The sequence below is a fragment of the Pseudophryne corroboree genome, chromosome 9 (genome assembly GCF_028390025.1).
Source record: "Pseudophryne corroboree isolate aPseCor3 chromosome 9, aPseCor3.hap2, whole genome shotgun sequence".
NCBI lineage: Eukaryota > Metazoa > Chordata > Amphibia > Anura > Myobatrachidae > Pseudophryne > Pseudophryne corroboree.
The window spans coordinates 140226703-140298791 of record NC_086452.1 but is presented as its reverse complement, the minus strand read 5'-3'; the positions used below and the strand labels follow the sequence as shown (position 1 = coordinate 140298791).

The 72089-nt window shown below is 45.5% G+C and overlaps 1 long non-coding RNA gene across 2 annotated transcripts; it reads right to left on the bottom strand.

Moving 5' to 3' along the window:
* Positions 1 to 31326: 31326 nt before the first annotated feature.
* On the bottom strand, positions 31327 to 57690 carry LOC134956817 (uncharacterized). Of its 2 annotated transcripts, XR_010186201.1 has the most exons (5): positions 57573 to 57690; positions 57070 to 57215; positions 31890 to 31960; positions 31686 to 31791; positions 31327 to 31536 (listed from the first exon to the last, which is right to left on the bottom strand). It is a non-coding gene; the product is annotated as an uncharacterized LOC134956817 (long non-coding RNA). The 2 variants fall into 2 exon arrangements; XR_010186200.1 differs by lacking the exons at positions 57070 to 57215; positions 57573 to 57690 and adding an exon at positions 32479 to 32510.
* Between the last annotated feature and the right edge of the window lie 14399 nt (positions 57691 to 72089).

Below are 72089 nucleotides of genomic sequence, written 5' to 3'. Positions count from 1 at the left end.
TGTATAATACCCCCAGTAGTAGTGCCGCTTATGTATAATGCCCCCAGTAGTAGTGCCGCTTATGTATAATGCCCCCAGTAGGAGTGCCGCTTATGTATAATGCCCCCAGTAGGAGTGCCGCTTATGTATAATGCCCCCAGTAGTAGTGCCGCTTATGTATAATGCCCCCAGTAGTAGCGCCGCTTATGTATAATGCCCCCAGTAGGAGTGCCGCTTATGTATAATGCCCCCAGTAGTAGTGCCGCTTATGTATAATGCGCCCAGTAGGAGTGCCGCTTATGTATAATGCCCCCAGTAGTAGTGCCGCTTATGTATAATGCCCCCAGTAGGAGTGCCGCTTATGTATAATGCCCCCAGTAGTAGTGCCGCTTATGTATAATGCCCCCAGTAGTAGTGCCGCTTATGTATAATGCGCCCAGTAGGAGTGCCGCTTATGTATAATGCCCCTAGTAGTAGTGCCGCTTATGTATAATGCGCCCAGTAGTGCCGCTTATGTATAATGCCCCCAGTAGTAGTGCCGCTTATGTATAATGCCCCCAGTAGTAGTGCCGCTTATGTATAATGCGCCCAGTAGTAGCACCACTTATGCATAATGCCCCCAGTAGGAGTGCTGCTTATGTATAATGCGCCCAGTAGTAGTGCCGCTTATGTATAATGCGCCCAGTAGTAGCACCACTTATGCATAATGCCCCCAGTAGGAGTGCCGCTTATGTATAATGCCCCCAGTAGTAGTGCTGCTTATGTATAATGCCCCCAGTAGTAGTGCCGCTTATGTATAATGCCCCCAGTAGTAGTGCTGCTTATGTATAATGCCCCCAGTAGTAGTGCCGCTTATGTATAATGCCCCCAGTAGTAGTGCCGCTTATGTATAATGCCCCCAGTAGGAGTGCCGCTTATGTATAATGCGCCCAGTAGGAGTGCCGCTTATGTATAATGCCCCCAGTAGTAGTGCCGCTTATGTATAATGCCCCCAGTAGTAGTGCCGCTTATGTATAATGCCCCCAGTAGTAGTGCCGCTTATGTATAATGCCCCCAGTAGTAGTGCCGCTTATGTATAATGCGCCCAGTAGGAGTGCCGCTTATGTATAATGCCCCTAGTAGTAGTGCCGCTTATGTATAATGCCCCTAGTAGTAGTGCCGCTTATGTATAATGCCCCCAGTAGTAGTGCCGCTTATGTATAATGCCCCCAGTAGTAGTGCCGCTTATGTATAATGCCCCCAGTAGTAGTGCCGCTTATGTATAATGCGCCCAGTAGTAGCACCACTTATGCATAATGCCCCCAGTAGGAGTGCCGCTTATGTATAATGCGCCCAGTAGTAGTGCCGCTTATGTATAATGCGCCCAGTAGTAGCACCACTTATGCATAATGCCCCCAGTAGGAGTGCCGCTTATGTATAATGCCCCCAGTAGTAGTGCCGCTTATGTATAATGCCCCCAGTAGTAGTGCCGCTTATGTATAATGCCCCCAGTAGTAGTGCTGCTTATGTATAATGCCCCCAGTAGTAGTGCCGCTTATGTATAATGCCCCCAGTAGTAGTGCCGCTTATGTATAATGCCCCCAGTAGGAGTGCCGCTTATGTATAATGCGCCCAGTAGGAGTGCCGCTTATGTATAATGCCCCCAGTAGTAGTGCCGCTTATGTATAATGCCGCCAGTAGTAGTGCCGCTTATGTATAATGCCCCCAGTAGTAGTGCCGCTTATGTTTAATGCCCCCAGTAGGATTGCCGCTTATGTATAATGCGCCCAGTAGGAGTGCCGCTTATGTATAATGCCCCCAGTAGTAGTGTCGCTTATGTATAATGCCCCCAGTAGTAGTGCCGCTTATGTATAATGCGCCCAGTAGGAGTGCCGCTTATGTATAATGCCCCCAGTAGTAGTGCCGCTTATGTATAATGCCCCCAGTAGTAGTGCCGCTTATGTATAATGCCCCCAGTAGGAGTGCCGCTTATGTATAATGCGCCCAGTAGGAGTGCCGCTTATGTATAATGCCCCTAGTAGTAGTGCCGCTTATGTATAATGCGCCCAGTAGTGCCGCTTATGTATAATGCCCCCAGTAGTAGTGCCGCTTATGTATAATGCCCCCAGTAGTAGTGCCGCTTATGTATAATGCCCCCAGTAGTAGTGCCGCTTATGTATAATGCGCCCAGTAGTAGCACCACTTATGCATAATGCCCCCAGTAGGAGTGCCGCTTATGTATAATGCGCCCAGTAGTAGTGCCGCTTATGTATAATGCGCCCAGTAGTAGCACCACTTATGCATAATGCCCCCAGTAGGAGTGCCGCTTATGTATAATGCCCCCAGTAGTAGTGCCGCTTATGTATAATGCCCCCAGTAGTAGTGCTGCTTATGTATAATGCCCCCAGTAGTAGTGCCGCTTATGTATAATGCCCCCAGTAGTAGTGCCGCTTATGTATAATGCCCCCAGTAGAAGTGCCGCTTATGTATAATGCGCCCAGTAGGAGTGCCGCTTATGTATAATGCCCCCAGTAGTAGTGCCGCTTATGTATAATGCCCCCAGTAGTAGTGCCGCTTATGTATAATGCCCCCAGTAGTAGTGCCGCTTATGTATAATGCCGCCAGTAGTAGTGCCGCTTATGTATAATGCCCCCAGTAGTAGTGCCGCTTATGTTTAATGCCCCCAGTAGGATTGCCGCTTATGTATAATGCGCCCAGTAGGAGTGCCGCTTATGTATAATGCCCCCAGTAGTAGTGTCGCTTATGTATAATGCCCCCAGTAGTAGTGCCGCTTATGTATAATGCGCCCAGTAGGAGTGCCGCTTATGTATAATGCCCTCAGTAGTAGTGCCGCTAATGTATAATGCCCCCAGTAGTAGTGCCGCTTATGTATAATGCCCCCAGTAGGAGTGCCGCTTATGTATAATGCCCCCAGTAGTAGTGCCGCTTATGTATAATGCCCCCAGTAGTAGTGCCGCTTATGTATAATGCCCCCAGTAGTAGCGCCGCTTATGTACAATGCCCCCAGTAGGAGTGCCGCTTATGTATAATGTCCCCAGTAGTAGTGCCGCTTATGTATAATGCGCCCAGTAGGAGTGCCGCTTATGTATAATGCCCCCAGTAGTAGTGCCGCTTATGTATAATGCCCCCAGTAGGAGTGCCGCTTATGTATAATGCCCCCAGTAGTAGTGCCGCTTATGTATAATGCCCCCAGTAGTAGTGCCGCTTATGTATAATGCGCCCAGTAGGAGTGCCGCTTATGTATATTGCCCCTAGTAGTAGTGCCGCTTATGTATAATGCGCCCAGTAGTGCCGCTTATGTATAATGCCCCCAGTAGTAGTGCCGCTTATGTATAATGCCCCCAGTAGTAGTGCCACTTATGTATAATGCCCCCAGTAGTAGTGCCGCTTATGTATAATGCGCCCAGTAGTAGCACCGCTTATGCATAATGCCCCCAGTAGGAGTGCCGCTTATGTATAATGCGCCCAGTAGTAGTGCCGCTTATGTATAATGCGCCCAGTAGTAGCACCACTTATGCATAATGCCACCAGTAGGAGTGCCGCTTATGTATAATGCCCCCAGTAGTAGTGCCGCTTATGTATAATGCCCCCAGTAGTAGTGCCGCTTATGTATAATGCCCCCAGTAGTAGTGCTGCTTATGTATAATGCCCCCAGTAGTAGTGCCGCTTATGTATAATGCCCCCAGTAGTAGTGCCGCTTATGTATAATGCCCCCAGTAGGAGTGCCGCTTATGTATAATGCGCCCAGTAGGAGTGCCGCTTATGTATAATGCCCCCAGTAGTAGTGCCGCTTATGTATAATGCGCCCAGTAGTGCCGCTTATGTATAATGCCCCCAGTAGTAGTGCCGCTTATGTATAATGCCCCCAGTAGTAGTGCCGCTTATGTATAATGCCCCCAGTAGTAGTGCCGCTTATGTATAATGCGCCCAGTAGTAGCACCACTTATGCATAATGCCCCCAGTAGGAGTGCCGCTTATGTATAATGCGCCCAGTAGTAGTGCCGCTTATGTATAATGCGCCCAGTAGTAGCACCACTTATGCATAATGCCCCCAGTAGGAGTGCCGCTTATGTATAATGCCCCCAGTAGTAGTGCCGCTTATGTATAATGCCCCCAGTAGTAGTGCCGCTTATGTATAATGCCCCCAGTAGTAGTGCTGCTTATGTATAATGCCCCCAGTAGTAGTGCCGCTTATGTATAATGCCCCCAGGAGTAGTGCCGCTTATGTATAATGCCCCCAGTAGGAGTGCCGCTTATGTATAATGCGCCCAGTAGGAGTGCCGCTTATGTATAATGCCCCCAGTAGTAGTGCCGCTTATGTATAATGCCCCAAGTAGTAGTGCCGCTTATGTATAATGCCCCCAGTAGTAGTGCCGCTTATGTATAATGCCGCCAGTAGTAGTGCCGCTTATGTATAATGCCCCCAGTAGTAGTGCCGCTTATGTTTAATGCCCCCAGTAGGATTGCCGCTTATGTATAATGCGCCCAGTAGTAGCACCACTTATGCATAATGCCCCCAGTAGGAGTGCCGCTTATGTATAATGCGCCCAGTAGTAGTGCCGCTTATGTATAATGCGCCCAGTAGTAGCACCACTTATGCATAATGCCCCCAGTAGGAGTGCCGCTTATGTATAATGCCCCCAGTAGTAGTGCCGCTTATGTATAATGCCCCCAGTAGTAGTGCCGCTTATGTATAATGCCCCCAGTAGTAGTGCTGCTTATGTATAATGCCCCCAGTAGTAGTGCCGCTTATGTATAATGCCCCCAGGAGTAGTGCCGCTTATGTATAATGCCCCCAGTAGGAGTGCCGCTTATGTATAATGCGCCCAGTAGGAGTGCCGCTTATGTATAATGCCCCCAGTAGTAGTGCCGCTTATGTATAATGCCCCAAGTAGTAGTGCCGCTTATGTATAATGCCCCCAGTAGTAGTGCCGCTTATGTATAATGCCGCCAGTAGTAGTGCCGCTTATGTATAATGCCCCCAGTAGTAGTGCCGCTTATGTTTAATGCCCCCAGTAGGATTGCCGCTTATGTATAATGCGCCCAGTAGGAGTGCCGCTTATGTATAATGCCCCCAGTAGTAGTGTCGCTTATGTATAATGCCCCCAGTAGTAGTGCCGCTTATGTATAATGCGCCCAGTAGGAGTGCTGCTTATGTATAATGCCCCCAGTAGTAGTGCCGCTTATGTATAATGCCCCCAGTAGTAGTGCCGCTAATGTATAATGCCCCCAGTAGGAGTGCCGCTTATGTATAATGCCCCCAGTAGGAGTGCCGCTTATGTATAATGCCCCCAGTAGTAGTGCCGCTTATGTATAATGCCCCCAGTAGTAGCGCCGCTTATGTATAATGCCCCCAGTAGGAGTGCCGCTTATGTATAATGCCCCCAGTAGTAGTGCCGCTTATATATAATGCGCCCAGTAGGAGTGCCGCTTATGTATAATGCCCCCAGTAGTAGTGCCGCTTATGTATAATGCCCCCAGTAGGAGTGCCGCTTATGTATAATGCCCCCAGTAGTAGTGCCGCTTATGTATAATGCCCCCAGTAGTAGTGCCGCTTATGTATAATGCGCCCAGTAGGAGTGCCGCTTATGTATAATGCCCCTAGTAGTTGTGCCGCTTATGTATAATGCGCCCAGTAGTGCCGCTTATGTATAATGCCCTCAGTAGTAGTGCCGCTTATGTATAATGCCCCCAGTAGTAGTGCCACTTATGTATAATGCCCCCAGTAGTAGTGCCGCTTATGTATAATGCGCCCAGTAGTAGCACCACTTATGCATAATGCCCCCAGTAGGAGTGCCGCTTATGTATAATGCGCCCAGTAGTAGTGCCGCTTATGTATAATGCGCCCAGTAGTAGCACCACTTATGCATAATGCCCCCAGTAGGAGTGCCGCTTATGTATAATGCCCATAGTAGTAGTGCCGCTTATGTATAATGCCCCCAGTAGTAGTGCCGCTTATGTATAATGCCCCCAGTAGTAGTGCTGCTTATGTATAATGCCCCCAGTAGTAGTGCCGCTTATGTATAATGCCCCCAGTAGTAGTGCCGCTTATGTATAATGCCCCCAGTAGGAGTGCCGCTTATGTATAATGCGCCCAGTAGGAGTGCCGCTTATGTATAATGCCCCCAGTAGTAGTGCCGCTTATGTATAATGCCCCCAGTAGTAGTGCCGCTTATGTATAATGCCCCCAGTAGTAGTGCCGCTTATGTATAATGCCGCCAGTAGTAGTGCCGCTTATGTATAATGCCCCCAGTAGTAGTGCCGCTTATGTTTAATGCCCCCAGTAGGATTGCCGCTTATGTATAATGCGCCCAGTAGGAGTGCCGCTTATGTATAATGCCCCCAGTAGTAGTGTCGCTTATGTATAATGCCCCCAGTAGTAGTGCCGCTTATGCATAATGCGCCCAGTAGGAGTGCCGCTTATGTATAATGCCCCCAGTAGTAGTGCCGCTTATGTATAATGCGCCCTGTAGGAGTGCCGCTTATGTATAATGCCCCCAGTAGTAGTGCCGCTTATGTATAATGCCCCCAGTAGTAGTGCCGCTTATGTATAATGCCCCCAGTAGTAGTGCCGCTTATGTATAATGCCCCCAGTAGGAGTGCCGCTTATGTATAATGCCCCCAGTAGTAGTGCCGCTTATGTATAATGCGCCAAGTAGGAGTGCCGCTTATGTATAATGCCCCCAGTAGTAGTGCCGCTTATGTATAATGCCCCCAGTAGTAGTGCCGCTTATGTATAATGCCCCCAGTAGGAGTGCTGCTTATGTATAATGCCCCCAGTAGGAGTGCCGCTTATGTATAATGCCCCCAGTAGTAGTGCCGCTTATGTATAATGCGCCCAGTAGGAGTGCCGCTTATGTATAATGCCCCCAGTAGTAGTGCCGCTTATGTATAATGCCCCCAGTAGTAGTGCCGCTTATGTATAATGCCCCCAGTAGTAGTGCCGCTTATGTATAATACCCCCAGTAGTAGTGCCGCTTATGTATAATGCCCCCAGTAGTAGTGCCGCTTATGTATAATGCGCCCAGTAGGAGTGCCGCTTATGTATAATGCCCCCAGTAGTAGTGCCGCTTATGTATAATGCGCCCAGTAGGAGTGCCGCTTATGTATAATGCGCCCAGTAGGAGTGCCGCTTATGTATAATGCCCCCAGTAGGAGTGCCGCTTATGTATAATGCCCCCAGTAGTAGTGCCGCTTACGTATAATGCGCCCAGTAGGAGTGCCGCTTATGTATAATGCTCCCAGTAGGAGTGCCGCTTATGTATAATGCCCCCAGTAGTAGTGCCGCTTATGTATAATGCCCCCAGTAGTAGTGCCGCTTATGTATAATGCCCCCAGTAGTAGCGCCGCTTATGCATAATGCCCCCAGTAGTAGTGCCGCTTATGTATAATGCGCCCAGTAGGAGTGCCGCTTATGTATAATGCCCCCAGTAGGAGTGCCGCTTATGTATAATAGAGATGAGCGGGTTCGGTTTCTTTGAATCCGAACCCGCACGAACTTCACTTTTTTTTCCACGGGTCCGAGCGACTCGGATCTTCCCGCCTTGCTCGGTTAACCCGAGCGCGCCCGAACGTCATCATGACGCTGTCGGATTCTCGCGAGGCTCGGATTCTATCGCGAGACTCGGATTCTATATAAGGAGCCGCGCGTCGCCGCCATTTTCACTCGTGCATTGAGATTGATAGGGAGAGGACGTGTCTGGCGTCCTCTCCATTAGAATAGAGATAGATAGATTAGATAGAGAGAGATTGTGCAGAGTCGCAGACAGAGTTAGTTTACCACAGTCAGTGACCAGTGCAGTTGCTAGTTAACTTTTATTTAATATAATATATCCGTTCACTTCTCTCTGCTATATCCGTTCTCTGCCTGAAAAAAAAAACGATACACAGCACAGTCAGTCACACAGTGTGACTCAGTCTGTGTGCACTCAGCTCAGCCCAGTGTGCTGCACAGTCATCAATGTATAAATTAAAAGCTTATAATTAATTGTGGGGGAGACTGGGGAGCACTGCAGGTTGTTAGCAGGAGCCAGGAGTACAATTATATTAATTAACAGTGCACACTTTTGCTGCAGGAGTGGTGACCAGTGCCTGACCACCAGTATAGTATTGTTGTATACTACTAATATCTCTTTAAATATCAACCAGTCTATATTAGCAGCAGACACAGTACAGTGCGGTAGTTCACGGCTGTGGCTACCTCTGTGTCGGCACACGGCAGGCAGTCCGTCCGACCAGAATTGTATTATTTATTATTATATACCTACCACCTAACCGTGGTTTTTTTTTCATTCTTTATACCGTCATAGTGTCATCCTAATTGTTACGAGTATACTACTATCTCTTTATCAACCAGTGTACAGTGCGGTAGTTCACGGCTGTGGCTACCTCTGTGTCGGCACACGGCAGGCAGTCCGTCCGACCAGAATTGTATTATTTATTATTATATACCTACCACCTAACCGTGGTTTTTTTTTCATTCTTTATACCGTCATAGTGTCATCCTAATTGTTACGAGTATACTACTATCTCTTTATCAACCAGTGTACAGTGCGGTAGTTCACGGCTGTGGCTACCTCTGTGTCGGCACACGGCAGGCAGTCCGTCCGACCAGAATTGTATTATTTATTATTATATACCTACCACCTAACCGTGGTTTTTTTTTCATTCTTTATACCGTCATAGTGTCATCCTAATTGTTACGAGTATACTACTATCTCTTTATCAACCAGTGTACAGTGCGGTAGTTCACGGCTGTGGCTACCTCTGTGTCGGCACACGGCAGGCAGTCCGTCCGACCAGAATTGTATTATTTATTATTATATACCTACCACCTAACCGTGGTTTTTTTTTCATTCTTTATACCGTCATAGTGTCATCCTAATTGTTACGAGTATACTACTATCTCTTTATCAACCAGTGTACAGTGCGGTAGTTCACGGCTGTGGCTACCTCTGTGTCGGCACACGGCAGGCAGTCCGTCCGACCAGAATTGTATTATTTATTATTATATACCTACCACCTAACCGTGGTTTTTTTTTCATTCTTTATACCGTCATAGTGTCATCCTAATTGTTACGAGTATACTACTATCTCTTTATCAACCAGTGTACAGTGCGGTAGTTCACGGCTGTGGCTACCTCTGTGTCGGCACACGGCAGGCAGTCCGTCCGACCAGAATTGTATTATTTATTATTATATACCTACCACCTAACCGTGGTTTTTTTTTCATTCTTTATACCGTCATAGTGTCATCCTAATTGTTACGAGTATACTACTATCTCTTTATCAACCAGTGTACAGTGCGGTAGTTCACGGCTGTGGCTACCTCTGTGTCGGCAGTCGGCAGGCAGTCCGTCCATCCATAATTGTATTATTATTATAATATATACCACCTAACCGTGGTTTTTTTTTCATTCTTTATACCGTCATAGTGTCATACTAGTTGTTACGAGTATACTACTATCTCTTTATCAACCAGTGTACAGTGCGGTAGTTCACGGCTGTGGCTACCTCTGTGTCGGCAGTCGGCAGGCAGTCCGTCCATCCATAATTGTATTATTATTATAATATATACCACCTAACTGTGGTTTTTTTTGCATTCTTTATACCGTCGTCATAGTGTCATACTAGTTGTTACGAGTATACTACTATCTCTTTATCAACCAGTGTACAGTGCGGTAGTTCACGGCTGTGGCTACCTCTGTGTCGGCAGTCGGCAGGCAGTCCGTCCATCCATAATTGTATTATTATTATAATATATACCACCTAACCGTGGTTTTTTTTTCATTCTTTATACCGTCGTCATAGTGTCATACTAGTTGTTACGAGTATACTACTATCTCTTTATCAACCAGTGTACAGTGCGGTAGTTCACGGCTGTGGCTACCTCTGTGTCGGCAGTCGGCAGGCAGTCCGTCCATCCATAATTGTATTATTATTATAATATATACCACCTAACCGTGGTTTTTTTTTCATTCTTTATACCGTCGTCATAGTGTCATACTAGTTGTTACGAGTATACTACTATCTCTTTATCAACCAGTGTACAGTGCGGTAGTTCACGGCTGTGGCTACCTCTGTGTCGGCAGTCGGCAGGCAGTCCGTCCATCCATAATTGTATTATTATTATAATATATACCACCTAACCGTGGTTTTTTTATACCACCTAACCGTGGCAGTCCGTCCATAATTGTATACTAGTATCCAATCCATCCATCTCCATTGTTTACCTGAGGTGCCTTTTAGTTCTGCCTATAAAATATGGAGAACAAAAAAGTTGAGGTTCCAAAATTAGGGAAAGATCAAGATCCACTTCCACCTCGTGCTGAAGCTGCTGCCACTAGTCATGGCCGAGACGATGAAATGCCAGCAACGTCGTCTGCCAAGGCCGATGCCCAATGTCATAGTACAGAGCATGTCAAATCCAAAACACCAAATATCAGAAAAAAAAGGACTCCAAAACCTAAAATAAAATTGTCGGAGGAGAAGCGTAAACTTGCCAATATGCCATTTACCACACGGAGTGGCAAGGAACGGCTGAGGCCCTGGCCTATGTTCATGGCTAGTGGTTCAGCTTCACATGAGGATGGAAGCACTCAGCCTCTCGCTAGAAAACTGAAAAGACTCAAGCTGGCAAAAGCACCGCAAAGAACTGTGCGTTCTTCGAAATCCCAAATCCACAAGGAGAGTCCAATTGTGTCGTTTGCGATGCCTGACCTTCCCAACACTGGACGTGAAGAGCATGCGCCTTCCACTATTTGCATGCCCCCTGCAAGTGCTGGAAGGAGCACCCGCAGTCCAGTTCCTGATAGTCAGATTGAAGATGTCAGTGTTGAAGTACACCAGGATGAGGAGGATATGGGTGTTGCTGGCGCTGGGGAGGAAATTGACCAGGAGGATTCTGATGGTGAGGTGGTTTGTTTAAGTCAGGCACCCGGGGAGACACCTGTTGTCCGTGGGAGGAATATGGCCGTTGACATGCCAGGTGAAAATACCAAAAAAATCAGCTCTTCGGTGTGGAGGTATTTCACCAGAAATGCGGACAACAGGTGTCAAGCCGTGTGTTCCCTTTGTCAAGCTGTAATAAGTAGGGGTAAGGACGTTAACCACCTCGGAACATCCTCCCTTATACGTCACCTGCAGCGCATTCATAATAAGTCAGTGACAAGTTCAAAAACTTTGGGTGACAGCGGAAGCAGTCCACTGACCAGTAAATCCCTTCCTCTTGTAACCAAGCTCACGCAAACCACCCCACCAACTCCCTCAGTGTCAATTTCCTCCTTCCCCAGGAATGCCAATAGTCCTGCAGGCCATGTCACTGGCAAGTCTGACGAGTCCTTTCCTGCCTGGGATTCCTCCGATGCATCCTTGCGTGTAACGCCTACTGCTGCTGGCGCTGCTGTTGTTGCCGCTGGGAGTCGATGGTCATCCCAGAGGGGAAGTCGTAAGCCCACTTGTACTACTTCCAGTAAGCAATTGACTGTTCAACAGTCCTTTGCGAGGAAGATGAAATATCACAGCAGTCATCCTACTGCAAAGCGGATAACTGAGTCCTTGACAACTATGTTGGTGTTAGACGTGCGTCCGGTATCCGCCGTTAGTTCACAGGGAACTAGACAATTTATTGAGGCAGTGTGCCCCCGTTACCAAATACCATCTAGGTTCCACTTCTCTAGGCAGGCGATACCGAGAATGTACACGGACGTCAGAAAAAGACTCACCAGTGTCCTAAAAAATGCAGTTGTACCCAATGTCCACTTAACCACGGACATGTGGACAAGTGGAGCAGGGCAGGGTCAGGACTATATGACTGTGACAGCCCACTGGGTAGATGTATGGACTCCCGCCGCAAGAACAGCAGCGGCGGCACCAGTAGCAGCATCTCGCAAACGCCAACTCTTTCCTAGGCAGGCTACGCTTTGTATCACCGCTTTCCAGAATACGCACACAGCTGAAAACCTCTTACGGCAACTGAGGAAGATCATCGCGGAATGGCTTACCCCAATTGGACTCTCCTGTGGATTTGTGGCATCGGACAACGCCAGCAATATTGTGTGTGCATTAAATATGGGCAAATTCCAGCACGTCCCATGTTTTGCACATACCTTGAATTTGGTGGTGCAGAATTTTTTAAAAAACGACAGGGGCGTGCAAGAGATGCTGTCGGTGGCCAGAAAAATTGCGGGACACTTTCGGCGTACAGGCACCACGTACAGAAGACTGGAGCACCACCAAAAACTACTGAACCTGCCCTGCCATCATCTGAAGCAAGAAGTGGTAACGAGGTGGAATTCAACCCTCTATATGCTTCAGAGGTTGGAGGAGCAGCAAAAGGCCATTCAAGCCTATACAATTGAGCACGATATAGGAGATGGAATGCACCTGTCTCAAGTGCAGTGGAGAATGATTTCAACGTTGTGCAAGGTTCTGATGCCCTTTGAACTTGCCACACGTGAAGTCAGTTCAGACACTGCCAGCCTGAGTCAGGTCATTCCCCTCATCAGGCTTTTGCAGAAGAAGCTGGAGGCATTGAAGAAGGAGCTAACACGGAGCGATTCCGCTAGGCATGTGGGACTTGTGGATGCAGCCCTTAATTCGCTTAACAAGGATTCACGGGTGGTCAATCTGTTGAAATCAGAGCACTACATTTTGGCCACCGTGCTCGATCCTAGATTTAAAGCCTACCTTGGATCTCTCTTTCCGGCAGACACAGGTCTGCTGGGGTTGAAAGACCTGCTGGTGACAAAATTGTCAAGTCAAGCGGAACGCGACCTGTCAACATCTCCTCCTTCACATTCTCCCGCAACTGGGGGTGCGAGGAAAAGGCTCAGAATTCCGAGCCCACCCGCTGGCGGTGATGCAGGGCAGTCTGGAGCGACTGCTGATGCTGACATCTGGTCCGGACTGAAGGACCTGACAACGATTACGGACATGTCGTCTACTGTCACTGCATATGATTCTCTCAACATTGATAGAATGGTGGAGGATTATATGAGTGACCGCATCCAAGTAGGCACGTCACACAGTCCGTACTTATACTGGCAGGAAAAAGAGGCAATTTGGAGGCCCTTGCACAAACTGGCTTTATTCTACCTAAGTTGCCCTCCCACAAGTGTGTACTCCGAAAGAGTGTTTAGTGCCGCCGCTCACCTTGTCAGCAATCGGCGTACGAGGTTACATCCAGAAAATGTGGAGAAGATGATGTTCATTAAAATGAATTATAATCAATTCCTCCGCGGAGACATTGACCAGCAGCAATTGCCTCCACAAAGTACACAGGGAGCTGAGATGGTGGATTCCAGTGGGGACGAATTGATAATCTGTGAGGAGGGGGATGTACACGGTGATATATCGGAGGGTGAAGATGAGGTGGACATCTTGCCTCTGTAGAGCCAGTTTGTGCAAGGAGAGATTAATTGCTTCTTTTTTGGGGGGGGTCCAAACCAACCCGTCATATCAGTCACAGTCGTGTGGCAGACCCTGTCACTGAAATGATGGGTTGGTTAAAGTGTGCATGTCCTGTTTTGTTTATACAACATAAGGGTGGGTGGGAGGGCCCAAGGATAATTCCATCTTGCACCTCTTTTTTCTTTTCTTTTTCTTTGCATCATGTGCTGATTGGGGAGGGTTTTTTGGAAGGGACATCCTGCGTGACACTGCAGTGCCACTCCTAGATGGGCCCGGTGTTTGTGTCGGCCACTAGGGTCGCTAATCTTACTCACACAGCTACCTCATTGCGCCTCTTTTTTTCTTTGCGTCATGTGCTGTTTGGGGAGGGTTTTTTGGAAGGGACATCCTGCGTGACACTGCAGTGCCACTCCTAGATGTGCCCGGTGTTTGTGTCGGCCACTAGGGTCGCTAATCTTACTCACACAGTCAGCTACCTCATTGCGCCTCTTTTTTTCTTTGCGTCATGTGCTGTTTGGGGAGGGTTTTTTGGAAGGGCCATCCTGCGTGACACTGCAGTGCCACTCCTAGATGGGCCCGGTGTTTGTGTCGGCCACTAGGGTCGCTTATCTTACTCACACAGCGACCTCGGTGCAAATTTTAGGACTAAAAATAATATTGTGAGGTGTGATGTGTTCAGAATAGGCTGAAAATGAGTGTAAATTATGTTTTTTGAGGTTAATAATACTTTGGGATCAAAATTACCCCCAAATTCTATGATTTAAGCTGTTTTTTAGGGTTTTTTTAAAAAAACACCCGAATCCAAAACACACCCGAATCCGACAAAAAAAATTCGGTGAGGTTTTGCCAAAACGCGGTCGAACCCAAAACACGGCCGCGGAACCGAACCCAAAACCAAAACACAAAACCCGAAAAATTTCCGGCGCTCATCTCTAATGTATAATGCCCCCATTAGTAGTGCGCTTATGCATGAATAATACCCCCAGTAGTAGCACCACTTACGTATAATGCCCCCAGTAGGAGTGCCGCTTATGTATAATGCCCCCAGTAGTAGTGCCGCTTATGTATAATGCCCCCAGTAGTAGCGCCGCTTATGTATAATGCCCCCAGTAGGAGTGCCGCTTATGTATAATGCCCCCAGTAGTAGCGCCGCTTATGTATAATGCGCCCAGTAGGAGTGCCGCTTATGTATAATGCCCCCAGTAGTAGTGCCGCTTATGTATAATGCCCCCAGTAGTAGTGCCGCTTATGTATAATGCCCCCAGTAGTAGTGCCGCTTATGTATATTGCCCCCAGTAGTAGTGCCGCTTATGTATAAGGCCCCCAGTAGTAGTGCCGCTTATGTATAATGCCCCCAGTAGTAGTGCCGCTTATGTATAATGCCCCCAGTAGGAGTGCTGCTTATGTATAATGCCCCCAGTAGGAGTGCCGCTTATGTATAATGCCCCCAGTAGTAGTGCCGCTTATGTATAATGCGCCCAGTAGGAGTGCCGCTTATGTATAATGCCCCCAGTAGTAGTGCCGCTTATGTATAATGCCCCCAGTAGTAGTGCCGCTTATGTATAATGCCCCCAGTAGTAGTGCCGCTTATGTATAATGCCCCCAGTAGTAGTGCCGCTTATGTATAATGCCCCCAGTAGTAGTGCCGCTTATGTATAATGCGCCCAGTAGGAGTGCCGCTTATGTATAATGCCCCCAGTAGTAGTGCCGCTTATGTATAATGCGCCCAGTAGGAGTGCCGCTTATGTATAATGCGCCCAGTAGGAGTGCCGCTTATGTATAATGCCCCCTGTAGGAGTGCCGCTTATGTATAATGCCCCCAGTAGTAGTGCCGCTTATGTATAATGCGCCCAGTAGGAGTGCCGCTTATGTATAATGCCCCCAGTAGGAGTGCCGCTTATGTATAATGCCCCCAGTAGTAGTGCTGCTTATGTATAATGCCCCCAGTAGTAGTGCCGCTTATGTATAATGCCCCCAGTAGTAGCGCCGCTTATGCATAATGCCCCCAGTAGTAGTGCCGCTTATGTATAATGCGCCCAGTAGGAGTGCCGCTTATGTATACTGCCCCCAGTAGGAGTGCCGCTTATGTATAATGCCCCCATTAGTAGTGCGCTTATGCATGAATAATACCCCCAGTAGTAGCACCACTTACGTATAATGCCCCCAGTAGGAGTGCCGCTTATGTATAATGCCCCCAGTAGTAGTGCCGCTTATGTATAATGCCCCCAGTAGTAGCGCCGCTTATGTATAATGCCCCCAGTAGGAGTGCCGCTTATGTATAATGCCCCCAGTAGTAGCGCCGCTTATGTATAATGCGCCCAGTAGGAGTGCCGCTTATGTATAATGCCCCCAGTAGTAGTGCCGCTTATGTATAATGCCCCCAGTAGTAGTGCCGCTTATGTATAATGCCCCCAGTAGTAGTGCCGCTTATGTATAATGCCCCCAGTAGTAGTGCCGCTTATGTATAAGGCCCCCAGTAGTAGTGCCGCTTATGTATAATGCGGCCAGTAGGAGTGCCGCTTATGTATAATGCCCCCAGTAGTAGTGCCGCTTATGTATAATGCCCCCAGTAGTAGTGCCGCTTATGTATAATGCCCCCAGTAGTAGTGCCGCTTATGTATAATGCCCCCAGTAGTAGTGCCGCTTATGTATAATGCCCCCAGTAGTAGTGCCGCTTATGTATAATGTGGCCAGTAGTAGTGCCGCTTATGTATAATGCCCCCAGTAGTAGTGCCGCTTATGTATAATGCCCCCAGTAGTAGTGCCGCTTATGTATAATGCGCCCAGTAGGAGTGCCGCTTATGTATAATGCGCCCAGTAGGAGTGCCGCTTATGTATAATGCCCCCTGTAGGAGTGCCGCTTATGTATAATGCCCCCAGTAGTAGTGCCGCTTATGTATAATGCGCCCAGTAGGAGTGCCGCTTATGTATAATGCCCCCAGTAGGAGTGCCGCTTATGTATAATGCCCCCAGTAGTAGTGCCGCTTATGTATAATGCCCCCAGTAGTAGTGCCGCTTATGTATAATGCCCCCAGTAGTAGCGCCGCTTATGCATAATGCCCCCAGTAGTAGTGCCGCTTATGTATAATGCGCCCAGTAGGAGTGCCGCTTATGTATACTGCCCCCAGTAGGAGTGCCGCTTATGTATAATGCCCCCATTAGTAGTGCGCTTATGCATGAATAATACCCCCAGTAGTAGCACCACTTACGTATAATGCCCCCAGTAGGAGTGCCGCTTATGTATAATGCCCCCAGTAGTAGTGCCGCTTATGTATAATGCCCCCAGTAGTAGCGCCGCTTATGTATAATGCCCCCAGTAGGAGTGCCACTTATGTATAATGCCCCCAGTAGTAGCGCCGCTTATGTATAATGCACCCAGTAGGAGTGCCGCTTATGTATAATGCCCCCAGTAGTAGTGCCGCTTATGTATAATGCCCCCAGTAGTAGTGCCGCTTATGTATAATGCCCCCAGTAGTAGTGCCGCTTATGTATAATGCCCCCAGTAGTAGTGCCGCTTATGTATAAGGCCCCCAGTAGTAGTGCCGCTTATGTATAATGCCCCCAGTAGTAGCGCCGCTTATGTATAATGCCCCCAGTAGGAGTGCCGCTTATGTATAATGCCCCCAGTAGTAGCGCCGCTTATGTATAATGCACCCAGTGGGAGTGCCGCTTATGTATAATGCCCCCAGTAGTAGTGCCGCTTATGTATAATGCCCCCAGTAGTAGTGCCGCTTATGTATAATGCCCCCAGTAGTAGTGCCGCTTATGTATAATGCCCCCAGTAGTAGTGCCGCTTATGTATAATGCCCCCAGTAGTAGTGCCGCTTATGTATAATGCCCCCAGTAGTAGTGCCGCTTATGTATAATGTGGCCAGTAGTAGTGCCGCTTATGTATAATGCCCCCAGTAGTAGTGCCGCTTATGTATAATGCCCCCAGTAGTAGTGCCGCTTATGTATAATGCGCCCAGTAGGAGTGCCGCTTATGTATAATGCCCCCAGTAGTAGCGCCGCTTATGCATAATGCCCCCAGTAGTAGCGCCACTTATGTATAATGCCCCCAGTAGTAGCGCCGCTTATGCATAATGCCCCCAGTTGTAGCGCCACTTATGCATAATGCCCCCAATAATAGTGTGCTTATGCAATAATATTGGCCCCAGTAGTAGCGGTATACAGATGGAGCCGCGCTCATATCATGCGGCTCCATCGCACAGCAGTGTTCCCGGCGTGACTAGGCGATCCGTCCACCTAGTCATGCAGGGAGCGCACAGAGACGCTCCCATTCAAGTTAATGGTGCATGTGCGCGACTGGGACGTGGCGGTAGGAGTGCCAGGCACAGATGGCTCCGTCTGTATATGCATAATGTCTGCAGAAGTGTCACTTATACACACAATGGCTAAACAGATTTTTTTTTCCCTCCATCTCCTCTACTTACTGATTTCTGTATATACTGTATGCAGCCATGAGAACCCACAGAAAAGGGAGGGCTGGAGAAGAGAAGCCAGGAGGACTCAGGAGGCAGTCACAGGCAGGCTGAGGCAGCATACCATGAATACTGGAGTAGGAGGAGACAGAGTAGGATAGACATGGGACACAGGAGAGGAGGGACCAGTGTGGAAAGGAGCACAGCTTATTGGTGGCTGGTCCCATGGGAGGGGCCAGCAACTGTGTTGGAAAAATGGCGTTGTGCATAAACCTGAATGAAGCCAGACAGCAGCAGTACTCACAGCTATATGGCTGGAGCCCAAACAGCTGCAGCTTCATCACAGCCAGCGGCAGTAGGGGATGTAAGGGACATACAGCATATGCAGTTATCCGCCTGGCTCCGCCCCCGAAATGACGCCCACCCCTCCCAAAACTCCGCCCCCTCTGCTACGCTCACACTGCAGTCCACTGTGTGTTTACATGAGCGGGCGGGACTCAGGAGTACACGCTGACGCTGCATGTCTCCTCAGTGTCAGCGGCACCAAACTGCTACACTGTGTTGGCCTGGCAGCAGGGGAGACCCGTGAAGCAGCGGGATGCAGAGTGGGAAGTGCGCCTCTGGAGCTTGGCGCCTACCTGCTCTGCATCCCTTTGCTGAGCGGGTAGCACCAGGCCTGCTGGGACTTGTAGTCTCATTACAAATGGACAGGAAGTAGTTACCCAATAGGTCCATGGGATTGCTAACCTCCCTCCCTCCTTCTGTGATGCATAGGATTACTAGGGGATACCGCTGGTCTGCTGCGTCTAGAGGTTGTGTAATATTGGTATACTCCCTTGTCACTTATCAGTGTTGATACAATCAGTATACAATATGGAATCAACAAATATGAGATTGTTCCAGCTAATGATCTTAATGATTACAAATTTGTGGACAATAAATTATCATTCAATCATATATTCATCAAGGCTGTGTTTATTTAATAAAGATTATATAAATTCAGCAAGACAGTAATTTTCAAGTACAGGCAAAACGGGATCCGGACTGAAAGTCGACAGTAACTAGGTCGACAATGTCTAGGTCGACCACTATTGGTCGACAGTAACTAGGTCGACAGGGTGTCTAGGTCGACAGGGTCTTTAGGTCGACATGTTCTAGGTCGACAGGTCAAAAGGTCGACGTGAGCTTTTCACAATTTTTTTCTTTTTTTGAACCTTTTCATACTTAACGATCCACGTGGACTACGATTGGAACGGTAATCTGTGCCGAGCGAAGCGGTAGCGTAGCGAAGGCACCATGCCCGAAGCATGGCGAGCGAAGCGAGCCATGCGAGGGGACGCGGTGCACTAATTGGGGTTCCCGGTCACTCTACGAAGAAAACGACACCAAAATAACATTAAAAACTCATGTCGACCTTTTGACCTGTCGACCTAGAACATGTCGACCTAAAGACCCTGTCGACCTAGACACCCTGTCGACCTAGTTACTGTCGACCAATAGTGGTCGACCTAGACATTGTCGACCTAGTTACTGTCGACTTTCAATACCACACCCGGCAAAACTATGCATGTATTTCTGTATAAAAGGCCATCTGGTTAACCTGAATGGTCAAATCTCTGAACCACAGGTATCCATTACGACTCAAACACTTATAGTACAATTTATCTGTATATTACTTTTATTTTTGTTACAAGTTTTCAATATTTTTTTGATTACTACAGAATAAAGGAGAAAGAGAAGAAGGAAATAAAGGTCTCCTTGGCTCCTACTGCCCCCCTGTGTGTCAGGATATGACATTGAACAGGAAGGTGAGGGTGCTCCGTGAGAGGGCAGTGATGAGAGAGATAAAGATATAAGGTGAGGAATCTGCTTTTGTGTGGAAATTCCCCTCCCAACCCTGTTTGGTATACCAGTGCAGGGAAAAGAGGGAAACAACAAATGATGACAGTCCCTCAGAATCACTGCAGTGTTTGTAAGAGAGGCAGATATCAATACAAAAGCAATAAGTCCTATATTAAAAAAAATAATGATGATATGCTAAAAAATCCCATTCAGAGTGTTTTTAAATCCCATAAAGAGTGCCCCAACAAAGAGAGGTTACTTCCCTTTCCTGCGTTTAGTCACATAACCTTTTACTCTCAGGGAGCACCACCAGCAAAGTTATCACTCTCCAATTATGGCAATTATGTTGGTCTTACTTATTTCCTGATATATGATCTGATACAAAGTAAGGGCACACATCTGTGGGGGATCCCCACTAGTTCTCTTTCCTAACTTTACCTGCTCCTCTTCCTAAAGAGCTATCGAGGAGACAGATGAAGAGCAAGCAGCTGGCCTGAGATTATTAATGGTGTGTATTGTGCATGTATGACTGTGATAAGCGCTGTAAAATAGAGTAAAAGCACAAAAAACATTTAATGTTTTTGTTTGACTTATGCGCATTTATTCTCACTGTACATGACAGCCTCTACTGAAAAAAAAAACAACTAATAACATTAGTGATACATTCCTGGGACCGCCGGTAAACATCATTGGAGTGCGGTTGCCAAGCATTCGTGCTCTTTACGAATCCACGGTTCGGAAGAGATCTAGAAATATTTTACTAGACCCTAGCCATCCTTCCCAAAAATGGTTTAGGACTTTGAAGGCACGCACTGGATGCTTACATAAAAGTTTCCTTCCATCAGCAGTACGGATGTTGAATGTCTGAATTGTATATGCATGTTTTTATTGTTAGTGATGTTACGTTTTTACGGCAATTGCTGTATTTGCACAAAGGAATTTCGTCTGTGAAACTTGTTATTTACCGATGACAATAAAACTGTATTTTATTTTATTGTATTGTATGTTTCTTAATATGGGCTTGAGGTATTTTATCACATTGGTGCTGTGACCTTAGGACAATGTTTAGTGTATTGTAGAAGAACAAGCAGAATGTGGAAATATGTTAAAATAAGCTCATACAGTACATGGTACATGCACTGGCACTGTCATATACAGTAGGACATACACTTTAGGTTGCATGGTGTTCTAGGTACAGGGGGTAATTCAGGTCTGTGAGCAAACCAAAAAAGAACACTACTGGGCAAAACCATGTTGCACTGCAGGTGTCGTGGATACCCACGAGTGGGAATAGCTCCTGGTAGCCAAGATTCCAGCTGGCGGCATTGTCAGCGGTTGGGATTCCGGCATCGGTATCCTGACTGCCGGGATCCCGACTGCCGGCAACCTAACTGCATCCCCCATGTCCATGTCTTGCAATGCTTTGTACTGTAAGTCACTTTTTCTTGTTTTGTTAATACTGTTTCTCTGACGTCCTAGTGGATGCTGGGAACTCCGTAAGGACCATGGGGAATAGCGGCTCCGCAGGAGACTGGGCACAAAAGTAAAGCTTTAGGACTACCTGGTGTGCACTGGCTCCTCCCCCTATGACCCTCCTCCAAGCCTCAGTTAGATTTTTGTGCCTGACCGAGAAGGGTGCACACTAGGGGCTCTCCTGAGCTCTTAGTGAAAGTTTAGTTTTAGTTTTTTTATTTTCAGTGAGACCTGCTGGCAACAGGCTCACTGCATCGAGGGACTAAGGGGAGAAGAAGCGAACTCACCTGCGTGCAGAGTGGATTGGGCTTCTTAGGCTACTGGACACCATTAGCTCCAGAGGGACCGAACACAGGCCCAGCCTCGGAGTCCGGTCCCAGAGCCGCGCCGCCGGCCCCCTTACAGAGCCAGAAGCAAGAAGAGGTCCGGAAAATCGGCGGCAGAAGACATCCTGTCTTCACCAAGGTAGCGCACAGCACTGCAGCTGTGCGCCATTGCTCCTCAGCACACTTCACACTCCGGTCACTGAGGGTGCAGGGTGCTAGGGTGGGGCGCCCTGAGCAGCAATAGAAACACCTTGGCTGGCGAAAATACATCACATATAGCCCCCAGGGCTATATGGATGAATTTTAACCCCTGCCAGATTCCACATAAAAGCGGGAGAAAAGGCCGCCGAGAAGGGGGCGGAGCCTATCTCCTCAGCACACAGGCGCCATTTTCCTTCACAGCTCCGCTGAAAGGACGTCTCCCTGACTCTCCCCTGCAGTCCTGCACTACAGAAACAGGGTAAAAAAGAGAGGGGGGCACTAATTGGCGTAATAATTACAAATAGCAGCTATAAGGGGGAAAAACACTTATTTAAGGTTATCCCTGTATATATATAGCGCTCTGGTGTGTGCTGGCATACTCTCCCTCTGTCTCCCCAAAGGGCTAGTGGGGTCCTGTCCTCTGTCAGAGCATTCCCTGTGTGTGTGCTGTGTGTCGGTACGTTGTGTCGACATGTATGAGGAGGAAAATGATGTGGAGGCGGGGCAATTGCCTATAATAGAGATGTCACCCCCTAGGGAGTCGACACCTGAGTGGATGATCTTATGGAAGGAATTACGTGACAGTGTCAGCTCTTTGCAAAAAACAGTTGACGACATAAGACAGCCGGCTACTCAGCTTGTGCCTGTCCAGGCGTCTCAAAAGCCATCAGGGGCTCTAAAACGCCCGTTACCTCAGATGGTAGATACAGACGTCGACACGGATGCTGACTCCAGTGTCGACGGGGAAGAGACAAACGTGACTTCCAGTAGGGCCACACGTTACATGATTGAGGCAATGAAAAATGTTTTACATATTTCTGATAATACTAATACCACTAAAAAGGGTATTATGTTCGGTGAGAAAAAACTACCTGTAGTTTTTCCTGAATCTGAGGAATTAAATGAGGTGTGTGATGAAGCGTGGGTTTCCCCCGATAAAAAACTGATAATTCCTAAAAAATTATTGGCATTATATCCTTTCCCGCCAGAGATTAGGGCGCGTTGGGAAACACCCCCTAGGGTGGATAAAGCACTCACACGATTATCAAAACAGGTGGCTCTACCCTCTCCTGAGACGGCCGCCCTTAAGGATCCTGCTGATAGAAAGCAGGAAGGTATCCTAAAATGTATTTACACACAGACTGGTGTTATACTGCGACCGGCAATCGCCTCAGCCTGGATGTGCAGTGCTGGTTTGGCTTGGTCGGATTCCCTGACTGAAAATATTGATACCCTAGACAGGGACAGTATATTACTGACTATAGAGCATTTAAAGGATGCATTTCTATATATGCGAGATGCACAGAGGGATATTTGCACTCTGGCATCAAGAGTAAGTGCGATGTCCATATCTGCCAGAAGGTGTTTATGGACACGACAGTGGTCAGGTGATGCAGATTCCAAACGGCACATGGAAGTATTGCCGTATAAAGGGGAGGAGTTATTTGGGGTAGGTCTGTCAGATCTGGTGGCCACGGCAACAGCTGGGAAATCCACATTTTTACCCCAGGTCGCCTCTCAACATAAGAAGACGCCGTATTATCAGGCGCAGTCCTTTCGTCCCCATAAGGGCAAGCGAGCGAAAGGCTCCTCATTTCTGCCCCGGGGCAGAGGAAGGGGAAAAAGGCTGCAACAGACAGCAAATCCCCAAGAACAGAAGCCCTCTCCCGCTTCTGCCAAGTCCTCAGCATGACGCTGGGGCTTTACAAGCGGACTTAGGCACGGTGGGGGCACGTCTCAAGAATTTCAGCGCGCAGTGGGCTCACTCGCAGGTAGACCCCTGGGTCCTTCAGGTGGTATCTCAGGGGTACAAATTGGAATTCGAGACACCTCCCCCTCGCCGGTTCCTAAAGTCTGCTTTACCGACGTCTCCCTCCGACAGGGAGGCGGTATTGGAGGCCATTCACAAGCTGTATTCTCAGCAGGTGATAATCAAGGTACCCCTCCTGCAACAGGGCAAGGGGTATTATTCAACGCTGTTTGTGGTACCGAAGCCGGACGGCTCGGTGAGACCTATTTTAAATCTGAAATCTTTGAACACTTACATACAAAGGTTCAAGTTCAAGATGGAGTCACTCAGAGCAGTGATCGCGAACCTGGAAGAAGGGGACTATATGGTGTCTCTGGACATCAAGGATGCTTACCTCCATGTCCCAATTTACCCTTCTCACCAAGGGTGTCTCAGGTTTGGGGTACAGAACTGTCACTATCAGTTTCAGACGCTGCCGTTTGGATTGTCCACGGCACCCCGGGTCTTTACCAAGGTAATGGCCGAAATGATGATACTCCTTCGAAGAGAAGGCGTCTTAATTATCCCTTACTTGGACGATCTCCTGATAAGGGCAAGATCCAAGGAACGGTTAGTAGTCGGAGTAGCACTATCTCAAGTAGTGTTACGACAGCACGGGTGGATTCTAAATATCCCAAAATCACAGCTGATTCCGACGACACGTCTGCTGTTCCTAGGGATGATTCTGGACACAGTCCAGAAAAAGGTGTTTCTTCCGGAAGAAAAAGCCAGGGAGTTATCCGAGTTAGTCAGAAACCTCCTGAAACCAGACCGGGTCTCAGTGCATCAATGCACAAGGGTCCTGGGAAAAATGGTGGCTCCCATTTCAGTGGGATCTGCTGGACAAATGGTCCGGATCGCATCTTCACATGCATCAGCGGATAACCCTGTCCCCAAGGACAAGAGTGTCTCTCCTGTGGTGGTTGCAGAGTGCTCATCTTCTAGAGGGCCGCAGATTCGGCATTCAGGACTGGATCCTGGTGACCACGGATGCCAGCCTGAGAGGCTGGGGAGCAGTCACACAGGGAAGAAATTTCCAGGGCTTGTGGTCAAGCCTGGAAACGTCACTTCACATACATATCCTGGAACTAAGGGCCATTTACAATGCTCTAAGCCAAGCAAGACCTCTGCTTCAGGGTCAGCCGGTGTTGATCCAGTCGGACAACATCACGGCAGTCGCCCACGTAAACAGACAGGGCGGCACGAGAAGCAGGAGGGCAATGGCAGAAGCTGCAAGGATTCTTCGCTGGGCGGAAAATCATGTGATAGCACTGTCAGCAGTGTTCATTCCGGGAGTGGACAACTGGGAAGCAGACTTCCTCAGCAGACACGACCTCCACCCGGGAGAGTGGGGACTTCATCCAGAAGTCTTCCACATGATTGTAAACCGTTGGGAAAAACCAAAGGTGGACATGATGGCGTCCCGCCTCAACAAAAAACTAGACAGGTATTGCGCCAGGTCAAGGGACCCTCAGGCAATAGCTGTGGACGCTCTGGTAACACCGTGGGTGTACCAGTCAGTGTATGTGTTCCCTCCTCTGCCTCTCATACCCAAGGTACTGAGAATCATAAGAAGGAGAGGAGTAAGGACTATACTCGTGGCTCCGGATTGGCCAAGAAGGACTTGGTACCCGGAACTTCAAGAGATGCTCACAGAGGAACCGTGGCCTCTACCTCTAAGAAGGGATCTGCTCCAGCAGGGACCCTGTCTGTTCCAAGACTTACCGCGGCTGCGTTTGACGGCATGGCGGTTGAACACCGGATCCTAAAGGAAAAAGGCATTCCGGATGAAGTCATCCCTACCCTGATCAAAGCCAGGAAGGATGTAACCGCACAACATTATCACCGTATTTGGCGTAAATATGTTGCGTGGTGCGAGGCCAGGAAGGCCCCCACAGAGGAATTTCAACTGGGTCGTTTCCTGCATTTCCTGCAAACAGGACTGTCTATGGGCCTAAAATTAGGGTCCATTAAGGTTCAAATTTCGGCCCTGTCAATTTTCTTCCAGAAAGAACTGGCTTCAGTTCCTGAAGTTCAGACGTTTGTCAAGGGGGTACTGCATATACAACCTCCTTTTGTGCTTCCAGTGGCACCTTGGGATCTCAATGTAGTTTTGGAGTTCCTAAAATCACATTGGTTTGAACCACTCACCACTGTGGACTTAAAATATCTCACATGGAAAGTGGTAATGCTGTTGGCCCTGGCTTCAGCCAGGCGTGTCTCAGAATTGGCGGCTTTATCCTATAAAAGCCCTTACCTAATTTTTCATTCGGACAGGGCAGAATTGAGGACTCGTCCTCAATTTCTCCCTAAGGTGGTTTCAGCGTTTCACCTGAACCAGCCTATTGTGGTACCTGCGGCTACTAGGGACTTGGAGGACTCCAAGTTGCTGGACATAGTCAGGGCCCTGAAAATATATGTTTCCAGGACGGCTGGAGTCAGGAAATCTGACTCGCTGTTTATCCTGTATGCACCCAACAAGCTGGGTGCTCCTGCTTCTAAGCAGACTATTGCTCGCTGGATTTGTAGTACAATTCAGCTTGCACATTCTGTGGCAGGCCTGCCACAGCCAAAATCTGTGAAAGCCCATTCCACAAGGAAGGTGGGCTCATCTTGGGCGGCTGCCCGAGGGGTCTCGGCGTTACAACTTTGCCGAGCAGCTACTTGGTCAGGGGCAAACACGTTTGCTAAATTCTACAAATTTGATACCCTGGCTGAGGAGGACCTGGAGTTCTCTCATTCGGTGCTGCAGAGTCATCCGCAATCTCCCGCCCGTTTGGGAGCTTTGGTATAATCCCCATGGTCCTTACGGAGTTCCCAGCATCCACTAGGACGTCAGGGAAAATAAGAATTTACTTACCGATAATTCTATTACTTGTAGTCCGTAGTGGATGCTGGGCGCCCATCCCAAGTGCGGATTGTCTGCAATACTTGTACATAGTTATTGTTACAAAAATCGGGTTATTATTGTTGTGAGCCATCTTTCCAGAGGCTCCTCTGTTATCATGCTGTTAACTGGGTTCAGATCACAGGTTATACGGTGTGATTGGTGTGGCTGGTATGAGTCTTACCCGGGATTCAAAATCCTTCCTTATTGTGTACGCTCGTCCGGGCACAGTATCCTAACTGAGGCTTGGAGGAGGGTCATAGGGGGAGTAGCCAGTGCACACCAGGTAGTCCTAAAGCTTTACTTTTGTGCCCAGTCTCCTGCGGAGCCGCTATTCCCCATGGTCCTTACGGAGTTCCCAGCATCCACTACGGACTACGAGAAATAGAATTATCGGTAAGTAAATTCTTATTTTCTGTTATTGCACTTTGCAAGGCCCTGCAGACCCCATGTGGTGCCATATAAATAAAGGAGAATTATTAGTAATAATAATATTACAGTATATGAGCTAAAAAAGTTTCATACAGAAAGTTTGCCTTTTAGACTCTTTAATCTGTAGCCAAAACATTAGACCAGTGTTGATTATTAACAATGTACTACAGGCATTATCTAGTGTATAGAGACCAATACTGTAGATTTTATATATATATATATATATATATATATATATATATAATAGTAGATGAACTGGTGCCTGAGGGTTAAATAAACGCCCTATGTTACAAAAGGCACTTAAGATTCATACCTTTATGAGTCAAAACATAGTGGCAACATGTTCCATCATAAAATTTATTTATACATAAAAACAAGTTCAAAGTCCATAATTCATTTAGAAAAGGAGTAATAAGTCGCTCCACACTTAATACATTTCCGTTTTAGATGTCGCAGACAATAGTAGGTAAATCTCTATAGTCTCCTCTTTATCTTCAGTATATATTCAAAGGTGACATCACAAAGGAAGAACAAGAATAACCAACGCGTTTCGTCTTATTATAAGCCTTCATCAGGGGTACATCTTAATTGTATGGTAAGTATTATCAAAAATAAACGGATATGGCAACCTGACACAATGATCATGAATGCTTGAGAGAAGACCCCTTGTATCAAAGGGGCTTTCTGTTGAGCTGTCCGTCAATCCTCGTAGGTCAACTACTTGAATGTAAAGTCAAGATACCCAGGTACAGCAAGGATTCACTTAGGTAGGAACCTCTTGTGGATCTGCAGTGGTATCCTGGTCTCTGGGTAATGACTATATATATATATATATATATATATATATATGGATCAAAAGTGTGGTTGGTGCGCTACTTCCCTTCTTAACCAGTATAATATATTCAGGAAATGTCTTAGATTTATCAAACTTGCACTCTGGTTCCACAGGATACCCTGCAGACGGCAGCTCAGTCCTTCGGGGTGTCACTAGGTTTAGTGACAAATAAATCTGGAGAAACAAGGAGAGGACAAGCGCCTAATAGTGCAGTAACTTCACACCAATTTTGGTTATTTACAATGAAGTGTCTATAGGTAATCTGCGTACCGGAAATTTGATTTTTAGCAGGCACATCAAAATTATAGCGGCTGATTCCTCCAATTGATTATCTGCACCACAACTGGTCACCGGGTTAAACGTAAACGGGTGTCTCAAAGAGGATATCTTCCAGTCGGTCTATTCGCAGGAAAGCGGGGTCTGTAATCAACCAGAGCGAGAGACGCCTCTGATAGTGCAGAATTTACTTATCAAATATATTGGGGTTCACACAAATCGATAGGTATTTAGCGTACCATAATATAAACACCAAACAGCATTTCATTAAAGGTCTTTTTCAGGAATGATCGTCCTCCGTGGAGATATAAAATACCGTAGTTCGTAATTCGCCGTGCATAAATGAGAATCACAGGCTAAAAAACATAGGTTTTAATTCATATACTAAGAGTGGTCATAAAAATACACTTTTAAAAAAGAAAAGAGTTCATAAAGCTTATCTGGATAATCCGATATTTTTTCAAGCAGTCCGGGGTATGTCCACAGTGAATGCCCGAGTCAGGGGTGTTCAGAACAGGTCCTCAACGCGTTTCACCTATCAAGGCTTCCTCAGGAGTGTCTATAGGGACTAGCCATGTTTTTCCTGTTTTTATCCCCTTTTTGTGATCAATGGGTGGCACCCAATTATGCAAATTACTTCCGGTCGGGACATCCCGCCGGAAGTGTCAAAAGAAATAGAACGTAGCAATACAGAGTAGTTATCAACAGAGTACACATTTTGACATTGAGAAACAGTAAGTTTTATAACAAGAATAGCTTATAGGAGCAATGTGTTTATATTACTATTAACTGGAAATCGCGTTAAGCGCGATGACCGTGTTTCCGGAAATGACGCACCGGAAGTAGAGATTCCGGAAGTAAATACCCGGCGGAATGTCTGGTTATACTGTTGAGGTCACGCCATGCGTAGCAGCCACGAGACCGGAAGTGACATGCCAGACACGGCACCCCCGGAAGTGTCCGGAAACAGGACGAAACCAAACTTTGCCCACGTGGAACGCAAATCACATCCAACAATGCACATCCAGTGTGAATCACACACAAAGATATATATATCGATGCACAGACAGCCACAGGGCAAACATAATATATGCGAAGCGCTAGTTAAATACACAAATGTATTTAAACACATAAATAGAGGAAATCAATAACCGGAAGTGAGGTTTTAGTTGACAAATTGAACCGCAAAATGGAACACAATTCTGATAAACATAGATTCATATTCCTATATATTACCCCAGTGAAAAAGTTTTTTACACATAAAATAAAATGAATAATTAAAAATAGGTTACATTAGAATATATATGTTATACTGTATAAGATAGACATTAGTAATATTTTTTGCACTTACATATGATTAAAAATAGATGGCAACATTCTAACCCATAAGTGATCCTTTAAACTATAGAGGTTGAGACATAGTAATTAGTCCTTTGTTCTCAATATTTTAAGTATCCATGAAGAAATAATATTTAGCTGAATAAAGGAAGTATAAATCAGTATAGATGAAGTACTGATTTGAGTGAAATGTTATGAGGTTAGAGAAAAGGAGCTATTTCATATCCTTCATTGTGACCTAACGGGCTTAGTGTGTTTAAAGTGAATATCCAATACATTTCTCGTTGGGATAGCAGTTTGGGAAGATCTCCACCTCTTGTTCCTAATGTGACTTTTTCCAGGCCTTTGAACGTGAAAGTATCTGTATTGGATGAGTGATGAGTACGAAAATGGAATTTTTGGATCTGGTACTTTCCACAGAAGAAAACAAGATCATCACGTACGTACTCTGGCAGGATAAAACATGCTTAATCCGGATTTTTGTACCGGAATGAGGGTGATTAAAAGTGGGGCCACATTCCATGGACCTACAGGTAGTGCAGCCCAGGCACTTGTAGCACCCTGGTCGTCGAGACAAAAAGGTCCTTGGGGTTACATTATCCATATACGAAATGTCATTTCTTACTAGCATATCACGAAGATTGCGAAATTTAAGAAATTAAATGAAACGTTGACTGCAAGATGCTGTGCTGACAGCTTTTTTGAGGTTGCTCAAAGCATGTTTCCTGAAGTCCTGGAGTGCCGTATATCTTTCTATTGAACTATATATATATATATATATATATATACAATGTTCTAAAGTCCGGCACTCCCTCTGCTGGTAAGCTGCCCCGGTGCCCTCAGAATAACTACTAATAAATAGAACAAAGGCTGCGGCACTCAGGGTCTTGAACTCAAGAAAATATATATTAAAGTTCAATTACATAGCGCACCCGCGCCCCACCAACGTTTCGGGGATTCTAACCCCTTTGTCAAGGTCTAACACCTTGACAAAGGGGTTAGAATCCCCGAAACGTTGGTGGGGCACGGGTGCGCTATGTAATTGAACTTTAATATATATTTTCTTGAGTTCAAGACCCTGAGTGCCGCAGCCTTTGTTCTATTTATATATATATATAAAATAACCGATTGGCCCACACTCACGTATTTGGGAGCAACTTGCTGGGGAGCATTCCAATGAAGGAAAACCATCAGGTCATCATTCCAATATATTCATATGAAATGGGAGCATTCACCAGTCTTCTTAGGTTCAAGGGGGTCATTCCGAGTTGATCGCTAGCTGCCGTTGTTCGCAGCACAGCGATCAGGCTAAAAATCGGCATTTCTGCGCATGCATATGCACCGCAATGCGCACGTGTGATGTACGGGTACAAAGCCATTTGTTGTTTTGCACAGGTTCTAGCGAAGTTTTCAGTTGCACTGACGGCCGCAAGAAGATTGACAGAAAGGGGGCGTTTTGGGTGTCAACTGACCGTTTTCAGGGAGGGTTTGCAAAAACACAGGCATGTCTGAAAAAACGCAGGAGTGGCTGGGTGTTCGCTGGGCGGGTGTATGATGTCAAATCCGGACACGAATAGGCTGAAGTGATCGCAAGCGCTGAGTAGGTTCAGAGCTACTCTGAAACTGCACAAACTGTTTTTGCAGAGCTCGGCTGCACATGCGTTCGCACTTCTGCTAAGCTAAAATACACTCCCCAGTAGGCGGCGGCATAGCATTTGCACGGCTGCTAAAACTAGCTAGCGAGCGATCAACTCGGAATGACCCCGCATATTCTTTATTCAAAGTATCAAGACACAGCAAATCACATCATAATGATGTGATTTGCCATGTCTTGATACTTTGAATAAAGGATTTGAAGCTAAGACTGTTTAGGGTTCCCATTTGATATGGATAGATAGATAGATAGATAGATAGATAGATAGATAGATAGATAGATAGATAGATAGATAGATAGATAGATATGTGTGTATGTATGTATATATATATACTGTATATATAGATAGATATAGATATATGCAACAATAGAAGAACTGGCGCCAAGGGGTCGTATCAACTCCCACTTTTAAACCTTAACTAGTTAAAACCTTTTTTAAAGCACAGTAATAACATGATCCATCATAAAACATTTATTAAAAACACATTCAAAACTAATACAGAAGAGACGTATTATTCCACAGTGAAAGATGTATAATTCTCAGTGTTGAAAACAAATGCAAGTGCATCACAACAGTCTCCTCCTTCTCCTTAAAGTTGGTTCGGAGATAACGCCACAACAAAGACAATCCAACGCGTTTCGTCTTATACAAAAGACTTCTTCAGGGGTACATCTATAATTGTAGAAGATCTTATCAAAACTTAATACAATATTCATAAAAACATATAAGGAACACATCATTACAAAAAATTTACAATATGACAGAGCAGACAGAGAAAGGTCAAAAAAGGAGAAAAAAAGGAATTACATCTCGGGTCATACCTTGAGTAACTGGAACATATAGTATAATACGAGAAAACTCGTTCATACGTGCAAGATGGAAATTCCAATATATCACCAAGGCTTTCTGATAAGCAACCAGTGTGGCCTAATTGAGAAATATTAACCTTGTCACAATTTATTCAATAACATTATTATGTATAAAGTGGACAAAAATAAGAATATGAAACGTGTCACCTCACATACCTCGTGGTAAGACAACTTGAATAAAAGAAATTCGGAAACTCAGGTACTGAAAGGTCACTTAGATAGGAGACCTAAAAAATTCATATCAGGGCGAATTAGTAAATGCATATTATTAAATAATTAATCAATCAATGACATTAGCACTAATTATGAATGATTAATGCGTCTTACATGAGGCCTTATTAAATTTAAAAAGTTTGAAAAGAAGGGGGGAGGGGGAGGCCTCTCCTATTAAACAAAACACATATCCAGGGTATTTGGACCAAATAGAGTTTTTAGTTAAAATTGCCATTTTTCAGGCTATCAAATCTTTGATAAATCAGACTACATCATGCACTAGAATATAATGAAGCAATAATTGTAAGTGCCGGTCTGTAAAACCAGACCCTAAAAGCACTAAAAAGAATGTCCTCAGATATTCGTATATGTGTACTCCACATTACAATTTGAACAAATAAGTGTAAGTAAGTGTGTCCAAACATTGGAAACACTATGATACACTGTTACATATAACAAGGATTAAATATACATAGTAACATTTGTATCTTTTAGGCAGAACTTTGTTCAGAGTAGTATCACATTCTCTTACCTCCCATGGATCTGTAGTAGAAGCTCAGCACCTGTGTAATGAAGCACTAAACTGGGTGTTGACCCTTATAAAGGGAAAGGGTAATGATGTCATCAAATACCCTGATCTAATTGGTGCCAAAAATAAAGGACTTTTAGCCCCTTATTTACTAATAGTGCGCACTTCCCCACCTATGGACTTTACTAAACCTATTATATGAGTTAATTTACTCCAAAAATAACCACTCATAAATTAATCTGATATCAGAAAAACCTTTATTAATATATAACCCATAATGCTTTGCGGTAACTATCTTAGCTTGAGACTGCCAGTTGTAATTGACAGTCTGTTTGTCCAATCCTGCAGTGAATGGGGTGGATACTTTAACTTGTGCTGCTAAAAAGGGACATATGCACACATCCACACCTAGTTTGAATTCGTATTATGGGGAATATGCCTTCCTCCAGTCACATCCATAAGCTCCGATCATTAAGCCGAGCGTGCTTACTGTCTACTTGCGCCCGCTGTAGCCGGACCTTATGCGTTCCGGCGCAATCTTTATTTTGCGTTCCACCCGGCGCTTCCCGACACCTGACCAAGTCACGTGTCTTGCTGCGCCTAATGGTACGGCTCTCCTCTAACTGAGAAAGCCGCAGGTCTGGAGGACTAAATACCTAGTAACTATTTACATACATTTTGTTACACCCTCGGATTAGACACAAGCGGCATGACACCTGATCTACCTAATCAAACGTGAACCTTAATCACTCCTTATCCTCACAAAATTGAAGAAAGAAATATTCTTAATAAGTAAATAAAACACTATCTATGTGAAGTAGAGACATCTATGACCCTAATTATAACCTGGACTGGGACATTTAATAGGTTATATACTAATAAGTGCCAGTTTTAAAGGGGACATACACCTCTTCACATAAATCCCATATGATAATTTATAATATATAATAATTAATAATCAAGTATCGTTTCTATACTCCTAGAGAACAAAATAAAATAAAATGCAGTGCCCATATAAAATTTGTAGAATATTAGACGTGTCGAGGGTTTAAGCTCACCACAATAAGTGATTAGTGATAACTTATTAAATCTATTAGTTATTACAGCTAATTTATTTCAATACACCTCCTTCATTATACTATAACTAACTATAATAATACTCACCATTGTGGGTGAGTGTGAAGGTAATAATTAAATAAATAGATGAATACCTCTGATAACTATAAGGATAATCCCTTACCATATGTGATATATTGTGAATGAAGGGCCCATAATGAACTTTTTATACTACCTTTACTTCATCCAATTACTGTGAATCTACTCGTGAATATACAATTTATTAACATACCTTCCTTCATTGTACGTGAGCTACAGGATCCTTATTAGCTATACTATATACTCTATACCTAATATCCCTTAGTGTCCTATATATACTAGTGTGAACTATGCAGACTAAATTCATATTGTAGTTAATTAACAATGACCTTAAAGGACATATTGAGTAGGCACCACTATGAACAAAGCTCCACCTTTGTATATAACAAAAAACAATAATGAATAATACACATACAGATGTTTTAATTACTCTAGAACCTCACAGCATAACTATACTCTTTAGTGGTATAGGGGACGTATATGCGATTTTCCGTTACATAAAGGGAAAAAAAACCACTAGACTGGCGGGATATATATCATGGGCGGAACTATCCCCTTTAGAGGAAGGCTACCATATCAATACTCTCATTCAAACCATTCGGAATGAGGGTATTCAAAGTATAAATCCCTGTTGGTCAGTTGCTTGTCTCTATCACCTCCTCGCTTATCCTCCTGTATGTGTTCAATCACTGTGAATGTTAAGCCTTGAACATCTGAATTATGTTTCTCCTGAAAGTGACGGGGGAAACTATGATTCTGGACCTTATTTTTGATATTCCGCAAGTGTTCTTGTATCCTTGTTTTCAGTTTTTTGAGATATAGATATATATATATATAGAGAGAGAGAGATAGATAGATAGATAGATAGATAGATAGATAGATAGATAGATAGATAGATAGATAGATAGATAGATATTATAAGGCCTGCTGCTCCCCAAGATTCCTGTATTTACTCCAATGCTCCACAGAGCTGGGAACTTGGATTGTGGAATGGTGCCATCATCTGGAAAAACAAACAAACATACGCACAGTGCAACGTCTGCACACACACAGATTTCAGACTATCAGTATAGTACATAAACATCTCTGAATTAGGTCCTTCGTCCTTGCACATGCTGAGTATAAGCCTGCGTGAACTTTGGTTATCTGAGTAACCCTCGAGTCTCTAAGGATGGCCGGTGTTTTCACACAGCTACTGGTCTCGGCACACCCAGAAAATGAGGTTGACGGGCCCCATTTTACGGAATGCTGTCCATCACCACCCCAAATGGCCGCAGCTGCTGTGGCTTAGGAGGCCCTGCTACCCTCTTCACAGACAGAGATCCACACATGCACGGAACAGATCTTTCTCATGCGGAGATTTGAATGATCAGAGATCACCTGATGGTTTGTCTGTAACTGAATCTGGCCCACTATTATATATTGATCACTATGTATCAATCATTGGTTGAAGAAGTTGCTATATAAAACATATGTGTATAATTGGTCAAACATTTTGTATGAGAACTACAGTAAAACAGAACTGTGTGTTCTATGAAGCAGTAATCTGGGGAAATATGCAGGATTTTCTAAAACAACATTTGCATACCTTCTAACATCTGAAAAGCAATCAGGACACAAATGTTCCAAATACTGTACCTGATATGCCTGGTAACACCAGCCATCATCTTAGCAATGCTCTCACCTAGCAGAGACACTGCTTCCAGAAGTAAGCACAGGTCTTTGTTTTCCACAAATCTGACCTAACTGCATATTTACTAAAGGTCGCTTTTAGTTAAATTTAAAATCGATCTAAAACTGACTGACAATGCAAAATTCACTCAGTCCTCTTCTCCAGTAGGATCTTGGCAAAATTAAAAAACACAATTTCCCAAGCCCACGGACATGTACTGTACACTAGTGTACAGTACTTCACAAATACCTAAAGATCTTGATGCCTACCCATTGAAATCAATGGGTAGGCACTGATTGGCTGAAAGAGCCGCTCTCTGACTCTCTCAGCCAATGATAGCATAGCCAAAATATGAATTCCATTTCCCAACATACATTCATGCCAGGAAATTCAATTCATATTTTGGCTAAGCACTGATTAGCTGAGAGAAAAGATCATCTCAGCCAATCAGCTCTTAGCCAAAATATGAATTAAATTTCCCGGCATGAAACTGCGAACCTAATGCTGGGAAATTCAATTCATATTTTGGCTAAGAGCTGACTGGCTGAGATGATCTTCAAAATATGAACTGAATTTCCGGCAGGAAGCTATGGGAATTTAATAAAGCATTCACAGTAACTGTAAAGCACACCAGGCTTTACATTCACAATGTAGTTAAAGCTATATGTATTGGCTAGTAATGAGAAGGATTCTATTTGAAATGTACAGTATACATAGTGCAGCTGTATGGTTTATTAGCCAACTATTTCTATAAGATGAACAGTCATATTTACTATTTAAATCATTATGGTTATTCGTATGGGCTGATCCATATTCTTTTACAATTAACACGTTAACTGTGTTATTTCTGTGTCAGTAGTACAGTCTTCTCTCAAGCATCTTTCAGGAATTGATACATTATAACTTTCACTTTCTATTCTGCTGCATATAAGGGATCCGGTCTGAAGATCGACAGTGTCTAGGCCGACAATGTTTAGGTCGACCACTATAGGTCGACAGTCACTAGGTCGACATGGATGGAAGGTCGACAGGGTTTCTAGGTCGACATGTGCTAGGTCGACAGGCTAAAGGTCGACATGAGTTTTAAAAAAAAAAATTGTGGATTTTTTCATACTTAACGATCCACGTGGACTACGATTGGAACGGTAAAGTGTGCCGAGCGAAGCGGTAGCGGAGCGAAGGCACCATGCCCTAAGCATGGCGAGCGAAGCGAGCCATGCGAGGGGACGCGGTGCACTAATTTGGGATCCCGGTCACTCTACGAAGAAAACGACACCAAAAAAAAAAATTTCCTCATGTCGACCTTTAGACCTGTCGACCTAGCACATGTCGACCTAGAAACCCTGTCGACCTTCCATCCATGTCGACCTAGTGACTGTCGACCTATAGTGGTCGACCTAAACATTGTCGACCTAGATACTGTCGATAAAACGAACCACACCCGCATATAATCCTGCTGTTTTCCAATAGTCACTTTCTATAAAGCTATTGGAAAATCACAGCAGGTTCAAGTGAATAGGGCTTCTACTGAGTTACAGCATATCACCAATTTATGTTCCAATCAGCAAAGTCACCACTTAACCGTGCATCATTTAGAGGCAGAAAAGTATGTTTATCCAAGATCTCATGGTAATACGGAGTGATTGTGTTGCTTTTTAAGCAGACTGGGGTCATCAATCGTGTTAGAACAGAATAGCTCTGAAAATCTTTCTCCCCTTTATTTTCATTTATTTACAACTTTTTCCATTAAGACGTAAAAACACAGTTAAAATATATGTGACCCATCAGAAGCGGGTCATGAGCCCCCAGAATGCATTACAAATTTTGACCTGCATGGTTGCATGGAAGTACAGTATTTGCTGATGACAAATAAAGTTTTCACACAGGGCACTAACTAAAGGCAGTATTACTAATTACTGTAGATGGAGAGATATGTGGATGTATTTGCTTGTGTTGCCTTACAGGGTTTTTTTTTGTTTTTTTTAAACAAAGCATGCTTGGTACATTTGCTACCACCTTGCTCTCCTCAACCATTGTGCTTATTTCTGGGGATTTGGTGAAACCTGGATTCAGGCAGAGAGAATGGGAGTGGCACGGGCAGAACAGTCCGGACTCCGGAACGTTGGCCCGGACCAGCTCCATACAGTGACTTTTGCCACTGTGAGCAGGCCTGCCATCAGTGGGGTGCTGCGGGCACAGATGTCCCGTGCCCGGCCTCTCTGGCAGAGAGGAGAGGGCCCGGGCCACTCAAGCTGCTGTCCGCCGCCACGATGCTCCGCACACTTTTCATTGCCGAGTTCTGGGACTGTCAAAGGAGGGGGAGAGGACACTGCAAGCTTCTATTGTAAACATCCCTCCAAAAATGGCCGTGGCCTTAGAGGAGACAGTTATTAAAGATACTAGAGGAGGCTCCTCTAGTATCTTTAATAACTGTCTCCTCTGAGGCGGCAGCCATTTTGGCAGAGACTTTCCAATAGAAGCTTGCAGTGTACTCTCCCCTGTCCTGTGACAGTGCCAGATCACGGCCATGAAAAGGGGGTGGAGCTACATGAAATGGAGGGGGCGGAGCTACATGGGACCAGACTGCTAAAGCTCGGTTGTGTCTATGCTCCCTTCGTGATCAGGACCTGGAAGGGACATAACGAGAGGGCAGGAGAGAACTTCCGCCCTTACGGCACCAAAATGTTTTATCCATTCTCCGTTCGTTTGAGGTTTTGGGTTTTTTTCTATGCACCATTGGACGCTCGCCACGCTTTGGGCTCGGTGTCTCACTCCGCTCCGCTTCACTCGCCACAGGTTACTATTCCAAATAGTGTGTGACATGGACCCATGGGTTTATGGGAAAGGTCCTCTCCATGAAGGGAAACTAGATGCTACCGCTAGAGCTGCGGCCAGCCTGTGATAGGCAAGTTGAGGGAGAGTGAGTAGGAGAAAGTGTGTGTGTGTGTGTGTGTGTGTGTGTGTGTGTGTGTGTGTGTGTGTGTGTGTGTGTGTGTGTGTGTGTATTTTGTTTGGTATATATATAGATAGATAGATAGATAGATAGATAGATAGATAGATAGATTTATTTATTTATTTATTTTGGGGGGGCTGCCTATTTTGCGAGTCCCGGGCCCCAGAATTTCTAATGGCGGCCCTGAATGTGAGCTTTCTGTGCCCTTCCCTGTGTACATGACATCTGTCACAGCAAATGGTGCAGGGAGACGTGTACATAGAGCTCCACAGCGGGCGAGGTTGCTGCAGGTAACTGGTCCGATTTGTCATTCCAGAGTCCAGACCATTCCAGGTTTCTGTCACTATAATTAAAAGTACTTTTTACTTTAATATTTTATAGTTTTATCCTTCAGGCCAGTCCGTCTCCATTACTTTACTGGTGTACCAAGGTTTTGGGATTTTTATTAACAACAACTCCACCTTGCTAATTCAACATCCCCTTCCCCACATACACCCACGCGCACACACTCCACCACCTTCACTATGTGGTTTATTTATTATTTTATTCTCCTTATTGTGTTTTACTATCTCTGTAATAATGACTTTACTATCTAATTCTCTCTGTTCCTTGCCACTGATGAAGTGCGCTGCGTCAGCTACTGAATATTCTTTTTATATCAGTGTAATGAACATGTGTTGTGGTCAGTGGTGAATTTCCCATTAGGCACATGCCTAGGGGCAGTACTTGTTGCGGGGCGGCACTTGGATGCTTGTGTTGGTACTGTTATCCTGATATGTACCAGTAACTGCTAAATGTTTCCACTGTACTGTACCATATGCCATCTTGAATGGAATGTAAATGGGTAGGACATGCACATACTGCCCCTGTAAGCTGTCCTACTTAGTAAATATGCATATATACTGTAATTACAAATAAAACAAATGTCTTAGTGGCTTTTTTTATTACTCTATTAAACTGATCATCATCAAATGAGGGCTTATAACCAATCAATGAAAATAATAAAATTTGGCGGAGGGGCACCGCTGTTGTGCCTAGGGGTCGGACTGGCCCACAGGGGTACAGGGGAAACCACCAGTGGGCCCCACTGCCTGAGGGCCCTCCTCCTCCTCTAGTGATCAGGTTCCAGACTGTGTTCTTGAATTATACATTATACATACAGTACCAGTCAAAATATATGTTACCTTATATTGCACAGGACTATAATGTATTCTCTACAGTGCATTGCCAATATTTATATGCACGCACTAGCAGTATTTATATACTTGTCAAGGGGCCCAGCCCATGCACTCACTAATGGTTAGGCAATCCAATGTAGTCGCTGGCCACACCCCCTCTGGAGACTGACCACACCCCTAAACATGGGCCCCTACCACTGCATTCCCCGGTGGGCCCTTCATGCCTCAGTCTGACACTGCTAGGGGCGCCCTCACCCCTAAATCCACCCTGGTTGTGGTCATACGTATAAAATGTTATTGCAGATGTGCACACCCTCTGTTAGTGCTGTTGTGTGGGACTGCGCTGGATCCATCCAGCAATGAAAAAGAGACAGGAAATTTATGATGAAATTAAACCAGACACTATTACAAGGTAAGGGAATATGTGGTGAGGGGGGTTTGGTAAAATGTCGCCAGCATCTTGTCCCTTCTGTGTATGTGACGGATAGACGTTTTACTGGACTATATCATAGATATACCAAAGCATCAGAAATCTACAGTATTTTCTCTACTGTAAAATTAAAGTTTTCGAAGTAGCCAAGTAGTTCCATGGTCATATAAAGCCACAGAGCCTTATGTTACGGAAATCTAGTTGGTTTCTAACAACCATAATAGTCTCCTGTAGGATGTTTATTCAGTGGTGCAAGTAGAAAAAAATTCTTAGTGGTACTGCGTGCGTGCATCAAAAAAATGGGTGTGGCCACATGGGGCATGGCCACATGGGGCATGGCCAATGAAAATGGGGGCGTAATACACATATGACCCCAACAGTGCAGTGCCAGATACACATATGCACCCAATAGTGCCAGATACACATATGCCCCCAATAGTGCCCAATACACATATGCCCCCAGAGTGCCAGATACACATATGCCCCCACATTGGCAGATACACATATGCCAGCTATGACCCCACAGTGCCAGATACACATATGCCCCCACGGTGCCAGATATGCCCCAACAGTGCCAGCTAAGCCTTCAGTCCATTCCAGTCTCCTCATGCGTCAGCGTCTCAGATCTGGCACTGGTCCACGAGCCAATTAGAGCTTGCGGTCCGGCAGCTGCGGCTCCTGATTGGCTGCCAGTCTGCAAGCTCTGATTGGCCCACGAACTGGCATTTGAGTGTAAAACACACGCCGCCGCCGGACTTGAAGAAGGAGAAACCGCTGGTCACCGCCAGACTCCGACGGACTGGGCTGGCAGGAGAGGGGCAGGAGAGAGGCGTATGCTGCACTCTCCTCCCTCCAACACGGTGTCTGCAAGGTGGTACTGCGTACCGGCTGTGAATTTCTTACCTGTACGCAGTACCGCCCCATACTGCCATACTTGCAGCACTGTGTTTATTATTACAGTACTTAGAGGGAAAGGTATCAAAACTCAACAAGAAATAATGTGGAGACAGATTCCAAAGCAATCAGCTTCTAACTGTTATAGACTGTGCTAGATAAATGACAGAAGCTGATTAGTTGCTTTAAGCTACTACCCACTGTATTTCTCTCCAAAATGTGATACATTTCCCCCATAACACATATTTCTCAATAAATAATGTTGTAAAAATATCAGATCTTGCCAGATTTAAACCACGACATCGAGAGCCGACCCTAGGCATAGGCAAACTAGGCAACTGCCTATGGTATTTGGCATGCCTAGGGGCACCAGCAGCTTCTGCTGATTAAAATGATATGCGGCATGCTTATACTCTGTGTGTAGCATTTCATATGCAGATACAGCCACAGTCACACACAGTATATAGGCATGCCGCATATCATTTTAATCAGCAGAAGCTGCTTGTGCATCCTAGCAATATAGCAATGCAAATAAGGTGCATTTCCATCAAAAATAGGCACCTGCCGTTAGCAGAGCTGCCAGCTGACTCACGCCAGGCATCTCCTACTGCATGGCGCACTGTGGCAAGATTTATGAGGACACATCTGTATCCAAGCAGAGGCAGAGGTCACAGTGTTAGTGGCCATGTGAGTGCTGTGTTTGTGTGAGTGGGTTGGTTGTGTAATAGTGTTCGGCATATGTGTAAGGGGCAATAAGTGTGTCATGTGTATAAATGCATTAATAATGTGTGGCATATGTGTAAGGGACATTATGTGTGTCTTTATGTTTATAAGAGCATTAATAATGTGTTGCATATGTGTAAAGGACATTATGTGTATAAGGGAATTAATAAAGGTTGGCATAATGTGTAAGGCGCATTATGCTTATAAAAACATTAATAATGTGTGTCATATATGTAAGGGGCATTACTGTGTGGTATTATGTGCATAAATGCATTACTAATGTGTGGCATTATATGTATAAATTGCTCTACTGTGTGGCATAATGTGTATAAAGGGCAAAGTAGTGTGGTGTAATGTGCATAAGGAGCAATTAAGTGTGATGTAATGTGAACAAGGGACACTACTGTGAGGAGTAACGTATACAAGGTAAAGCGATACTACTGTGTGATGTAACATGAATTAGGGACACTATCACATGATAAATTGTGAATAAAGTTGCACTACTGTGTGGCAGAATTTGAACTGGGTGCACTATTGTGTGGCCATGCCCCTTGCCAGCAAAAACACACGGCTTTTTGGGTTGTGCGCAATGTTTATGTTTAAAATATAGGGGGTGGGAACACCAAAATAAGGACTGCTATGGGTAAGGGGTGATGGTGCTGGGAAAGAGGTGCAGGGTCAGAGGTGGAACTAGTGGTGGTGCTAGGGTGCACCAGCCAAAATCTTGCCTAGGGCATCATTTTGGTTAGGGATGGCTCTGATGACATCAAAACTCCCCATTTACACCAAAATATTATTTACAGGAGTGGATGCATTTATTATTATCTTCTGTAAATTATATATACGGGTTCAGTATGTCTGACCGGCAGACAGGATGCATGCGGGCACAATATCGATGCTAGCATCCCGATGTTTGCATTCCCGACAGAGGCTAGGTACATATGTTAACCCCTCTCCTCTACCCCTTAACCCACTCTTCCCGCAGCCTAACCCTAACCTCCCCACTTAGTGCCTAACCCTAATCTCCGCCTGGTGGTGCCTAAACCTAACCCCCTCCCTTCCCCGCAGTCTAACCCTCCCCCCCTTAGAGCCTAAACCTATCCTCCCCCGGTGGAGCTACCTCCCTCCCCCTCCCCGCAGGCTAATCCTTACCCCCACCCCCAGCCTAACCCTAATCACCCAGGTGGCACCTAAACTTAACCTCACCGCCCCGTTGTCGGTCTCTTGACCCTGTCTGGATTCCGGTTACAGACATTCTGATAGGATCCCGACAGCCAGCATCACAAATATACAGTATATATATATATATATATATATATATATAAAATTATGATTAAAAATAAATGCGTAACAATCACTAACATACCCACTGTTTATTTGACATTGCAGCAAACAACAAGTTTTTACTATTGGAGAATGTAATATCTGTTTTTGCCATTAAGAGTTCTCATGTTTCAAATTTGAATCTAAATTTGATTACATTATTCAGGAGTAATCTAATTTAGCACCAACAGAAGTTATCAAATGCTATTTAAATGCATCAAGCACATCCAGCTATCTTTAGTAGCATGCTAGGATTTAGACACATTCAAAATAGCATGGCTAATTCATTTGCTAATATACCAACTGCTCTTAAAAAAACCAGCACACAAATAATGAGTAATAGTTGTATTAACACTAAAACATAGACACAAAAAATTATATAGAAGTCCCCACTGAAAATACCATCCTTACCATCTACAATTCTCAATACATGCTACATAAATATTTATCAACCATAAATATTTATAGAGATAGAAGTGTTTACATTTCAGTGTAAAAGATTATACTAATTATGTTATTAACTTTTTTCTGGGAGCCAACACAGTTCAGGATATTAGTTTTGTAGCTCACGAATGTGCTTCTGCATTCTGATTGGCTAAGGCGACTTAATGTAGTCAGAAATAGGCTTAGAGTAATGGAGCATGATCAGCTGATCTGCTGCAAGAATATTGGTGTTAGATTTGTTGCCTGAAATTAGTGCAGTGAGAACGTTTTAAATAGAAGTTATTTGTATGCTTAGAACCAATGTAAAACTTGCACTTTCATATGCAATAAATCTGTTATATGACCTGTATCATTAGCTATTGTTTATAGAAATTTTTCATATAAAATAAATGCAGTTTTCAATAGAAGGTACACTCAAGAACAGCACAGATTAATGCTTTACCTGTCTGCTGTGTGTGGATACCAGTTCTTGCAGAACAGATATTTATTACAAAGCCTGTGAAAGTAGAATTAAATATTATTTGCTTTACAAAATCTGTACATGATTTGCATGAGGGGTAAATAAATATAGCAATTTTTTTTATATTTATGTGGGTTTGTAACTACTGCACATTGCTGTCTATTTTGTCCTTTAAGCAGCCAGATTTATTATATTGTTGTTTGGAGGGTTGGAACTCAACATGTTGGCGATGGGCAGTAATGCACATCGGTTTCAAACTTACCGGGCAACTCCAAATAATTCAAACCGCTGGCAAATCTATGGAAATCCTTAGTTGCTGTGGTTCTGTGTAGGAGGCTGAGCAACTGACACGCGTCTACAATGCAGTCAAAATCAGGTGACACCGCAGCAGTGTTGAATGAGCTCCTCACCTGACCAGTAAGTTGTGCTGGGTGACATCATCTATGGGAATCTAGTTATGGGGGTAATTCTGACTTGATCGCAGCAGGAACTAGGTTAGCAGTTGGGCAAAACCATGTGCACTGCAGGGGAGGCAGATATAACATGTGCAGAGAGAGATAGATTTGGGTGTGGTGAGTTCAATCTGCAATCTAAATGGCAGTGTAAAAATAAAGCAGCCAGTATTTACCCTGCACAGAAACAAAATAACCCACCCAAATCTAACTCTTTCCTGCTGCGATCAACTTGGAATTACCCCCTATGTGACATCTATGGGGGAATTGTAGCAGACCCATCTAATAGACACTATGACCATGTGTGACCAGATAGGATCAGGCAGTAGTTTGAGGTACTATCCCAACAATATAGGCAGGGGTGTATCTAGGGGTCTGAGAGCCCCTGGCAAAGTGAGGAACAGGCGCCCCCCACCTCCCCCACCCAGGGACACAGAGGGGGGTGGTTACAGATAGGCTCAGGTCAGGGACACTGAGGGAGAATTACAGGGAGGGTACAGGTAGGGACAATGAGGTGGAGGGCTTACAGGGAGGCTGAGGTCAGGGACACTGAGGTGCAATTACAGGGAGGGTGTGGGCAGGGACACTGAGGGGGAATTACAGGAGTGTGCAGGCAGGAACACTGAGGGGAAATTACGGGGAGGGTACAGGCAGGGGCACTGAGGTGGAATTACAGGAGGGTGTGGGCAGGTACACTGAGCGGGGAGTCACAGGAAGACGGAGGTCAGGGACACTAAGGGGGAATTACAGGGTGGGTTTGGGTAGGGAAAATGAGAGGGAGGGGCTACATGGAGGCTGAGGTCATTGACACTGAGGGGCAATTATAGGAAGAGTGCGGGAAGAGACACTGAGGAGGAATTACGAGGAGGATGCGGGCAGGGACACCGAGATGGAATTATGGGGAAGGTGCAGGCAGGGACACTGAGGAGCAATGCCGTAACTAGAATTTAGCGCTGTGTGCAAAAAACAGCCTCAGCACCCCACCACCACCACCACCACCATATTTAAAATAGGGCCAGTGCGCGCTGTAGGTGTGCGCCAAAACTATAGGTGTGTGGCTTTATGTGTTAGGGGCATGGCAACAAAATAATACCAATTCATATTACGCTGCACAGTGGTCTCCATTAATCAAATGACGCCACTTACACGCATTACGCCAGGTAGAGCCCCATTTTACACATTACTCCAGGTAGAGCCCCCTTTTACACATTACGGCAGGCAGAGCTCCCTTTTACACATTATGGCAGGCAGAGCTCCCTTTTACACATTACGGCAGGCAGAGCTCCCTTTTACACGTTACGGCAGACAGAGCTTCCTTTTACACATTACATGCGGTTCTCTGTCCTCAGTGCCTATGTACTGTGGGCCGAGAACACTTGGCACACACCTAGCTACGGCCCTGTACAAAAATTATGAGAACTCGGAGGTAGGCAATGTCTGCTCTCCAGCTATGGTGGAACCACAAGTACAAGCATGCTCTATCATGTAATGTCTGTCAGGGCATGATGGGACTTGTGGTTCCACAGCATCAGGACCCAGGTACTTCTCTCCTCTCACCTTTCTAAGGGCTGGCATGAAAAGTCCCTACCACTTGCTGCTGTTCTGCTCACCCAGTTGTTGTTGTTGTGTGGTTGCTGCATGATCCTGATCTCATGGAACACTGTCAATCCGTTGCCTGCTCACTGACAAGCACAGGCTGGGGCAGAGGGGCTGCCTAGGTGCAGTCAAGGAGCTCGCTGGCCGCTCACTGCCGCTGTGTATGGTTGTAGATCTAGAGATTTTCAGTCGGCATGTCCCCTGGGAGTGCAGAAGATCATCACTGTAACCTCCAGGCAGGAGTGGGAGGACATGCCGTTGTATAGACTGCATTGTAACTCTGGCAGGAGCGGGTGTGCAGTGAGGGGAGGATCGGGCACTACAGCAACCCGCAGCTCACTTTAACCTACAGTGGTGGCGGCGGCGGAGGGGATCGGGCAGTATTGCCGCGGCACATTATAACCTCTGGTGGAGGGGGGGGGCGAGTGGTTTGGCTGTACTGTAAGATCATGTTTCCAAGGGTGGGGGCAGAGCTTTACTGCCCGCGGCTGCACTTTAACTACCGCAGGCTCACATTGCATTGCGGAACTATGATTGTTACCAGCGGTACTGCGCCCACGGTGCATGTGCGCTGTGTGCCATGCACCACTGGCACACACCTAGTTACGGACCTGCTGAGGAGGAATTACGAGGAGGGTGCGGGCAGGGACACTGAGATGGAATTACGGGGAGGGTGCCAGCAGGGACACTGAGGAGGAATTACGAGGAGCTTTCGGGCAGGGACACTGAGATGGAATTACGAGGAGGGTGCAGGCAGGGAGACTGAGGGGGAAAAACGAGGCATGTGCAGGCAGAGACACTGAGGGGGAATTACGGTTAGGATGCTGGTAGGGACACTGAGAGGAAATTACGGGGAGGGTGCGTGCAGGGATACTGAGGGGGAATTATGGGAAGGGTGCGGGCAGGGAATTACAGGAGTGTATGAGCAGGGTCACTGAGAGGGCAGTTACAGGGATGGTGCGGGCAGTGACACTAAGGGGGAATTATAAGGAGGGTGTGGACAGGGACACCGAGGGGATATATGCACACATACATACAGTTAAAAAACCCTCTCTAGGTGTGATTGCACTACATGTCCCAGCAAATCCAATTGACAAGGTGTGCTGGGACTTGTAGTCTCAACACAGCTGGACAGGCAGTCACTGGTCTAGAAACCTCTCCATACAGAGCTCTTTGTAACCTGTAATCCAGACTGCCAGGATAGACCATCCAGTGCAGCTACAGTACCGCAGAAAATGTACAGGTATGCTCTCATGCTGCACTGCTGACTGGTGCTGATTGTAGTGGCTGCTGTTTAGTGACAGACTGCGTGGGACCAATGAGAAGGGGAGCGGATGAGGAAGAGGAGGTGCCTCGCCCCTCCCCATACCTGGAAGTGCCCCTCTCCCCGGCTATATTCACCATCATTGTGACTGTAGTCACAGAGAGTGTCAGAGCGCAATACGCTTCTGAGAGTCCGGCAGTGGATGAGTACTGCTAAGGGATGCAAGTGCCATCCTGGCCAATAGGAAGATACGCCCCTGAATATAGGACTTGTTCTGTAGCATGCAGGGACAGTAGCAGGCTCTGGCTTACTCCTGCTAGGCAGGAAGCATGTGGAGCCAGAGCAAAGTCACCATGAAAAGGCCAGTCTCCCTTTGTGGCAGGTACAGAGGATCTTAGGTAAAAACTGCAATGGTCCGGACCCCGGAATGCCGGACCAAACCAGCTACCTGCAGCAAACTCTGCCATTCTGGAGCTTATAGTGCTTATCCCTATCTGGGGGTGTCCTGCCCAGGAGGTGCCTTTGACAGCTGTCACCATGGCGGCGAGGAGGGAGAGTTTTCATCCTCCGCGTATAATCCGACCATTCCGGTTATTACCCATCACCACATGGGGGAAGCTGTAATCTCTCCCTCTCCACCTCCCCAGTGACAGTTGTGTCAAACACTACCCCAGACAGGACACTGGCCGGATGTGGATGAGCACTACAAGCTCCAGAATAGCAGAAACTGTTGCATAGAGCCGGTCCGGCGTTCCGGGGGGTCTGGAACATTCTGGTTTTTACCCAATCCAAGTGAAGAGTTGCACAGTTAGCTTGGTCCATCTGTCACACATCTTTATATTTAGCAGGCACAAACAAGCAATAGTTCATCAGCACTGTCACTTTGTCACACTCGTCACAGGGTACTTGCATCATCTGCTCTTCAGGGGACTTTGCACTCTAGGCCATGAATGCCATGTTGTTTCCAGCAATTGCTGAAGCTGTTCACAATGAATATACTGCATGCGGTAACCAAGTGAAGCAAGTACCTCCTCGTGAGAAACTGGAAGAGGTGAATGTTCAAGGCATGGACAGTCTCTCATCGCCTCACCCTGACAATTATACTGTACATATTATTTCACTCATACTGTGCCACGTATACTATGGTCAACACATTTCACATTACAACAACTATAAAATATTATATTCCAGGTATGCTACATGTCTGACACCTATAAGTATATTAATATACTATGACCAACACATGTTTTGACTTCACAAAAATAAAATTCACAGTATAATAATTAGTGGCAACATAATCATTGTAAATCTGAATGATTGAATTAAATACATCAATATTGAAGTCACTGAATATTTTTTTAAAAATGTAGCATTAAGGGAGACCATTCCGGCCAGTGGCAGATCCACTATTGCTTGGGCGACTTTCTCAGGAAGATGCTTCTAATGTATTCCTCTACTCATAAAATGTCCATTGAACCCAGCAGAATGTCTCCAGACACTAATTCAAAGTGAAAAATTCTGCTATTGAATTCTTAGTTAAAGAAACAATCTCAGACTTCATTGAGTCTCCATTGAGGTTGCAAAGAGGAGACACTATGGTGGTCATTCCGAGTTGTTCGCTCGGTAATTTTCTTCGCATCGCAGCGATTTTCCGCTATTTGCGCATGCGCAATGTTCGCACTGCGACTGCGCCAAGTAAATTTGCTATGCAGTTAGGTATTTTACTCACGGCATTACGAGGTTTTTTCTTCGTTCTGGTGATCGTAATGTGATTGACAGGAAGTGGGTGTTTCTGGGCGGAAACTGGCCGTTTTATGGGAGTGTGTGAAGAAACGCTACCGTTTCTGGGAAAAACGTGGGAGTGGCTGGAGAAACGGAGGAGTGTCTGGGCGAACGCTGGGTGTGTTTGTGACGTCAAACCAGGAACGACAAGCACTGAACTGATCGCACTGGAAGAGTAAGTCTCGAGCTACTCAGAAACTGCAAAGAAATTTCTATTCGCAATATTGCGAATCTTTCGTTCGCAATTTTGATAAGCTAAGATTCACTCCCAGTAGGCGGCGGCTTAGCGTGTGCAAAGCTGCTAAAAGCAGCTTGCGAGCGAACAACTCGGAATGACCACCTATAATCCAATGATTGCACATATTAAAGATGTGAGAAAGAGATCTAAAGGTTTCAGATATTAAAAAGGACATTCATATATGTATCAAGTAATAGTCAATATCCTTATACTGTCACCAGGAATATTATGGATCTAATGCAGCCATTACTGGTTTAGCATTGCTGACATTCCTCGTTGTACATCTAATAAAATCCAATTGTTAATCATGATAAAGATGAATAAAAATACAATTAATTAAAGACTCTTTTCTTTCCTTGTGTTTGATAGGATAACACACAAGGAATGCATCCCACAGTGGTTTATATTGGTGGGTTTCTGTTATCAGATACAGTGTCCCGTCACAAAAAAACACACAATAAAATCTAACAATGGGCCCGATTCAGGCCCCGTTGTAGTAGTGGCATATGCCGCAAAGTACTGATGCTGGGTACTTTGCGCCTGTATCGGATCCGTTCTGCGCATGTGCAGCGCGGATCTATGGCGTGGCAAGCAGATCAGCATCAGACTGTCAGTGATTGACAGTATGATGCTGTTTGGGGGCGACGGCAACCTCCACTTCTCAAAAAGGAGGTATGTCTTTGCCATTGCTGGGGTTGGATGACACAAGGATCTCCGTCCCAGGATGGAATTTATTGGCCTCTTTGTTGTAGCTGTGGCGGCCAGTTTGCTCAACCCCAAAGGGTCATGTATCCAGTTGATGGTGTCACAGATGATCCGATACTGCATCCTAGGGCACAGTTGTGACCAATAATGCATGCAGGAGGGATTACTTTATCAGTGCTGTCACTGAGGCTTCCATGTAAGCAGCAGCAATATCAGGCCCAACATCCTCTTAGATGTTTTTGTAATTTGTTGCTAGGTTGTTAATCCTATGAATCCACCTATATAATTAATTCTTGCTGATCTGCATTTAAAGGTGTTAACTGCTTCATTACTATGTGTCCTCTCCAGGTATCATTTTATAGGTCCGTAACTCCCTATTTACACAAGAATCAACACCAAAACACAAGTGTTTTCAGGGTGGGAAAGGAGATACTTCTGACCAGTGGCGTGCGGTGAGGTCAGTGGCTGGTGAGGTACTACAGCCATAATGTCCGCCGAATCCTGCCAATGACCCCTACCGCCGCCGAGCCAATGCCCGCTACTGCCACTGAGCCGATGCATGCAGCTATCGCCAATGGCTTACAAACTCGCCCACCATCAACTGACCCAACCCTCCACCACTAATTTGCATCTCAGTCCGATGCCACCAATGCCCGCTGCCTGCCTTCTTATCATACTTGTGATATATTGTACATTTTTATAGAAAAAAATAAATAAACATTAGTGTTTGGGACTGGGAAGGGAGTGGGAGGAGGACATGAATGCAATTTTGTTGTCCAGGGCTTCCATTAACTTAATGGAAAAGGGTCTGAATGGGTTAAAAAAAATGCATGAGGTCCCCCCTCCTAAGTATAACCAGCCTAGGGCTCTTTGAGACGGTCCTGGTTGTTTAAATACTGGGGGGAAAATTGGACAGGGGTTCCCCATATTTAGGCAACCAGCACTGGGCTCTTAGTCCGGTACTGGTTCCAAAAACACTGGAGACAAAAGATGTAGGGGTCCCCCGTATTTTTAAAACTAGCACCGGGCTCCACTAGCCAGGGAGATAATGCCACAGCCAGGGGACACATTTATGTAGGTCCCTGCGGCCGTGGCATTACCCCCCCAACTAGTCACCCCTGGCCTAAGGGCCAGGGGTGAAGCCCAACGCTGTCCCCAGCACCCCTGGATGGTGGGTGCCGGGCTAATAGCCATAAGTGTGTAAAACAAATGAATATAATTTTTTGTTGTGGAACTACAATGCCCAGCAAGCCTCCCCTGCTTGCTGGTACTTGGAGAACCTGAAGTACCAGCATGCGGGGAAATAACGGCCCCGCTGGTACCTGTTGTTCTACAGCAACAAAAAATACCCAAATAAAAACACAACACGCACACCGTGAAAGATAACATTTATTAAGACACACTTACACAATCACACATACTTACCTACATCCCACCCCGATCACGTCCACTTGTCCATGTAGAATCCAATAAGGGTAACTGTAAAAATGAAAATACTTACAAACTTGGTTCTTGAAGCAATACACAGGAGGGGGGGGAAAGGAGAGAGAGAGAGAGAGAGAGAAAGAAGGCGGGATGTACTAAGCTCCCCCGCTGCGTTATTTGACTTTTCTCTGCGCTCTTTAAATTATCTTTGCAGCTACTGGTCACCGCTCTGCTTCCCGGCGCTCCCCGTTGCTCCCCATCTTCATTCTACTCTCTGCCATCCGCATCATCACCGCCGCGGCCACTAATTCCTCCCCTTTCCATAGAGCTTGGTCAGCGCTGCTCTCCCCCTGTCAGGAAGCTGTGACAAGTGCGCATGCGCAGCTGACAGGGAAAGCGCAGGGAAAGACCAAGCTCTACGGAGAGTGGAGCAATCAGTGGCCGCGGCGGTGATGATGCGGATGGCAGAGAGGAGAATGAAGACGGGGAGCACCGGGCAGCAGAGCGGTGACCAGTAGCCGCAAAGATAATTAAAAGAGCGCAGAGAAAAGGCAAATAACGCGGCAGGGGGGGGAGAGAGAGAGAGAATGAACTTACGATGCGAAGCAATGTTCCCACTCGTCCGCCCACCAGACGATGGCACTCCCAGTACAGCTGGATGCAGTCACAGTGGCAGGGGCGTGCTGTTCTGCGGCACTTGGACAGGTGCCGCTTCCATCAGTTTTTTCAATGGGCTTTTACAGCCCTCTGCTTGGCCCCGCCCCCTGCCTTCGGCCGATTACAATGGACAGCGGGAGGCACCGTTCTCGGTGCCGCACAAATGCATTTAAACAGGCCTTTAAACTCTTAACAAGATTAACATAATATAGAATAGATACTTATGACACAGAATATGTGTCATAAGTATATTCTTTGTATTATTTTAATCATGAATGACAGGGGAGGCACTGCCTCCCCTGACTGCACGTCCCTGCTTCTGACCTATGGACAATTAATGTGTATGGCAGCTTATTAGGGTGGTGGGATGGGTTTAGGGTCACTATTATCAATATCCAGTGGTTTATATTGAAATTTGGTCCTGTTACTAGTGCTGATCTTTCCTCTTGATGTTTCATGCCATGTCATGATGACTCATCCTAGAGCAGCAAGATGTGTTAGGGAGATGGCACTGCACCCAGCGGCATTAGGACCCCAGACTATCTCCATGACCTCCAACCATTGCGCGCTGCTGCGTATGCATAACCATAGAGGAATGATGTGCCCCTGAGAGTCTACATAACAGAGAGATGGCTTTACTCTTTCTTGCCAGTGTCCAGGAAGCTACTACCTGACGATGGTAGAGGAGCTGCCACTACCTGAAGTCTGCATCCGGCGACACAGATCCAGTGCCCGGCATACCTACAAAACAGGGGTGACACCCCTCCAATTGAATGAATGTTGCTGGTTGCCACCCCCTGCACTAAACCACCACAGAGGGGGCTGTAGGCAATATTGCAAGACCCGTTCTGCACATGTGCAGAATGGTTCTTGCATCTGCGTAGACCCACAAACATCAGATCTTTACATAACTAATATGTTCGCGTACAAATCAGAATCAGGCTCCTAGAGTATTTACCCTTCTATGTACCACCATATTAAAATTTGCATTAGAAGAAGAAATAAACACACCACTTGATCTGTCATGAGGGCACTGCCAACCTCCTCCCACTCCCCACCCCCAACCACTATTCTCCTAATATCTAGTGGTCTAGGTAAAAAATATAGAGGGTAATTCAGCATGGATCGCTGCGGCAGCGATCACAGTCTGAATTACTTTGTGGAGTGCGCACGCACAGCAGCTGCACTGCGCATGCACACCCCGGGAGCCCAGTGAGATGCTATCAGCATATCACTGGTGCGATCGCCTCTGCCTGATTGACAGGCAGATTCGGTCACAGGGTGGGAGGGGGCATGCCAACTTTAGAATGCCGTTGGTGGGGCAACGGAGGTGTGTCAGGACCATTGGGGGGGCGGGCCGCGGTGGCTGTGTGACATCACATGCAACCACTGCAAACCGGGACATGGCAAGTAGCGGCCTCCCAACACACAGGAGCTGCACTGGCAGGGAGCTACTCGTCTGGTACAAAAGCATTGCCGTCGTGCAATGCTTTTGTACCTGTGGGGGAAGGGGGGGCAGAGCCAGACATGTGGTGTGGACTAGCCCTGTGCTGGGCGTCCCCCCAACTGTCTGTGAAACTGATCGTATATGTGCTAAATTTAGGACATCTACGATCAGGTCTGAATTACCCCCATAGTTTTAATAAAAAATGTGTGCATTATTTATAAAATATGTACTATGTAAATATTTATATATGAGAGTCTGATTTACCATTCCTCTATTCTTGCTGGGCTGACAAATAAATGAGCTGCCCAAATATTGACACTTTTTATACTTTTGCCCTTATTTATCAATGAGTGATAAATTTCACTCTGAGTGATAAATTACACCAGCCAATCAACTCCTAACTGTCATTTTCCGAACACAGTCTGTAACATGGCAGTTAGGAGCTGATTGGCTGGTGCAATTTACGACTCACAGTGAAATTTATCACTCATTGATAAATAAGGGCATTTGAAGGAGAAAAAGGACCAAGGAGAAAGATATAAAGATAAACTTAAAAGCATTTATATTTGGTACGCCAGCACTTACAGTATACTGTAGTATTTTGCGCACTATTGTATTATAGTTATTCATTTATTTTGTGCTCTTGTCTATTTTGTCTTTATCTATTAATATCTTTAGACATGTAGTGTGTGTGTGTGTGTGTGTGTGTGTGTGTGTGTGTGTGTGTGTGTGTGTGTGTGTGTGTGTGTGTGTGTGTGTGTGTGTTTGCACCCGCTTCTGGTTGTTCTGAAATGGATGACACATTTTACCCTAATTAAAGTGATGCAGTGTGTATAGAAATGACTGCAAAGGCAAACATGTCTATTAACAAAAAGATGTGATTACAGCTTGGCCTGAATCCAGGAATTATACAGAAGCAATGAATTGATGTCTGCAACGTGGTTCTCTATGCCATATGGATTCTGCTGTAGCAATGAATTGGATTCAATGCAAGGTTAAGATGTGTCAGATTTAACTTCAGTTTAATTGAGACTGATAAAGAGGCTCTAAATAAAGAAACAGTGTGTATGCTATGCTAATGTGCGCAGCATTTACACTTCTTTCTTCAAGAACCTTGGCACAGAACTATAGTTAGGATTCCAAATTAGTTTGCAAACTTCACTTTAAAATAAATAGATACTCAGTGTATGCATGTGTAAAACCTGCCAAGGAAATTCTACATCATTACAGGAAAAATTAGGCCAATGTTCTATTTGCGACTGTTAGCAAATGTAGGTAACTTTTCTGTAAATCCCTCAGTGTTTCCGGTGAGGGTCATATTGACAGTTGTCCCTGACCTAAACAGTATGAATTAATATGATCTAAATTACTATATATTCTATACACTCAATTCTCTAAATGACTGTAAGTTCCATATGCTTGAGGTTCAAAAACTAATTCTCCAGGTGGCTGGTAAAAACCAAAAGCCCTACTGACTATGCTCTCATGGTAACTAGATTTTTTATCGTATCATAATACAGCACAATCATGTTTCACCTCAGTTTATCCAGAAGTGTTCATCTGGATGTCATGACTGTGGTTTTTGTGAACCCAGCGTGTATGTGAAGTCCGTGCGGGGTGAACTGGAGGACTATATGTATATTTGGATGGTCTGTGGGAATCAGTGAGATGAAGTAGTAAGGCGCAATCCCTGACCGGGGTCGAACTCGGGGCTTGGCAGAGGGAGCCATATCCTGACCACTGGATCACCAGGGACTTGGTGTTGACAGCAGGATGGTGAATGTATAGGTGAGAATTAACTGGATATACTGTCACAGGAGTAGGTGTTTGTGTACTCAAGGTTACTATGAAATAGGTTTTCTGGCATTGCGCAGAACTGGGAGGAGAGCTGAAGATGTTGAACCGGTGAGAACCGGGACGTTGAACTGGTTACCATTGAGACTGAGAACCGCACTGTGAACCTGGCTGGATACCGGTATAACTGGAACGCAACTGTAATCAGGACTGGTACAGGATATAACTGGAAATGCAACTGTATGTAGAACAATGACTGTGGCTGTGACTTTAAGACAAGGCTGAAGAAGAACTGAAGACTGAAGCTGTGACTTTAAGATGAGGCTGAAGAATACTGTGTCTGTGTCTTTAAGACAAGACTGACAAATACTGCGGCTGTGTCTTTGAGACGAGACTGAAGAATACTGCGGCTGTGTCTTTAAGACGAGACTGAGGTATACTGGATATAACTGGTAACACAACTGTAATCCAGACTGGATAACACAATATTAGAGTTTTACAGCAACTAAGGTAAGTGTTACCTCTTAGGGAGCTCAGCTACTAAGCTCACACTGAGCTGTGTGACACAAAGAACTGGCAGCTTCTGTAACACAGTCCCTTTACTTATACTTCCTGGTCCTTAGTGATTGGTGAACAGAGTCAGATGATTCAGAGAGTCTCAGGCTGGCACAGGATTGGACAGCTCCAGGTCAGGTGATCAGACCCTGTCATGTCAGTACTCCAGGTTAGGCTCTGATATGGAGTGAGGCCTAGCAGGCCGGAAAAACACTGAAGTCTAAACTCCTAAAATGAACAGAGGATGCTGGCCTTTAGGCCCAAACACCAGAGAGCTGAGCATAGTGGAGAATGTATCTGGTGACCACTGGAGTCAGAGAGGCATATAGCATAATGACAATAATGATTGCTGTGTAGGCATAGAGATACTTGCTGAATTCAATATTCACATAGAAAGTTTAATCAACACAGGTGCAGCTGGTTAACTCTCACCTTCCAGGCAGAGAACTCATCACTCAGGGAACTCATGGTACTGGCAAGCTGTTTATCCCAGTGAGAAAAAAGACGCAGGATCCAGGACACCAAATAGGAAAAATAAAGTCAGGATCATGACACTGGACAGCTGACAGATACTCATCTCCCTGGTGATACTAACTGGCAGTGTTAAGATGAGTGCAGCCAGCCAGTCTCCAGAGAGCCCTGGAAAGAGCAATAACCAATGATACTTGGAGATAGATTCACCAGCAAGGAATACTTGACTATAAAGTTTTTTCTCATTAATAAATAGGCCTTTCAAGTGGGATACGTTAAGCATAATGATGGACGGGATGCTGGTAGTCATGTGACCAACGCAGAAATCCCGACATCAGCCTGGAGACTGGTGCCAGGAAACTGAGAGCCAACATCCCGAAGGTAAGCATTGGAAACACTGTTAGGGTTTAGGGCCCAGGGTGGTGGTTAAGGTTAGGCACTAGGGGGAGTTACGGCTAGGCACTAGGGGTGGTTAGCTGTAGCCGCCACCCTCCGATGGTCAGCCCTAGCCGCCACCCCGGTGGGATAGCGTAGGGGGTGGTGGGGGTAAAAATAGATACTCCCTCTGATGTCGGGATCTTCAATGTCAGGATGCCGGTGTCGGACATGTGACCGCCGGCATTCCAATGACCAGGATAACATACTGATCTCCTTCAAGTAGCAAAAATATTAGTAAAGGGAGAAAGTTAGATCAAATTAAACTTATGCAGCCCTAGGCATGTGTCTCCTTTGCCTATATGGTGAAAACCATCCAGTTTGACTCTAGTATTGTGGAAAAGATTTCTAAATCAGTGCATGACCAGGTCATTCATTGGTTATATGCTTTGGAGTAGATAACTAGTTATCACTCCAATGAAAAAAAGAAGGTCGAAACAATCTCTGGTTGTACCAACTAATCAGGTCTACACAACTAACTCAATAGTATCATCAAATCTATAAATGCAGACAAGAAAAAGTAAAGTGTGTGTTCACTTACACAGGGGCTAGAAATTAAGTATAATCCATCCCTTTTTCAGACAATAGACATTCTCGTGGTGTTTTCCCTCCTGTGTTTCTGTTCTTTTACAAGCGATGTCTGTCTCAGTGGTCCACAATAGTGTAATACCCTAGATGCCAGAATGCCTACAGGAAACAGATGTAAAATGAGCATAAAGTAAATGAGCTTAGACCAGAGAATAAAAGGCCCAGTAACACCAACAATATCCAACATTCCACAGTCAGGTAAGGAACTAGTCCTAGAAGATGCTTCTCAACCAACACATTTTTACCTAGAAAAAGTAAGCTTGAACAAGACCTTCTTAAACTCTGGCCTCGCCTCGTTTCCTTGAATCTTTTTTACAACTATCTGTGGTAGATATTCTGGTAACTTATGTTTATTGTATCTGTATACGCTTATATGTTTGTCATGTTTAGAGATTTTTCATTTGGAATCAAACAATATTACAATATCAAGAATTAGTTTCATTTTCTGCGCTTTACCTCATTGATGGATACTGTATGTGAGAGGGACTATATGAGACCCAAATTATCATTCCTTGATAGTCCTGATTACTCATCACTAATAATAATACATGTCTTTCAATCTACAGGCAAATTCTTGAAGGACCTAAAGATAAAATAAATCCTACTTATTAACATTTTTTCTATACGTGATCAGTCAAACAGTGTATGGATATGTTCCTTAAAAACTGTAACTTATATATGACTTATTGTACATTTTCATTCATTAACATGCCTCTTACCTGTTCTAATGAATAGTCAACAGACACAAAATTAAATATAACCAGCTACTCCCTGTGTTCATATTCTCAGAAACACAAATGTAATATCCCCCCACAGGTGACTTTTATGGATCTGGAGTGAATCCCTTTTCTGTTCTTAGGTGTGGGTTCGGTCCTGGGCAGAGACATTAGTCCACCTTTTTTCCTTTTCCAATGCAGAGAGGTAAGAATATTCTTTCCCCAGACACAATAATTAAACAGCAGTTAAAACAAAAATACATTATTTTCTGGATGTTGTCTCTCCAGCAAGTGAAGCAGAAAATATCACCTGTAGAAATGTCCTCATAACAACACATTTGTAAACAGTAGTAATCAACAATTAAATGTGAATTTCTGTCTAGGTTCACATTTACCAGGCCTAATAACACTAAAATGAATTTCCCTAAGTAAATCCATCTGTTATTTAACTCAGGGGCGTATCTTCCTATTGGCCAGGATGGCACTTGCCAGGGGCGCAGGCCAAGAGGGGCGAGGCACCTCCTCTTCCTCATCCGCTCCCCTTCTTATTGGTCCCACGCAGTCTGTCACTAAACAGCAGCCACTACAATCAGCACCAGTCAGCAGTGCAGTATGAGAGCATACCTGTACATTTTCTGCGGTACCGTAGCTGCCCTGTATGGTCTATCCTGGCAGTCTGGAATACAGGTTACAAAGAGCTCTGTATGGAGAGGTTTCTAGACCAGTGACTGCCTGTCCAGCTGTGTTGAGACTACAAGTCCCAGCACACCTTGCCAATTGGATTTGCTGGGACATGTAGTGCAATCACACCTAGAGAGGGGTTTTTAACTGTATGTATGTGTGCATATATCCCCTCGGTGTCCCTGTCCACACCCTCCTTGTAATTCCCCCTTAGTGTCACTGCCCGCACGATCCCTGTAACTGCCCTCTCAGTGACCCTGCTCATACACTCCTGTAATTCCCTCTCAGTGTCCCTGCCGCACCCTTCCCATAATTCCCCCTCAGTATCCCTGCACACACCCTCCCCGTAATTTCCTCTCAGTGTCCCTACCAGCATCCTAACCGTAATTCCCCCTCAGTGTCTCTGCCTGCACATGCCTCATTTTTCCCCCTCAGTCTCCCTGCCTGCACCCTCCTCGTAATTCCATCTCAGTGTCCCTGCCCGCAAGCTCCTCGTAATTCCTCCTCAGTGTCCCTGCTGGCACCCTCCCCGTAATTCCATCTCAGTGTCCCTGCCCGCACCCTCCTCGTAATTCCTCCTCAGCAGGGCCGTAACTAGGTGTGTGCCAGTGGTGCATGGCACACAGCGCACATGCACCGTGGGCGCAGTACCGCTGGTAACAACCATAGTTCCGCAATGCAATGTGAGCCTGCGGTAGTTAAAGTGCAGCCGCGGGCAGTAAAGCTCTGACCCCACCCTCGGAAACATGATCTTACAGTACAGCCAAACCACTCCCCCCCCTCCTCCACCAGAGGTTATAATGAGCCGCGGCAATACTGCCCGATCCCCTCCGCCGCCGCCACCACCGTAGGTTAAAGTGAGCTGCGGGTTGCTGTAGTGCCCGATCCTCCCCTCACCGCACACCCGCTCCTGCCAGAGTTACAATGCAGTCCATACAACGGCATGTCCTCTCACTCCTGCCTGGAGGTTACAGTGATGATCTTCTGTACTCCCAGGGGACATGCCGGCTGAAAATCTCTAGATCTACAACCACACACAGCGGCAGTGAGCGGCCAGTGAGCTCCTGGACTGCACCTAAGCAGCCCCTCTGCCCCAGCCTGTGCTTGTCAGTGAGCGGCCTAGTCTCCGGGCAACGGATTGACAGTGTCCCATGAGATCAGGATCATGCAGCAGCCACACAACAACAACTGGGTGAGCAGAACAGCAGCAAGTGGTAGGGACTTTTCATGCCAGCCCTTAGAAAGGTGAGAGGAGAGAAGTACCTGGGTCCTGATGATGTGGAACCACAAGTCCCATCATGCCCTGACAGACATTACATGATAGAGCATGCTTGTACTTGTGGTTCCACCATAGCTGGAGAGCAGACATTGCCTACCTCCGAGTTCTCATGATTTTTGTACAGGGCCGTAGCTAGGTGTGTGTCAAGTGTTCTCGGCCCACAGTACATAGGCACTGAGGACAGAGAACTGCATGTAATGTGTAAAAGTGAGCTCTGTCTGCCGTAACGTGTAAAAGGGAGCTCTGCCTGCCGTAACATGTAAAAGGGAGCTCTGCCTGCCGTAATGTGTAAAAGGGAGCTCTGCCTGCCGTAATGTGTAATAGGGGCTCTACCTGGAGTAATGTGTAAACTGGGGCTCTACCTGGCGTAATGTGTGTAAGTGACGTCATTTGATTAATGGAGACCACTGTGCAGCATAATATGAATTGGTATTATTTTATTGTCACGCCCCTAACACATAAAGTCACAAACCTATAGTTTTGGCGCACACCTACAGCGCGCACTGGCCCTATTTTAAATATGGTGGTGGTGGTGGTGGGGGTGCTGAGGCTGTTTCTTGCACACAGTGCTAAATTCTAGTTACGGCATTGCTCCTCAGTGTCCCTGCCTGCACCCTCCTCATAAATCCATCTCTGTGTCCCTGCCCGCATCCTCCTCGTAATTCCTCCTCAGTGTCTCTTCCCGCACTCTTCCTATAATTGCCCCTCAGTGTCAATGACCTCAGCCTCCCTGTAGCCCCTCCCTCTCATTTTCCCTACCCAAACCCACCCTGTAATTCCCCCTTAGTGTCCCTGACCTCCGTCTTCCTGTGACTCCCCGCTCAGTGTACCTTCCCACACCCTCCTGTAATTCCACCTCAGTGCCCCTGCCTGTACCCTCCCCGTAATTTCCCCTCAGTGTTCCTGCCTGCACACTCCTGTAATTCCCCCTCAGTGTCCCTGCCCACACCCTCCCTGTAATTGCACCTCAGTGTCCCTGACCTCAGCCTCCCTGTAAGCCCTCCACCTCATTGTCCCTACCTGTACCCTCCCTGTAATTCTCCCTCAGTGTCCCTGACCTCAGCCTATCTGTAACTACCCCCCTCTGTGTCACTGGGTGGGGGAGGTGGGGGGCGCCAGTTCCTTACTTTGCCAGGGGCTCTCAGACCCCTAGATACACCACTGATTTAACTTACAGGTATTTTTTATGCAATTATTTCCGGCAGTACTCCACTAATCTACCAAAATATGTTACTTTATCCTAGTTAGATAAATTTGATAAAATATACATTTAACAATCCCTCTATTACTTACAAGATGTTCTAGTAATATTCATCTTATTTCATAATGAGGTAGCTAGGCCAGGTCATTGTTGGTGCACTGGTTTAAGTGATGCAAACCTGGGCTCCAGGTTTGTGTGACCTTTCTCTCTTTGTCAATCTTATTTGTACTCTTTAATTTAATGGCAGCAGGCAGGTGCTATATCTAGGAACAAAGATATATACATACCCACCGGGATACAATCCCGGGAGTATACCAAGAGCGCTGCTTCCACCCCAATTTCTATATTATTATACACTTTCACAACTGATTTTATATTCAATCTTTTTTATTTAAATAGGAATCTTCCTCTATATATACACAAATAAAAAGAATTTAATCGTATTCAATAAATGCTGCAGCATAAAGAATAAAAAAACAGTACAATTTACTTCCACATTAATATTACATCTAAAATCCTAAGAGGCTTGCTAGTATCCGGATCTCAGGCTTATATTAAAACCAATTTAGCTGGGTAATGTCCACATTACATCAATATGTCCCAGTAAAGTGCAAGGATTTTTTTACTTCATGTTCTCTCTTACATTAAACATGATCTCTGTGATCCAAAACTGATTCAATTTATGAATATGATAATCTTCAAATTGTCCCAAGTTTACTTGGATCCCTTTTTAATTTATGTGTGCACACATTAGATTACCTTCACAGGTGTTAGCATATGGATTCTTTGTAATATCACCTCCAGTAATTGGACTCTTTGCTGTTACGGTCCTCCTTTAATTATTGAATGTATCAATGGTCCAGTACCTCTACTCACAGTGCTCAGGCTCCCTCTGCTAGTGATTACCCGTATTGCAATTTACACTGTGTGACAGTGGTATTGACCCCGTAATACAGCGTTCTGGAGGTGAGTCTCTTGACACAGTCACTTGAATACGCGTTTCTCCGCCTTGATGCACCTTCAGCGGCTTCCTCAGCTGCGTGCAGCGCACACGTGACCTGCCGCCGGCAGCAGTCACCGGCGGCTGGGAACCAGCCACACCGCTCATCGGCTCAAATAGCCCTTCACCGCTACAATCAAGTAACGAGTAACATAGGTGTTGATTAGCGGTGCAGGCCAGTAATACATTACTGGAAGCGGCAGGGCAGGCAACTCTCCCTCAATGGGTCAGGGGAACATCTATGCCATATCCCGCAATAATGAAGGTATTTCAGTCGACTCTCTCATCCACCGCATTTTTTCACTCTCTCCTTGCAGTGTAATATACAACAGGGAGGTGAGTGACTTTATCGGAGGACAGCAGAAGTTGATGTCACTTTTCTTTACTCTGTCTCAGTGTGAGAATAATATCCCACTCTCATTATGCCCATTCACTGTCATTGGCACATGGGATAACAGTAGACGGGATATCTCACAAATACACTGAGACATCTGCATACTTCTATATTACTAATTCTTTACTTTAATATTATTTACAAGCCTGTCTTACAAATTGGGACATTTAATGTCATTAATTGAACAGTATTGTTACAATTGCCTGATAATTATTTTGAGACATTATTATTTTATACCTATTGCTGTGATATATCTTTAAATATACATCTGAATTACAGTGTATATCCAGTTTATAATCTTTGTCTTTGTAATTTATATGAATCAGTGACACTTGATTTAACCAGTATAAATTACTGACACCTGCTTCTATCAGTACAAAGACACATTTCAGGTACACTTCTGTTTGTATAGCTGAGCACACAACTGATATTGGATACAACTGTTGCTAATTGGTATTTATCCATCTTTTAAGTGTCAAGAATTTTGTTACAATTGCAGCCTTTCATTTGGTGAACATATCTGATAGCTGGCTACCTGCATAGGTTTACTATCATTTTTGAAAGTTTCATTAATTGTCTTTGTAAATCTAGTATAATATACCTCCCATGCCGTTTATGACTGCTGCCACACAATCAATGTAATCCTTTAATCCATCTAGGACTGCATATATATATATAATTATAATAATTTTCTGCAATACCTTGTCTAACCTACACTATCCATAATTTTATGGGAATTGAAACATTATATTCTCGCATTGAGTTATTTTATATCCAGTGTCTACAGAGAATTATTTAGACCTCTGTGGAATAAGGAGCTTAACTATTTTTGCTCCTACAGGAATATAAATATAAATTATATTATTCCTTGTTCTATAACATTATTGTTTAAAATGTTCACATTATTTTAGATAAAACCCAATAAAAGTTATGTTTTAATTAACTAATTAACAAAATTTAATAAAAGAGTGCACCACCCAGAAAGCCTTCTTAGAGCAGGTTCTCTCTATTACCTACTCACCTCTAAACTTTAGGACTGTCTGACATGCCTACTTGGATGCTGTCACTCATATAATCCTCCACCATTCTTTCAATGGTGACAGCATCATATGCAGTGACAGTAGACATGTCAGTAATAGTTGGCAGCTCCTTCAGTCTGGACCAGATGTCAACACTTGCTCCTGTCTGCCCTGCATCACCGCCAGTGGGTGAGCTAGGAAATTTTATTATTTTCCTTGCAGCCCCAGTTGCAGGAGTAAATGAAATAGGAGCTGTTGACGGGTCACGTTCGGCTTGAGTTGACAATTTTCTCACCAGCAGGTCTTTGCACCTTGGCAGACTTGTGTCTGCCAGAAAGAGAGATACAACATAGGCTTTAAACCTAGGATCGAGCACGGTGGCCAAAATGTAGTGCTCTGATTTCAACAGATTGACCACCCTCGAATCCTGGCAAAGCGAAGGAAGGGCTCTATCCACAAGTCCCACATACTTTGCGAAATCACTCTGTCTTAGCCTCTCCTTCAATTTCTCCAGCTGCATCTGTAAAAGCCTGATGAGGGGAATGACCTGACTCAAGCTGGCAGTGTCTGAACTGACTTCCCGTGTGGCAAGTTCGAAGGGTTGGAGAACCTTGCACAACTCGGAAATCATCCTCCACTGCACTTGAGTCAGGTGCATTCCCCTCCTTTGCCTATATCATAGGTGGATGTGTAGGCTTGAATGGCCTTTTGCTGCTCCTCCATCCTCTGAAGCATATATAGTGTTTAATTCCACCTCGTTACCACCTCTTGCTTCAAGTGATGGCAGGGCAGGTTCAGGAGTGTTTGCTGGTGGTTCAGTCTTCGGCACGCATTCGCTGAATGTCAAGTGTCCCGCAATTTTCCGGGCCACCGACGGCATTTCCTGCACGCCTCTGTCGTTTTTAAAAAAATTCTGCACCACTAAATTAATTGTATGTGCAAAACATGGGACGTGCTGGAATTTTCCCAGATGTAATGCACGCACAATATTGGTGGCATTGTCAGATATCACAAATCCCCAGGAGAGTCCAATTGGGGTAAGCCATTGTGCTATGATGTCCCTCAGTTTCCGCAAGAGATTGTCAGTGGTGTACCTTTTATGGAAACCGGTGATACAAAGCGTAGCCTGCCTAGGAACGAGTTGGCATTTGTGAGTTTCTGCTACTGGTGCCGCTGCTGTTGTTGTTGCAGAAGGCAATACATCTACCCAGTGGGCTGTCACAGTCATGTAATCCTTAGTTTGCTCTGCTCCACTTATCCATATGTCCGTGTTTAAGGGGATAGTGGGTACAACTGCATTTTTCAGGACACTAAGGACACTTTTCTTAATGTCCCTGTACAGTCCGGGAATCGCATGCCTAGTAAAGTGGAATCTAGACGGGATTTGGTACTGGGGACACAGTATGTCCATCAACTGTCTAAATCCCACTGCACTAATTGTGGATACCGGATGCACGTCTAACACCAGCATAGTTGTTATGGCCTCAGTAATCTGCTTTGCAACAGGGTGACTGCTGTCATATTTCATTTTCCTCGCAAAGGACTGTTGGACAGTCAATTGCTTAGTTGAAGTGGTACAAGTGGTCTTCCGACGTCGTCTCTGGGATGACGATTGACTCCCAGCAGCAACAAAAGCAGCGGCAGCAGCAGTAGGCATACCAGTCAAGGATCCTATGGAGGAATCCCAGATACGAGAGGACTCATCAGTCATGCCAGTGACATGGCCTGCAGGACTACTTACATTCCTGACTGAGGAGGAAATTGACGTTGAGGGAGTTGGTGGTGTGGATTGCAGGAGCTTGGGTGCAAGAGGAAGAAGGGATTTAGGTGTCAGTGGACTGCTTATGCTATTACCCAAAGTTTCTGAACTTGAAAATGACTTCTGATGAATGCACTGCAGGTGACGTATAAGAGAGGATGGCCCTCATTCCGAGTTGATCGCTAGCTGCTTTCGTTCGCAGCTCGGCGATTAGTTGAAATAGCGGCAATTCTGTGCATGCGTATGGTGCGCAGTGCGCACGCGCGTCGTACTTTCACACAAAACTATGCAGTTTCACACAAGGTCTAGCGACGCTTTTCAATCGCACTGCTGATCGGTGAGTGATTGACAGGAAGTGGGTGTTTCTGGGCGGAAACTGACCGTTTTCGGGGAGTGTGTGTAAAAACGCAGGCGTGCCCGAAATAAACGCAGGAGTGGTTGGGGAAACGGGGGAGTGGCTGGCTGAGCGCAGGGCGTGTTTGTGACGTCAAAACAGGAACTGAACAGTCTGAAGTCATCGCTATCTAGGAGTAAGTTTCGAGCTGCTCAGAAAAAAACTTTTTTTGGAGCAGTTCTGCGATCCTTTTGGTCGCACTTCTGCTAAGCTAAGATACACTCCCAGAGGGCAGCGGCCTAGCATTTGCACTGCTGCTAAAAGCAGCTAGCAAGCAAACAACTCGGAATGAGGGCCGATGTTCCTAGGTGGTTAACGTCCTTACCCCTACTTATTATGGATTGATAAAGTCAACACATGGCTTGACACCTGTTGTCCGGGTTTGTGAGAAATAATTCCACACCGAAAAGGTGGCTTTTTTGGTATTTTGCCCAGGCATGACAATGGGCTTTCTAATCCCATGGACAACAACTGTCTCCACTGGTGCCTTATTCAAACAAACCACATCACCATCAGAATGATCAACTTCCTCCTCAGCGCCAGCTACACCAATATTCTCCTCATCCTGGTGTACTTCTACAGTGACATCCTCAATCTCAATATCAGCAACTGGACTGGCGGTACACCCCCCAGCACTTGCAGGGTGCAAACAGTAGTAGAAGCCTCCTCTTTCTATACAGTCTTAGGAAGGTCTGGTCTAGACATCGCAACCGCAGACACACTTGGACTCTCTTTGGGGATTTGTGATATCTCTGAACGCACAGTTGTTTTTTTCCTGTGCTTTAACAAGCTCAATTTTTTTAATTTTTCGAGAGGAAGGAGGGCTTCCATCCTTATGAGAAGCTGATCCGCCAGTCATGAACATAGGCCAAGGCCTTAGCCTTTCCTTGCCACTTCGTGTCGTGTATGGCATATTGCCAATTTTACGTTTCTCATCAGATAATTTATTTTTGTTCTGATTATTATTTTTTGCTTCTTGGATTTTACACGCCCTCTGTGACATTGGGCATTGACCTAAGCAGACAATGTTGATGGAATTGCATCATCAATGTCATGAGTGGTGGCAGCTTCAGCTTCAGTACTAGGAACTGGAAGTGTTTCCTTATCTTCCACTATTTTTCCCACCACATTGTTGTTCTCCATTTCACAGGACAGCACTCCTTTATTATTACAGCACACAGAACAGTTCCCCTTTATTTTCACAGCACCCCTGTAATTTTACAGCATACAAGACAGGGCCAGTGTACTTTTATTTTAACAACAGCACCTGTGTATTTGAACAACACCCTTGTATTTTTACAGCAAAATGGACAGGGCCAGTGTACTTTTATTTTAACAGCACCTCTGTATTTGAACAACACCCCTGTATTTTTACAGCATAAAGGACAAGGCCAGTGTACTTATATTTTGACAACAGTACCACTGTATTTTTTACAGCATACAGGACAGGGCCAGCACCCCTGTATTTGAACAACACCCCTGTAATTTTACAGTATACAAGACAGGGCCAGTGTACTTTTATTTTAACAACAGCACCCCTGTATTTTTATAGCATACAGGACAGGGCCAACACCCCTGTATTTTAACAACACCCCTGTAATTTTACAGTATACAAGACAGGGCTAGTGTACTTTTATTTTAACACAGCACTCCTGTATTTGAACAACACCCCTGTATTTTTACAGCATACAGGACAAGGCCAGAATACTTTTATTTTAACAACAGCACCCCTATATTTTGACAGCATACAGGACAGGGCCAGCACCCTTGTATTTGAACAACCCCCTGTAATTTTACAGTTTACAAGACAGGGCCAGTGTACTTTTATTTTAACAACTGCACCCCTGTATTTTTACAGCATACAAGACAGGGTTAGTGTACATTTATTTTAACAACAGCACCCCTGTATTTTTACAGCATACAAGACAGGGTCAGTGTACATTTATTTTAACAACAGCACCCCTGTATTTTTACAGCATACAGGACAGGGCCAACACCCCTGTATTTGATCAACACCCCTGTAATTTTACAGCATACAGGACAGTGCCTCTGTACAGCAGTGACAGCCAGGACAGCAACACCCATGTACAGCTGCAGCACCCCTAACAGCACATGACACCAGTGATAGGACAGCACCCCTAACAGCACAGGGACACCCCAGTGACAGGACAGCACCTCTAGAGAGCATACACTGACCCTCCCGACACCACCACCCACAGAGACAGAGGTCTGTCTCCCTCACTCTCCAAGTCCAGAGTGAAAATGGCAGCGACGTGCGGCTGTTTATATGGAATCCAAAACCTGTGCGAATCCGACAGCGGAATGATGATGTTTTGCCTCATTCTGGTTTCCGAGTCTGGCAGGAAGTCCCGAGCCGTACTCGGATCCGGGCTCGGATTGTGAAGTTAGGGGGAATTTGGTTCTCTGGGAACCGATCAAACTCATCTCTACTGAAATTCTATCCTCTGATCTATACCAAGCTAGAACCTACTCCAGACATGTGAAAAGTCCTAATATCATGACGGTAGCAGTACATCTCAGAAGTGGGAAGTACTGCTAAGAAATGTTGAAAGTGGAGTGCACTACAGCACAGACTCCATGTTGTTACTCCTCCAAGGAAAGCTTCATTCCCAGTATCAAATTGGCCACCAAGGCTACTACTGGGAATGGGCAGAGCCATCTATAGACAGCGGGGTTGATCTACAGTATCAAGCAGTGAAAAGAGTTGAGAAGTGGACCAGTGGAGAAGTTGCCCATAGCAACCAATCAGCTTTGATGAAGCATTTACAGTATAGAGTACATTCTATAATGATGGGTAGATGTTGATTGGTTGCTGTAGGCAACTTCTCCACTCTTTGCACTGCTTGATGCATCAACCCTTGTGTTAGAGTGCCAAGGTGGAAGACTACAGCTCAGTTCCAGTTAGACCTGTATCTAAATGCAATATAATTGCTATTCCAGAATCCTGCACCACTACCCAGTACCTACTGTACATACATTCACTGGCTGGTGAGCTGTAGGGCACCCTGCCTTGTGCCATCTACCAGTGTGTATAACAGTTAGTATGGCTGTACCTGCATAATCTTAAATAAAACCACTCCACTGGTTAAGTAATACTCCTTTCACACAGAAAACCAAATTGCCAGGTCAAGCATTTGGAGAACCAGTAATCTGCCGGATCAACCCGGGACCTTTTCTGTGTGAAAGGGTCAACTCAGGTTGAAAATGGCAGGACTTCCCCCCTTCTTTTACAATTATATTTTATGTTTTACATAAAATACAGCACTGCAACTGACAAGTACAGTATTGTACACAGACTTTAATAGGGCAAGAAGGCAGCCCCCCTCACTGCTGACACTGCCACCTATACTGCTGACACCACCACACTGTCGGCACCCTAGCACTACCCACACCGCTGGCACCGCCACACTGAGGATACTGCCGGCACTCCTTCACTGCCGACACAGTCGGAACCTCTGCATAGCTGACACTGCTGGCACCCCAGGACTGAGGACATTGACGGTACTCCCTTGCTGCTGACACTGCCAGCATCCCCTCATTGAGGACACTGCCAGCACTCCTGCACTGCTGAAACTGTCGGCACCCCTGCACTGAGGATACCTCAGCACTACCACGCTGCTGACACTGCCGACATCCCCACACTGAGGGCACCAATGACACTCCTGCACTTCCGACACCACCAGCACCCCAGTAGTACCGACACTGCCAACAACCCCGCACCAAGGGCACTGCTGGCACCCCTGCACTGAGGACACCACCGGCACTGATGACATTGCCAGCACCCCAGCAGTACAGTCACTGCCAGCAAACCTGCACTGAGGACACTGCCAGCACCCCCTCACTGCTGACACTACCGGCATCCGCACATTGAGTAGAGCGTATGTATCCACCCTGCACTGTATCCGACCTACACTGTATCCCACACTGTATCCATCCCACACGGTATCCATCCCAAACTGTATCATGCACTGTATCCAACCAGCAATGTATCCTACACTGTATCCAACCAGCAATGTATCCCACACTGTATCCAACCCGCACTGTATTTAACCAGCAATGTATCCCACACTGTATAAATCCCACACTGTATCCTGCACTGTGTCCAACCCACAATATATCCACCAGCAGTGTATCCCACACTATATTCGACCCGCACTGTATCCAACCCACACTGTATACCACACTGTATCCAACCCACACAGTATCCAACCTGCACTCTATCCTGCACTGAATCCCACCCACACTTTATCCCGCACTGTATCCGATACGCAGTGTATCCGTCCCGCAGTGTATCTGACCCGCACTGTATCCAACCCACACTGTATCTGACCAGTAGTGGATTTTACCTACTGTATGGGTAAAATCCGCCACTGCACCGAGTGAGTCAGTTGCAGTCTGTGACTGCACTGACTACACAGTTACTGGCAGTGATTACTTTTATTAGACGTCCTGCCTGCTAGTCAACCCTAGTACAGGCAGTCCCATTGGGAGGTATTTCCTCCCTCCGGAACTGCCAGACCAGGCTACTATCCCCTAAAAGCGAACGGCGCATGCGCAGTCAAGTGGCAGCTTGACTGCGCATGTACAATCCCCGGCTTCTATGGACTGTAGCTGATACAGTCCACAGGAGCCGGGGGCTTGCGCATGCACAGCCTTGGAACCCGGCAGGCGGCAGAAGCTTAGCAGCGGCTGTCATCTTCTCCCAGTCCGCTGCTGTATCTGACCTGCACAGTATGCAAATCAACACTGTACACTGCAATTTAACCAACCAGCCTTTAACCTAAGTTGGTGAACAATATTGGGAGGTGGTCAAAATTGAGTGGGAATGACTGGAAATTAATGTTATTGAGGTTAATAATACTCTAGGAACAAAAAAAACCTAAATTATGTGATTAAAGCTTTTTTGTAAATTTAAAAAAAATCGGAGAATCAGAGCTAAAACCAAATCCAGCAAAAATGGTCCGGCGCAGATTTAATAAAAAAATATTATATATATATAATAAATATATATATATATATATATATATATATACACACACATGCAGCAACTTGACGCAGCAATACCACCATTAATCCACCTCAAATGACTTACTTAGTACGTTGTTTGAAGATTCAGAATATAAATTAACTGACTATAGTCCTAGCATGTAATCATTCACAAACACCTTATGGGTTATAAAATCAGAGACTTACTTTCCACCATAAATGATTTGCAGTAATTTATTTTGGTGTAAGATATTACAATGGGCCGGGGTTGTTGTCATTTAATTGTACTTTTGTTTTCCTGTTCTGCTATCCAGATTAACAGGATGTTAGCACTCACAAAGCATACCTATTATTAACTTCCGATGACTATAATAAACTCAGTAATGGTGTCATGTTGTCATGTACAAATGGTAAATGAGCATTGCACAAGTGTAATGGTAGTTTTCTTCCTTTTTAATTGCTGCTGATTTTTTTTCCTTCTCTGAAAGTAGCTCAGACCTTTAGACTGAAATACAGAATGGTGCCGCACATGTAGCAGGAATGTTAGGTCTTAGATTATTGGCACCACATCAATAAGGCTGTGTACACATTATGCAATATTGCATGCGATAAGACTGATGTCGTATGATCGCATATGATATCATGTAATGTGTACACATGATATTGAATGCAATGCGTGTTTCTGCGTGTCGCATGCAGGTCCGACGTGCGATGTTGCTTATGAGGCAGCATGCCCACTCCTCCCCCTGCCGCCGCTTGTCGCAGCCATCATCAGCAAGTATATGCACTTGCTGACGCCGGAGTCCCATCGCAGAGGATGTCACATTATGTGCACATCATTCTGATGTGTACGCAGCCTAGGAATAAATGTACCATTAATTAACACATGGTTGCTCACAAGCCACACACCTTTTGTTGGTATCCTTATCAACCAATTTGATTCTACTTATCTTTTAACTAACACCTTCTAGAAGATAATGGTTAGAATCTAAATGGTTGCTATGAACAACACTTCCACTTCTATAAATCCACACTTTAACCTATTTTCATGCTCTGCTATGTCTGGTTTACAGCTGGTTTACAGGCAGTGCTCAGTGTTACAGTATCTTACATCACGGCACTGAACACAGTGGTATACCACAGCACACGCACACACACACACACACACACACACACACACACACACATATATTGGTGGACTGAGTAGGAGGTGGTATTTAAATCAAACAGCACACTGCTCACATTGTCCTGCTCCCCCTGAAACTTCCCTTACCTTTAAGGATGGGACATCAAATGTTACCATAGATGTTGCCATCAACACATGACCACCAATAGTGTGAAAACATTGTCCGCTCACCACTGATGGAAAAAAAAACAAGAAAAAACAACTGACATAGACCACTAAACATCTATGTGTTCTAAGTATCAGTATTCTATTTCAGCTGTCACCGTGTTCTCCCAGAGACGGACAATCTCGGCCAGAGACGGCCAACGCAGCATGAGCCAAGTAGTACGATATAAAC